Here is a 72,089-nt window from a genome sequence, read left to right as displayed (position 1 = left end):
ATACCAAAATAATAAAGTGGTTATTGAATTAAAGCTATATATAAATATGATTTAAATAAATAATTATTATAATATGTATATTGGAATATATATAACAGATATAAATATTATATATAGTATATATTATATATGCATTATATTAAATGTTACATAATTAGTAATATGTAATATTAATATATTAAATTACAAGTTAAAATACAGTTGTTATATTAATGTATTACTTTCAGTATTATAAATGTTAATATTAGTATTAATAATATTATTATATAAATTAGATACATTAAATTACTAATATTATTGTTATCATTATTAATATCATATTTATTAGTAGTAAAAATTATGATTTTAGTTATTATCAAGATTATTAATGTTAGTAGTTTTATAATTACCATTATCATTAAAAATCGTTAATATCTTTATAAGTATCATTATTATCATAAATAATATAAATAGTAGTATTATCATAAATAAATATATTATTATCAGTTTTATCGTTAATATCATTATTATTACTTATTAATATTATAAATACTATAAAAATAATAATTATTATTAGTATTATTATTATAATTATCATTAATAATACTATTATTATCAACTACACTAAAAATTATTATTATTATGACTTATTATTATTATTACTCTTATTATTATTATTATTATTATTATTATTATTATTATTATTATTATTATTATTATTATTATTATTATTATTATTATTATTATTATTATTATAAATATTATTATCTTATTGGTAATACAATTATAATTATTAATTATTAATAATAAATATATATAATCAGGAATATAGGATCTGATTCAGTTTCACGTATACATCATCTGTAGTGATTTTTGTTTTCTGTCTGTAAAAGTAATTAAATCGAATCCAAACACAGAAATAATAAAAATTCAGTTTAGGGTGGTTATCTCCTTTGTAATTTTTTATATTTTTTATCTGTTTCTTCGTGGATTGATTCTAACTGTCACCAATTTGTTACAAGTGCTCTCAATCACAATTAAAAACAGCTATCTTACATTATATATATATATATATATATATATATATATATATATATATATATATATATATATATATATATATATATATATATATATATATATATATATATATATATATATATATATATATATATATATATATATATATATATATATATATATATATATATATATATATATCTTACTCTACGTTGTGTAATCAAATTAAAACTGAAAATAAAAATAAAACTCGATATATATCTCTGTTCTTCAACTTTTTGGCAAAAACCCGATTTCGAATATAATTTAAAAATGTGTTAATGCAGTATCCTTAGAAATCTTTCATTCAAACAAACTGCAAAGTTTCAAGTTCCAGTTTTCGATATCAAATCCAAATTTTCGAGTCAAAGTTCATATTTAAAAAGTCAACTATTTTGTTCATCATAAAATTTGAAGGCATTTTGATGTTATTGGATCAATTGATGATTCGGGTAGTTTATAAATGAAATTTTCAACCTTTTTCATGAAGGAATCATGGGCTATAACAGCCTCTAATTTCAAAATCGATTTTGAGTTCATCAAGTTTATACGCGTACTGTTTCTGCAGTTTATATAATTTTTTTGTTTGTTCTCTGATTAATACAAATCAATCACAACAGATAGTTTAATTAGTTTACAAGTCATAAAAGCAAATGGAATACTCGATGTTAGTTTGGAAATTGGGTTCTGTCGACTTGATTTTTTTGAGGAAGAAGATGGAATGGATAAATGGGTTAACTGAATATGAGAAGGAAATTAAAATAGAAAAACAACACTGGTTCGATGGTTAAGAAGTGATTCGGGTGAGCGAGAGGTCTCGGGTTCGATCCCTACTAGGTGTAATTTTTTTTAAAAGGGGTTTCTAAAGTAGTTCCATAACTTTAAAAATCATTATTATTATTATTATTGTTATTATTATTATTATTATTATAAATTATTATTGTTATTGATTATTATTATTAGTACTTGTATTATTGTTAAGTATTAGTGTTATTATTGGTATTATTATTATTATCAAGTATTATGAATATCGATTATTATTAGAAATATCAATTAGTATTATAATTATTATTATTATTATTTATCACTTATTATTATTTTTATGATTATGTAAGTATAATTATTGTTAATATTATTATTAATATTATCATTAGTATTATAAGTATTACTAAAAATATAAATTGTATCAGTTTAATATTATGATCATTATTATGATTATGATTATTATTATTATTATTATTATTATTATTATTATTATTATTATTATTATTATTATTATTATTATTATTAAAATAATACCATTTATTATTATTAGTATTAGTATCATTTTATAATATTCAGTATTATTAGTATTGACATAAGTATTATTATTAATATTATCATTTTCGTTAATATGAATAACATTAATAAGTACTGTTATTGTTAAAAAAATTAATATAATTATTACTAAAAGTATCATTACTATAAAACTATATTTTTATAAAAACTATTATTAATACTATCATTATTAATATTAGTAGTATGAAAATTATTATTATTATTATCATTATAATTATTCCAGTGCTATTATAACTAGTATTTTGTAAACCAAAAAGTAATTATATAAAAATATATTTAACAACCATAATTTAAATATATTAATACTTCTAGTTATCTAAAATATACAAGATAAATATATATGTATTAATATAAAAGTTATCTCTAATAATATAAAAGTTATCTCTAATAATAATATAAATATTTGTTCGATTATGATTATATGTATTAATGAATATACAAATGATATAGGTTCGTGAATCCGAGGCCAACCCTATATTGTTCAGTATCGTCGTATGAATATTTTTACTACAAAATATCGTATTGTGAGTTTCATTTGCTCCCTTTTTAAATGCTTTTGCAATATATATTTTTGGGACTGAGAATACATGCGCTGCTTTATAAATGTTTTACGAAATAGATACAAGTAATCGAAACTACATTCTATGGTTGGATTATCGAAATCGAATATGCCCCTTTTTAGTCTGGTAATCTAAGAATTAGGGAACAGACACCCTAATTGACGCGAATCCTAAAGATAGATCTATCGGGCCCAACGAGCCCCATCCAACGTACCGAATGCTTTAGTACTTCGAATTTATCATGCCCGAAGGATGTCCCGGAATGATGGGGATACTTTATATGCATCTTGTTAAGGTTGATTACCAGGTGTTCACCATATGAATGATTTTTATCTCTATGTTGTTTGCGAAATGCCTGATATGAGATGATGTTTATGAGAAATGGAAATATGAAATCTTGTGGTCTATTAAAATTATGGAAATGATTGATTACGATAAACTAATGAACTCACCAACCTTTTGGTTGACACTTGAAAGCATGTTTATTCTCAGCTATTAAAGTAATCTTCCGCTGTGCATTTGCTCATTTTAGAGATATTACTGGGAGTCATTCATGACATATTTCAAAAGACATTGCATTCGAGTCATTGAGTTCATCAAGAATATTATTAAGTCAATTATAGTTGGATGTATTATGAAATGGTATGCATGATGTCAACTTTCGATGTAATGAAAGTTTGTCTTTTAAAAATGAATGCAATGTTTGTAAAATGTATCATTTAGAAGTCATATACCTCGCAATGAGATCAACTATTGTGAATCATTTATAATCAGTATGAACGGGTCCTTTCAAGATTCATCTCAAATCACACAATATTACAAATTTATATTGAAGTTTCATAAGCTTCCGCTACAGTAATTATAACTCAACATGAACTTTAAATTTGAAATTCATTCACAAGTGATTCTAAGTTCGAATTGAGATCAGAAACATGAATTATATCCTAATTCTAATACTCGTGATGCATCAAAACAGATTTACAACAACACATTAAAGGCGAATTAGATCGAGTTCATCTTCGTTCATCAACTCAAGTCGATTTAGTCTCCTGATCGTTTCAAAATATAATTAAGAAAAGTAAAAATGTAGAGTTGTTCATTTTCATCTCGTGAAACAATCTACAAATTTACAGAGGCTAAATCGAATACGAATTTTGAAGTCAAAGTTTCGGATTAAAAGTTAACTTCATCTTCATGATTAGAATTGTAACTTTATGTGTTGTTTCAGGCAGTGATTACAATCGATGAGTAATTGTTACTGGATTTACAACATTTTTTATATAGAGATCATGTCCTAAAAACAATCGAATCGAATAATCAACGAATTTTAAAGCCGTATCTGTTGCTATTTTTTCGCTTCTAATTCTGATTATTGAAGTTGATTTGTTAACAATTGTTCCTGAATTGTTATTAGTCGCTGCATTTGAAATTATTTGTGATTGGTTTCAAGTTCTAATTTACTGAATTGTTGATTTTCACAATTCTCAGATGACGAACATTATCTGTTACATTACAGGTTGAACGGAATTCGGTACAAAATTGAACAACAGAAGCGTACATGGCAGTTAAGATTCGGTCTAACAATTTTTTATTGATTTGGTATCTACTCATTCAGTTATCATGCTTTATGTCAGATTCAGTTGATTTTACATTAACTGATTGATTCGGTACAAGCTATTGGAGGACTGTTAATTGGATCATTAAGTGGGCTACCAAATATTTAGCCCAACATACATGTTTAGGCCAAACAATGTCATTCTATCAAAATTTTGATCTTATTGGGCTGTACTAAATTCTCAAGCCCAATAGTAAACTGAATATACTTCATGAGTGGGCTACCCGAATCCTTAAGGCCTAACCGAATCTGAATATGAGAATATATTATTGGGCCAACCAAATCCAATAAGCCCAATAGCCAAAACTGGAAATGGAATTTTCAAGAATTTCAATTTTTAGTCCCTATCAATTTCAGGATTTTGAAAGGGTAGTCCCTGGCCGAATCTTAGTTAAATCTTGACAGTTTTGGCCCCTGACTTTTAACAGACTTTTCAAGACTAGTCCAAAACCGAATCTGGACCTCCAAAACATATTTTTTCACTACTTTTGAGGCTAGGATTTACACGACCTTTCTCATACACGTTATTTGTGATATTTTGGAGAATTGCCGATTATATCAACCATTTTAAACAATGACTCTTTTAATTCATGCAAGCATCATTGTGTGGGAGAAAGGAATATGGTTGATGTTCTTATGAGTTATTAATTGATTTGAAAGGGATGTGAAAGACAACGAAAAGTAAAACAATGTCTTCATTTGGGTTGAATCATCATTCAATGAATGCCAAGAAGAGCCACTTCACGAGATGTTATTGGATTCCTTAATTCGATGGGGGTATCATAGAGATTTAAATCCACCGTTATGTAGGGATTTCGAGGTCATGCATAGTTCAAGTAGGTGAGAGTCTTGCTATACATGATTGAAATCCCAAGAGAGCTTTGAAGAAGGACATTCATTAGTAGTACGTTTGATCTTTCTAATCAAGGCGAGTGATACTTCAATGATTATGACTTCCATACACTCAGTATGGGACTCGGGCTTAACATTGTGACTTCAATACACGTACGGTATTGGACTCTAACTTCAAAGAGAAAAAGTCAAAGCATTAGTTGTTTGACGAGTGAGCAAAGGAAAACAAAAGCGACTTCCACATTCTCTTTTGAGACGTTAGGAACTTCGAAGGAGCCAATGATCTATACGGTTTAATTCGTGCCCCATATACTTTGAAGGGGGAGTTTCTCAAGTTTTTCGAGCTTACTATTCAAGGCAAGTGTTGAGGGGGAGTTATGTTCTTCATCAACATGAAGTGATGCAATGATGAATGTAAAGATCATATGCATTCCGCTGTGCAAACTCAAAGACCATTGAAGGTAGAAGAACTCCAAGTTTCAAAGATCTACTTCAATGGCCATGCAAGATTCGAGGGGGAGTTAGTTAGCAATAGTTAATTCCATCTCATTGTAATTTTGTATGCATTTTATCTAGTATGCAATCTTCGAGACATGGTTATCTCTTAGGGGTTGATTGTTAGGTCCCTAGAAAGAGCTAACTATATCCCTAAGATTGCAAGGGATGTGTACTATAGATGAGGGCTATATATAGAACACCGGGCCTCCCTTAGTCACTAGTTTAGTCACCGTTATATAATGTATTCAAGAGAGCCGTGGAATGATAGTTTGACTATTTGACCAATTATCTCTAGCATTCATGTCGTTAATGCTCACATTCATGGTATTCATACATCTAGGGTCCTATCACAAACTCAAAGCTATAGTTGGATCTCCAAGCGACTCAAAAAGGCTTCACTCAAGTGGCATAAATGGCTAATAAACCCTTCCTCCTATGTGGCTTCTCCCCCAACGAACAGGGGTTGGTTAATTTTGGCTAACACTTAATTTTTTTCCTAGGTATACAAAGATATGTTGTCGCTGTACTACTGATCCTCCAAAGCAACAGTCATATCCTCAATTGGTAATTATGGCTTCGGTGATAAATGGGTTGGTTATGACTGCTATGTTGCTGCTTGCTCAGCCCTGCTCTACCGTCGTCCAGCTTGTCTATTCAAGTCCCTATTGCTGCTATGATCCCTATTGATGTTATGTTGTTGCATTATACTCGTATTGTCTTATGATGTATAGATATTTTAAAAGTACATCATGTGAATTCATATATCAATATCAATAGAAGACATTCTTGCTTTTCAAAAAAATAAAAAAATTATTTTCAATTTTATAACTATAGAAAAGTAGTAATAATAATAATAATAATAATAATAATAATAATAATAATAATAATAATAATAATAATAATAATAATAATAATAATAATAATAATAATAATTATAATACTAATAATAATAATAATAATAATAATAATAATAATAATAATAATAATAATAATAATAATAATAATAATAATAATAATAATAATAACCTAATCTTAGGAGGTTCATTGGCAGATATTAACCTAATCTTATGCACTCCATCAATGTAGACATGAGTATGAGTTTGGCTAGTTAAAAAGTTAAGGTGGACAAAACACAAACATATGTATGATTCTAGTTATATTTGGCATTCTGATTTAAATTTTATTTATCTATTTATGAATGGGGGTCAAGTTAAGAATTCTAAACCTTATAAAGTTTGATTAAATGGATATAAGTGATTATTTCTAACCAATGGATATTTTGAGTTTTGACTTAACTTTTAACTTTTAACTTTTAACTTTTAACTTTTAATTTTAATTTTAATGCTAACTTTTTCTCTTTGAATGTTTTATTAGGCTACACCTAGAATTAAATTTTTCCTTAAAAATTATACAAGTCTCAACTAAAACTCTTTGCCTTAAAATAAGTTGATAGATTTCCATTTTCTTAAGAAGGATAAAATTTCTTGTTGAACTTAACTTACCATTAGGTTTAAAGAATATTTGGATTCACATGTTGACCATTATTTATTGATTTATTTAAAATTTTCAAAAATATTTAGTTTACTTGAGGGAAAAGTAAAGTTTGAATGTGGGGAATTTGATAATTCTTAAATTATACATAACCTTATAATCATTTTAATGCGCTATTTTGGTATTTAAATATCATTTTACACAGTTTCTTATTTAAAAATTATTAATTTATGTAAAAAGGTATTTTAACATTTTGGTTTACAAAATATGATAAAACAAGATAAAAACAGAAAAATGTAGAAAAGAGGTAATAGCCGCAGGCTGTGAGGAGGTGAAGCCGCCGGCTATGGAGTGAAATTTGTAGAATGTTCCAGAATGAACCAGAAAACAAAGTGACTTGAAGATCAAGAAAATTTAAGAAAATCTGCTGGCAAGGTTTTTGCATAACAATAGCATAAGTTTCTGGATAAATATCAACATATATAACGATTATAATAGATAGACGAAAGCATAAGATGAAAGCAATTTAAAGATAACCAAGCAAATCATTTAAATTAAGGAATGCGTTCGCTGTATACAAATGAGATTCTGACTGTTACAAATGTGACAACTTCAGCCTCTAAACAGCTCCTACTACGATCTTTGGCGTTCGCCACCGGGTACTAAATTTTTTGCTCGGTGGTGAGAAGGCCTCGAAAGTATCTATCTAGGAAAAGAGAATTGAGAAGTGTGAAGTGAAGTGTGTGTTGAAATGGACTCCTGGAAAGCCGTGTAACATGGCTGTGTTTTCTTGGTCAGGCCGTGTACACGGGCCGTGTACACGGGCCGTGTACACGGACCGTGTAGGCAGGCCTTGTACCATCCAGGCCATGTACACATGCCGTGTATCAAGCTAAATGAGTAGGTTGTGTAATCTTTTGGTAGCCCGTGTTGTCAGGCCGTGTGCCAGCATTTCCTTGGTCGTATTTGCTGATTTCTTGGAACGTAACTTGGCTTTTAGGGTCGTCACATGAGTTTCATCGTTTTTGCTCTACACTCTTCGTTTTAAGCCCGTTTTCTTCGATTCCTCAACTTGCGGACATAGTGTATCCCAACATTCCTTTGCATTTTCACATGAAAGCATTTTAACCCTTTCTTCACTTGGAAGAACTCTATGAAGTAGTGATATAGCATCAAATTACTTTAGAACTTTGTTTACTACTTCATCATTTTGGAATGTTGAGTGCACTAAGTTTGAAGATTCTTGAGGAACAAGGTTACCTTGATGATCCTTCATATGTCATAATCCTTTGATTTGACATATATCTCAAATCTTAATTTTCACACATAGATATCCTCTCTATCAAAGATTGGCGCTTCTCTAGCCAATCTTTAAAGGTATGCCATTGTTTGAGTTGATCCGAAGAACGTTTGACTCGGGTTTTTGCACAAAATGGTTTTTGACTCAATCAAAAACGTTAACATTTCTAGATCAAATGTTCGACCAACTGATCTGATACCAATTGCAAGTAACTAGAGGGGGTGAATACTTACTTAATACGATTTTTAAAACTTTTACGATGATCAACAAGATTTGAACAATCCTTGATCACTTTAATCAACTCAACCCAATGTTTGTCGTATTTATGTTTGTAGTAATGTGAAATATAAAGTAAAGAATGTAAACACAAGGATTTATAGTGGTTCGGGTGGATGTTAACTAATCCACCTTAATCCACTCCCCGATTCACTAATCGGGAGTTTTGCTTCACTAATACTTTTCTCCAAATCCGGCGAAGATCCGATTTACAAGTCTTGTACTTCTCCTTAGACAACAAACCTAATCTTTCTATCCCTTTGAAACTTTACCTCTAACTTAGATCAACTTGTCTTCACCTTGGACAAGTATTAATCCCCAATGGAATTAATTGTACTGACCCGTCCTAATCCATCCGGACGAATACATTACATTTTGTTACATCGCGAGGTACTTGACCTCTATATGATACATTTTACAAACATTGCATTCGTTTTTAAAAGACAAACTTTCATTACATCGAAAGTTGATGGCATGCATACCATTTTCTAATATATCCAACTATAAATGACTTAATAATAAGCTTGATGAACTCGACGACTCGAATACAACGTCTTTTGAAATATGTCATGAGTGACTCCAAGTAATATCTCTAATATGAGCAAATGCACAGCGGAAGATTTCTTTCGTACCTGAGAATAAACATGCTTTCAAGTGTCAACCAAATGGTTGGTGAGTTCATTAGTTTATCATAAACAATCATTTCCATTATTTTAATAGACCACAAGATTTTCATTTTAGTTCTCATAAACAACATCTCATATCAGGCATTTCGCAAACTGCATAGAGATAAAAATCATTCATATGGTGAACGCTTGATAACCGAACTAACAGGATGCATATAGAATATCCCCATCATTCCGGGACTCTCATCGGACATGATAATCGAAGTACTAAAGCATTCGTAACCCGAATGGGACGTGTCAAGGTCCATAGATCTATCTTTAGGATTCGCGTCAATTAGTGACCATTTTCCTAATTCTTAGGCTACCAAGCTAAAAAGGGCATATTCGATTCGATAATCTAACCATAGAATGTAGTTTAGATTACTTGTGTCTATTTTGTAAAACGTTTATTAAAGCAGCGCATGTATTCTCAGTCCCAAAAATATATATTGCAAAAGCATTTATAAAGGGAGTAAATGAAACTCACTCTAATGTATTTTGTAGTAAAAATACATATGACGATATTGAACAATGCAGGGTTGGCCTTGGATTCACGAACCCCTTTTAATAGCTTTTATAAAAAGAATGGTCCAAACGAGACTCGAACCCGAGACCACTCGCTCCCCGACCCAACAACCTAACCATCCCTCTGTCTCGTTTCATCTGTCTAAACCAAACCCAATTTTTTTTAAAATCATCTTTTCTGTTTTCCCTTTTTCCTTCTTCTTCAACTCAATCCATGAACCAGAATCAAATCCACATGAAATCAAATATCCAAACGGTTTTCGGTTTTCACACAATATATAATCAACCCATATTTATGTGGAATTAATTTGAAAGTGAAAAAAAATAAAAAAAATAAAAATATAAACAGCATACCTGCTGTCGCAGGTCATAAACAAAAAAAAAATTATTTCGTTAACGAGCACGTTTTGGAAAAATATTTCTACACAAACTAAGTTCTAAATTGTTTATATAAACTTCCCAAATCGTCAATTTAACAAAAAATATTAAAACGAGTTCAAATTTCGCGAAGAACAAAACATTTGACTTTTTAGAATTTACCTTTGACTCTCAAATTCGTGCTCGATATTAAGAATTGAGAGCTGAGATTTTACTGAAAGATTGACTTGATGAATCCTAACAACTCTACATTAATGGATTTTTAAATATGATTCGAAATTGTGGTTTGGCTAAAAAGAAACACGTACAGAGTTTATTAACTGTGTTTTCTCTTTTCTTTTTTTTTTATCTAGCTGTATATGTAGATATTAATCTGTATATGTTTGTAATAATATATATGTATATATCTGTATTTATATATATGTATATCTAATTATATCAGTATCAACTTATTATAAAAAAACACATTAATATTAGTAATACAAACATTAATATTTAATATTAATATTAATATTAATAATAATAATAATAATAATAATAATAATAATAATAATAATAATAATAATAATAATAATAATAATAATAATAATAAAACTAATAATAATAGTAATAATAGAAATAATAATAAGTAATCATAATAATAATAATGAAATGATAATAATAACATTATTATTGATAATAATCATAATGCTAACTAATAAAGATAATAATAATGTAAGTAATAATAGTATATTAATTTATATCAAATTCCTTATTTATGAGTTATGTCTTTAAAATAATAATATTAATAATATAATTGTTGATATTTTCATTGGATGTAAATAATAATATTACTATAGCAATTATATTTTAACATGTAATGAAATTTAATATATTAACCTTACATATTATAATCTTCGTAATATTTACTAATATAATAGTATATTGAATATTGAATATTTATAAATTTTATATATATATTACAACATACATATAATAATATCTATGTATAGAATTCATATACATATATTTTTAAATTATAATATCTATAATTATGTTTTATCAAATTTTATTACATAGATAAGTATATTAATTATATATATTGAAACGAATAAATTTAAAGTATACATTTATATTTATATATATATATATATATATATAAATATATTTATTTACAAACAATTGTTCATGAATCGTCTGGAATAGTCAAGGTCAAATGCATTCATGAAAAAAAATAGTTCAAACATTTTGAGACTTGGTTTAATAAACTTTGCTTATCGTATCAGAATCATTTACAGATTAAGTTTAAATTTGGTCGGAAATATCTGGGTCGTCACAGTACCTACCCGTTAAAGAAATTTCGTCCCGAAATTTGATTGGGATCATCATGGCTGACAATAAGTATGTTTTCATGAATCATATGAGCTGATAAATAGAGTTTTATTACCATTGAGTAATAAGGATAAAACAAATCGTTTATGTGAAGAGTACGAGTGAAGCTATCATAAAATAGTGGAATGAGGAAAAATAAGTTTCGTCATAACTTTTGACGTAGTCAGGGTTGAATTTAGAAAATAAGGTGCTTCTCGACTTTTGACGTCGTCTTGGTTGAATTCCGGAATTCAAGGAATTCAAAGAAAATCTTCGAAATCTAAAAGATTTGATTCTTCGGCGAATAAGGAAATTAAGATTTCTATAATTAAATACGATGATCTGCCTCGATTACTCAGTTTGATATTTCCATTATAAATTAAACTCCTCCGTTCCATTATTCTCACCATTCCTATACTTTCTTTCTTAGTTCATACATCCAAAAGATGGTAAAAATGATTAATCCATTTCTAATCCTTGATATTTTTCTAATTATTAATTATGTCATCCTTCTTTTCAATCTTCCTCCAGAAGAATCTGTTTACTTCTACTATTATCTTGGGGTGATACTATTCTTAATTATACCGTGTCTTTATATTGTTATTCGTATTAATATCCACGGTTTGTAACCTCCGTGTTGTTATTGGGCTTTATATTTTTCTCTTACATTTTGGAGCTCTTTGCCTTTTTATTATCTTCTCAACCTCTAGTAGAACGAGTAATGGTTCAGAATTTCGTAAATATGGAGTTTCGAATGAACTTAATGTTCTAAACAAGAAAGAACGTAATAGCACGATTTGATTTGTCAAGTTACCAGAATCACTGAGAATAGAACTATCAAGAATATATTTTCTTGATATGTTCAGAAGTTAATCAATATGAAAGAGTTATGTAACATGACACATGATGACGTTATAATCTGTGAATCATCATGTTCCATTTAGAAACTCAGCATGACTTACTGTAATATAATCACGTTGATCAAGTGTCATTATATTATACTAACTCATGCATCAGTTCCCAACCTTACTTCAATAACATTCATATTTTAAGCTCGAAAGTTTATAGAATATAGAAACTAACAGTTTCTATATGATGTAACACTAATAGCATGGAGAGATTAATGATTTCAGATAAGAATAGTTATAAAAATAACTTTAGAATTATGGAGGATATTTATAATGAAAGATACGATGATATCTTGGAATTTCTAATATCGAAGGATGGTGAAGAAAATTTGTCCGCAAGAGTTTGGAGTCAGAAGCAAGGTATTCGCTAAAGATTTCATCAGAAATAGAATCATCAGGATTCTTAATGTACAAGTTTAGTCCTTGTGATTTGTTCAGAGACACCTTCGTAGTTTGCTCAATCAGTTTTTTTTTCAGTTTTAAACTTTTTTCTGAGCTTTGCCAACATACAATTCTTTATCATCAACTTTTGGCTGTTGAGGTCGTGTACAGTTTTTGTTGCTTCATTCAACTTTTCAAAATTCAGAGTATTAATTCGCAGATTGGTTGCTTTTCAGAATTTCAGAATGGAAGATCATAGTTCTAAGAGATAAATGTTATATGGATACATATAACTGTTGATGTGGAAACGTTGCGAGACTCAAAATACAGATTTTCTGATTTCCGGTAATTGGTATGGCAATTCTTGTTACAAGATGCGGATGAGTACATGATGAGACTTCAATAGTAAATATAGTGATTTGTCGGAGGGATTTAAACCAAGGAGCGATGAGGTTGCTGGTACATCTGCTGGTAATATGGTGGAATATAAAAGGTTCCCCAGTAACAATAAAGTGTACACATATATATCAAGGTTATAATGAGGTTGTTTCGGACGAAGAGTCGGAGTTGACTTGCTGGAGCTATGACAAAACTGACTATTCCGAAAAAGAATTACAATGTTATTTTCTATAATAACAATGCCAAAGGAGCTAGCATAGATACGTGTTAAACGTTTACTCAGGTTCCGAGTGTTTTCAGGTGTATAACTATATGCATCAATCTTTTCCCGTAGATGAAATTCGGTTGGTTCATCCTCTTGATTGAGGTGTCTTCAAGAATCATGAAAGGTTTGAAAACAGATTGTAATCGTCAAGATACAAATGAGGTTTAAGATGAGATCAAGTGGCAAACTTGAAGAATTGTTTAGTTTCATATGTTATAAACAATATTTTAATTCATTTTAGTTGTCCAATGTTGGCAGTCCACAGTTGATAGTCCACAGTTAGCAATTCAATAATTCATATATAATATTCGAATTAATTAATAAGTATCGTGACCGGTGTACATGTCTCAGACTCGATCACAACTCAAAGTATATATATTATTGTAGAATCAACCTCAACCCTGTATAGCGAACTCGATCATTACAGCATATAGAGTGTCTATGGTGACTCTAAATAATATATATATATATATATATATATATATATATATATATATATATATATATATATATATATATATATATATATATATATATATATATATATATATATATATATATATATATATATATATATATATGCGTCGATATGATATGTCAAAACCTTGTATACGTGTCCCGATATTTAAAGTGCGTAAAATAAATACAGAAATTAAATGACGATAAATAAAATGCGTAAAATAAATAACAGAAATTAAATGACGATAAATAAAATTGCGATAATTAAATTGCGATAAATAAACTGCGATAAATAAAATGTAATCAGTTAGCTAGGAACAGTTAGCTAGGGTTTTGTTAGCGTGGATTCTTAACAAATTTACTCATAGTTAATTTGTTTGTTTCTAACAAATTTTATTTGTCAAATGTTTTCTTCATTATGCCACTTGTTGGATTCTGAGAAGTCAAAATCCAAATATGAAATTCAATGAAAATGATTATTCTGCGGTGAACGGATACGTATATCGGTGGTTGTAAGTAGGATAGTAAATGACTGTTGAATTAGATTCGAAGAATGTACAATGTAACTTTTTAATGTGAAATCTAAATATTTCTCGGGTATTACCTACCCGTTAAAATATTTTTACTATTAATTCGTTTGTACAAAATAATTTCTAATTACAATCTTTATGAAAATATACTTACATATATAGTTTCTTCAGATGTAATCATGGATTTAATGAGTTAATATGATATTAATCTCATTTGATTTACCATTTGAACAAGAATATATAATCTCTAAAACATTAGAGATTACATCGAAGATAATTGATGTAGAACGATATGTAGTATGATTATTATAATCGAGGTACATAATGAGATGTTGAAGCGTGTGTTGTTGATGGTACGGGTGTTGTTACTGATGGTACTGTTGGTGCCGGTGATGTTGCTGAAGCTGGTATATTTTGCACCATATTTTACAAGGCTACAACTTGGGCGCGAAGCTCATTGACTTCTTCTATTATACCAGGATGATTGTCGATTCGGACGAGTGGATGAATGAGGTTTAGATTCTGATATAGTATATAATCGTGACGAGATACTCTGAAAATGAGAGATAAAATGGTGTCTCGAATAGGTTCACCGGTAAACGTTTCGGGTTCATTGTCAAGAGGTGAATTCGGTTGGTGGAAGGGATCGCCTTCTTCGCGTCTCCATTGATTAAGTCGACTACGAACCCATCAGATGAATTGGGGATGGTTGATTTATTGATTCATTCTGGTGACACCGCTTTCGGAGCTTAGGTGAATATCCATGTCGGAATAGCTGTCGGAATAACTATCGAAATAGCTATCGAAATCTGAGGGACTCGATGTAGTGACCCGTCCTAATCCACCTGGACGAAGTCATCAACATTTGGTCCCATTGCGATGATCGAATCCAAGTAATGTCCTTAAAATGAGCAAATGCACAGCGGAAGACTTAATTCGTACCTGAAAATAAACATGCTTAAAGTGTCAACCAAAAGGTTGGTGAGTTCATAGGTTTATCATAACAATCATTTCAATATATTAATAGACCACAAGATTTCCGTTTATAAATATATGTACACTCTCAAGTGTATAAAAGTATTCTATAAGTTGTAGGCACCCGGTAACAAGCCTTAACGTTCATGTTTTACCCTCTGAAGTACACCAGATCAGGTGTGTTTAAAATAACCTCGAAGTACTAAAGCATCCCATAGTTAGGATGGGGTTTGTCAGGCCCAATAGATCTATCTTTAGGATTCGCGCCTACCGTACATAGACAAGTAGTTTAATGTTACCAAGCTAAGGGTATATTTCTGGTTTAAACCCACATAGAATTAGTTTTAGTACTTGTGCCTATTTCGTAAAACATTTATAAAACAGCGCATGTATTCTCAGCCCAAAAATATATATAAAAAGGGAGTAATGAAACTCACCATAATGTATTTTGTAGTAAAAATACATATAACGGCATTGAACAAAAATAGGGTTGGCCTTGGATTCACGATCCTATATCAAATATATATATATATATACATTAACACACATATTCGTAATCGAACAAGTTATATATTATTATATATATTATTTCAATTGGTTATATTTTTATATCTGTATATACTTTTATATATGTTTTATATAAGTATTTTATTTGTAATTTTTATTGTAAATAATAATAATTATAATAATACTAATAATAATAATAATAATAATAATAATAATAATAATAATAATAATAATAATAATAATAAAAATATTGTAAATAATAATAATATAGTTCTTATAATAATAATAATAATGCTACTAGTAAAATGGTAGTAATGTTAATAATGTTACTAATAATATTAATGTTTAAATTATAATAATAATAATGATGATATTAATATTAATTCTTATAATGATAATAATAATAATAGTAATAATAATAATAATAATAATAATAATCATAATAATAATAGCAATAATAGTACAAATAATAAAAATACTACCTTTAAAGAAAAGTGTCCTAAAAAGAGATAGCAGCCCATGCCCGGGCTCGAACCCACGACCTCCCGCTAACCCGAACACTCTCTTAACCATCCCTCTGTTCGTGTACTTCTGAAATTATTTCCACCCTAAAATATTTACGACCCAAGACTTATTATATGCCCAATTTAAGTCGTATGATCTGATTACTAAAGGTCCCACGTCGAATTTGTTGAACATATGATGTTTATGTTGATGCTGGCTATCTCGTCCACCAAAGCAAAGCAACAAATAAAATACGCCATATTAATATTCCCATTAACTTTATGTTAGACTTTATAATTTAAAAGGGGAACTAGTGGGGTTTCGAGATTTATAAAAGATCTGCAAGTGGCTCGTTATGATGTTAATTATTTGGATAATAATTCGGTTCATAAAAAAAATGTTAGGAACAATACAAGTTGTTTCATGTCCACGTCCAAGTGGATTCATATCTTTATACTTGTCGACCTTTAAGAAAACTTCCAAGAAACTTTATTTCATCATTCTTAATGATTAACAAATGGGTTTGTTTGATTGGCGTCAGGTTGTGGCTCGACATAAAAACAGACTTAGTAGCTGTAGCCGTAGCTAGTTTAACAGGAGTCATAACAGTCGGTCACCTGAATAGGAAGACATGAAACAGAAAGTGGAAGCGTTTTGGTGTTTAGTTTTGCTAACAATTAATGATGGTGGTGATTTTTAAAAAGATGGTGACTTGGCTCGTGGTATTAAACAGGAGAAAGCAAGAAAGGTGACAACATGGGTTTAGTGTGACGATTGTTATTTGAACAGACACAAAAGGAATTTCACAACACTGGTTAAGTGATGGTCCTGGCGTTCGGTGGTAGTGACTCTAGGTGGTCCGTGGGTGTTAAGAATGTGGGTTTGAGTGGTACGGTGGTGATGAAGTGGAAGAGATCGAGTAGCAAATTTTGGACTCATGATGGTGATTGTGTTGGTGATATAAAACAGCAAAATAAAAGTAAGGAAATGTGGTGGTGAAGATTTGAGTTTGCATAAGTCTATATTCTATGTATGTACTATGTAAATATATACATATATCGCGTTGTTTGATCAAAAAATTCAAGAGGGTTTGTGGTTTGAATTAATCGAAGCAGGGAACGGATATAGTAGCAGTTTAGATGGGTAGTAAAGAGATACTCTAGTTTAGTGATAGTTTGAAATAGAGATAGGAAGAGAAAACTTGTAAGTGTGGGTTGTGTTGTTGATGGCCGAATTAATTAAAGTGGAGGGTGGTAAAGTTTTCATTCACCCATGGGCTATGTATGTATGTATTTATAAAAGTTAGATTGGGTAGGTGATAGTTTAGTGTAACAGAAAGAGGAAAACAATAATGTTTAGTAATAATATATTATTAGGTAATGCTCTGTATCTGATATTCTAAATCCCCATTTCCTCAATCAATAACAGTAAAGCACAATCAATAATAGTACTTGATGTAACATAGATTGTAATTATATGATTCATGTGGGTGAATAGATTTAAGAAAACGTGTAACTTTGAATTCAGTTACACTCTTTTGACTTTTAATACCGATGGTTTTTAACATGGAGATTATATCGCGCTTCGATATAAATAAGTGGCGGATAAAAGTCACAATTAAGATATATCTCAAATTAATATTCAAGGTAGGAATATAATTGTATTACACTTATTTGATAACAATCAGAATAACAAACGTATCTTACTATCTTTAATAACCATATTCGATATATTATATTATATAAATAAATATGTTTTAATAATTAATTTTATTATTTTACATATTTATTTATAATTATAAAGTCGTATATTATTTCCTATTATATTTCAAATTATTATTATTATTATTATATATATTCATATATTTGAACATATATGTATCTATTTACAAACCGTAGTTCGTGAATCGTCGGACACAGTCAAGGGTCAATTGAATACATGAACATAGTTTCAAAATTTTCGAGACTCAATATTATAGACTTTGCTTATCTTATCGGGAACATATGAAGATTAAGTTTAAATTTGGTCGGAAATTCTCGGGTCGTCACAGTACCTACCCGTTAAAGAAATTTCATCCCGAAATTTGAGTGTGGTCGTCATGGTTAACAATAAAAATGTTTTCATGACGAATATGAGTTGATAAATAGAGTTTTATCATTATTGATTAATATGGATAAAACTATTCGATTATTCAAGGAGTACAAATGAATCTGTCACAAAAGATTGAGAAAAAGATTTAACTTTTGACGTAGTCACGGTTGATTTCCGGAATTCAAGGAATTTAAAGGAAATCTTTGAAATCTATATAAGATTTGATTCTCCGGTAATTTAGGAATTTAGGATCTCTCTAATTAAATGCGAAAATCTGCCTTGATTTCTTTATCAGATATTTTACTATAAATTAACTTCTTCCGTTCCATTACTTTTATCACTCCTATACTCAATTCCCAAATTCAAAAGATTATGAAAATGCTTAATCCAGTTCTGATCCTTGTCCTAATCATTACTATCGCAACAACCATTATCCTTTTCCAACTTCCACCAGAGGAATCTGCTTTCTTCTACTTCGCCCTTGGGGTTATAGTGTTTTTAATTCTCCCGTGTCTTTATGTTGCGATAAACATTGATATACACGGTTTGTAATTTATGTGTTGTTATTGGGCTTTATATTCTCCCTCATATTTCGAAGCTCTATGCTTTTGTTTTCTCTTCCCGGCTTCAAGTCAAGCGAATAATGGTCCAGAATTTGTAGATATAGAGTTTTGAATGATTATAATATTCTAAGCAGAGTGGAACGTAATAGCACGATTTGATTTTCAAATTTATCAAAATTACAGAAGATAGAACTATCAAGAATATATATTCTTCTTGATATGTTCAGAGGTTATGTAGAATGAAAGAGTTATGTAACATGACACATGATAAAGGTATGATCTGTGATCCTTTATCACGTTCCATTAGAAACTCAGCATGACTTACTATAATATAATCACGTTGGCCAAGCGCCATTATAATATACTAACTCATGCTTCAATTCCCAACACTTCTCCAGAAACCATTCATAATTCATACTTTGATTTTACAGAAGTTTCCAATATAATGGAATACAGAAAACACGAAGAGGTAGATAATTTCGGACAAGAATATTTATGAAAATATCCTCAGAAATATCGAAGATATTTATGATGATATTTTGGAATTTCTAGGTTCGAAGGTTGATGAAGAAAGATTTTTCGCAAGATTTTAACATGAGTACGAAGCAAGATATTCGTTGAAGGTTTCATCGAATACAGAATTATATGGATTCTTTGAATATAGGTTTTGGTCCTTGTATTTATCCTTGGTCACTTTCATGGTGTGCTCAATCCGATTTTCAGTACCAAATTTTCTATCGAGCGTTCCTAACACTTCCTTCTTTATCATCAACTTTTGGCCATTAAGACCATCTACAACATGCTGCTTCGTCAGCATTTTCAAAGTTAACGGATATGGGTCATCGATTATCAAACCAAGGTGGTTTCAGGAGAATTGTGTTTTTAGATGATTAAACGCTGATGGTAATATGGTGGAATATAAAAGGTTTTCCGGTAACGAAGGCGAAAAGACAACGTATATATCAAAGTTATAATAAGGTTAGTCCGACTGAAAAGTCGAAGTTGACTTGCTGGAGCTGTGACAAAATTTGCTACTTTGAAAGAGATTACCAAATTATTTTGGGTAATAATAACACTAAAGGAATTAGCACAGCTACGTGTTAAACGTTTACTCAGTTTCCGAAGGTTTTTCAAGTGCATAACTATATGCATCAATCTTTTCTTCCGTAGATGAAGTGCGGCTGGTTCATCCTCTCAATCGAGGTGTTTTCAAGAATCATGAAAGATTTGAACATGGATTGAAATCGTCAAGATTCAAATGAGGTTTAAAATGAAATCAAGTGGCAAACTTGAAGAATTGTTTAGTTTTATATGTTATAATCAATATTTTAATTTATTTTAATTGTCCAATATTATTAATCCACAGTCGATAGTCCACAGTTAACAGTCCAATAATTCATATATAATTTAATATATAATATTCGAATTAATTAATACGTTTCGTGACCCGTATACGTCTTAGACTCGATCACAACTCAAACTATATATATTATTGTAGAATCAACCTCAACCCTGTATAGCTAACTCCTGCATTACTGCATATAGAGTGTCTATGGTTATTCCAAATAATATATATAGATGCGTCGATATGATATGTCAAAAACTTGTATACGTGTCCCGAAATTTAAAGTGCGTAAAAATAAATAACAGAAACTAAATGACGATAAATAAAGTGCGTAAAGTAAATAACAGAAATTAAATGACGATAAGTAAAATTGCGAGAATGTAAATTGCGATAAATAAAATGTAATCAGTTAGCTAGGAACAATTAGCTAGGAACAGTTAGCGTGGATTCTTAACAAAATTTCTCATAGTTAATTTGTTTGTTTCTAACAAATTTTATTTTGTCAAATGTTTTCTTCATTATGCCACTTGTTGGATTCTGATAGGTCAAAATCCAAATATGAAATTGAATGAAAAGGGTTATTCTGCGGTGAGCGAATACGTATATCGGTGGTTGTAAATAGGATAGTGAATGACTATTGAATCAGATTCGAAGGATGTACAGTGTAACTTATTAATGTGAAATCTAAATATTTCTCGGGTATTACCTACCCGTTAAAATATTTTCAATATTAACAGTTTGTACGAAAGAATTTTTAATTACAATCTTTATGAAAATATACTTACATATATATTTTCTTCAGATTTAATCATGGATTTAATGAATTAATATGATATTAATCTCATCTGCTTTTCGGTTTGAGCTAGAATAGCTAATCTCTAAGACTTTCGAGATTACATAATCGCCATGTTCCGTGAAGATAAATGATATAGAACGATTCGTAGAACTAAAATTAATCGATGTAGAACAAAGTGTAAAATGAAGATTATGCTCGAGGTACAGAATGAGATGTTGAGGCATGGATTGTTGATGGTACTGGTGTTGTTACTGATGGTACTGTTGGTGCTGGTGATGTTGTTGAAGCTGGTAACTTTTGCACCATATTCTCCCAATTGATTACTCGAGCACAAAATTCGTTGATTTCTTCTATTATTCCGGGATGATTGTCGGTCGAAACGAGCTGATGAATAAGGTTCATAATTGTGGATAGAATATAATCGTGTCAAACTACTCTGGAACTGAGGCTGAAAATGGTGTTACGAACAGGTTCGCCGGTAAGTGCTTCTGGTTCTTCATCAAAAGGTGAATTCGATTAGTGAAAAGGGATCGCCTTCTGCACGTCTCAATTGATTAAGTCGACAACGAACCCATCAGATGAATTGGGGATGGATGATTGGTTAATTTATACTGGTGACACTAATTTCGGAGTTTAGGTGAAACTCCATATTAGAATAGTTGTCGGAATCCGAGGAATTCGAACTGGTTGAGGGATTCATCTCGTACGATCAGATGAAGGATTTTCGATAAGAAAAAGATTATAGGATGTAGATTAGTACCCTTCAATACATAATTTACATATGCATATATAATACTAAAATCCCATAAGTTACGGAGGAATCTACGGAATATGTTAGGCAAAGTTTACAGTAACAGATATGCTAAGATATAAATTAGCAGATACGCTAAGATATGAATTTTGTCTATACACTATTCATGCAATCCAGGCAGTAAGATATGTCTAGATTAAGTATGATAAGCAAGCGATTCCCTAAGAATGATAAGCAGGAAATTTTTGACACGGAATGATAAGCAAAACTTTTGACATGCAGACACGGTCGAAGTTCAGACTCACTAATGCATCTAATCAACTATCAGTTAGACACACTAATGCAAGACCTGGTTCTCTAAGACCACCGCTCTGATACCACCTGTAAATAGTGGGGATGCATCCCACTCAGTGCCTTCCCAGCTAACTGCCTGGTGACCACTGAGCGTACCTCGGACACTGATTTTACGGTCCGCCTCTCAGCAACGTACAGCCAACCCTAATAGGGACCGCGAGGAGTAAGAGCCAATGCTTCGTCACAGGTAACACTGTGAGAACCCCCTCTACGATTAACCCGCTAATAAACGGCACTAAACCAGCTCTGATACCACCTGTAGTGACCCGTCCTAATCCACCTGGACGAAGTCATCAACATTTGGTCCCATTGCGATGATCGAATCCAAGTAATGTCCTTAAAATGAGCAAATGCACAGCGGAAGACTTAATTCGTACCTAAAAATAAACATGCTTAAAGTGTCAACCAAAAGGTTGGTGAGTTCATAGGTTTATCATAACAATCATTTCAATATATTAATAGACCACAAGATTTCCGTTTATAAATATATGTACACTCGCAAGTGTATAAAAGTATTCTATAAGTTGTAGGCACCCGGTAATAAGCCTTAACGTTCATGGTTTACCCTCTGAAGTACACAAGATCAGGTGTGTTTAAAATAACCTCGAAGTACTAAAGCATCCCATAGTCAGGATGGGGTTTGTCAGGCCCAATAGATCTATCTTTAGGATTCGCGCCTACCGTACATAGACAAGTAGTTTAATGTTACCAAGCTAAGGGTATATTTCTGGTTTAAACCCACATAGAATTAGTTTTAGTACTTGTGCCTATTTCGTAAAATATTTATAAAACAGCGCATGTATTCTCAGCCCAAAAATATATATAAAAAGGGAGTAATGAAACTCACCATAATGTATTTTGTAGTAAAAATACATATAACGGCATTGAACAAAAATAGGGTTGGCCTTGGATTCACGATCCTATATCAAATATATATATACATTAACACACATATTCGTAATCGAACAAGTTATATATTATTATATATATTATTTCAATTGGTTATATTTTTATATCTGTATATACTTTTATATATGTTTTATATAAGTATTTTATTAGTAATTTTTATTGTAAATAATAATAATTATAATAATAATACTAATAATAATAATAATAATAATAATAATAATAATAATAATAATAATAATAATAATAATAATAATAATAATAATAATAATAATAATATTGTAAATAATAATAATATAGTTCTTATAATAATAATAATGCTACTAGTAAAATGATAGTAATGTTAATAATGTTACTAATAATATTAATGTTTAAATTATAATAATAATAATGATGATATTAATATTAATTCTTATAATGATAATAATAATAATAGTAATAATAATAATAATAATAATAATAATAATCATAATAATAATAGCAATAATAGTACAAATAATAAAAATACTACCTTTAAAGAAAAGTGTCCTAAAAAGAGATAGCAGCCCATGCCCGGGCTCGAACCCACAACCTCCCGCTAACCCGAACACTCTCTTAACCATCCCTCTGTTCGTGTACTTCTGAAATTATTTCCACCCTAAAATATTTACGACCCAAGACTTATTATATGCCCAATTTAAGTCGTATGATCTGATTACTAAAGGTCCCACATCGAATTTGTTGAACATATGATGTTTATGTTGATGCTGGCTATCTCGTCCACCAAAGCAAAGCAACAAATAAAATACGCCATATTAATATTCCCATTAACTTTATGTTAGACTTTATAATTTAAAAGGGGAACTAGTGGGGTTTCGAGATTTATAAAAGATCTACAAGTGGCTCGTTATGATGTTAATTATTTGGATAATAATTCGGTTCATAAAAAAATGACAGGAACAATACAAGTTGTTTCATGTCCACGTCCAAGTGGATTCTTATCTTTATACTTGTCGACCTTTAAGAAAACTTCCAAGAAACTTTATTTCATCATTCTTAATGATTAACAAATGGGTTTGTTTGATTGGCGTCAGGTTGTGGCTCGACATAAAAATAGACTTAGTAGCTGTAGCCGTAGCTAGTTTAACAGGAGTCATAACAGTCGGTCACCCGAATAGGAAGACATGAAACAGAAAGTGGAAGCGTTTTGGTGTTTAGTTTTGCTAACAATTAATGATGGTGGTGATTTTTAAAAAGATGGTGACTTGGCTCGTGGTATTAAACCGGAGAAAGCAAGAAAGGTGACAACATGGGTTTAGTGTGACGATTGTTATTTGAACAGACACAAAAGGAATTTCACAACAGTGGTTAAGTGATGGTCCTGGCGTTCGGTGGTAGTGACTCTAGGTGGTCTGTGGGTGTTAAGAATGTGGGTTTGAGTGGTACGGTGGTGATGAAGTGGAAGAGATCGAGTAGCAAATTTTGGACTCATGATGGTGATTGTGTTGGTGATATAAAATAGCAAAATAAAAGTAAGGAAATGTGGTGGTGAAGATTTGAGTTTGCATAAGTCTATATTCTATCTATGTACTATGTAAATAGATACATATATCGCGTTGTTTGATCAAACAATTCAAGAGGGTTTGTGGTTTGAATTAATAGAAGCAGGGAACGGATATAGTAGCAGTTTAGATGGGTAGTAAAGAGATACTCTAGTTTAGTGATAGTTTGAAATAGAGATAGGAAGAGAAAACTTGTAAGTGTGGGTTGTGTTGTTGATGGCCGAATTAATTAAAGTGGAGGGTGGTAAAGTTTTCATTCACCCATGGGCTATGTATGTATGTATTTATAAAAGTTAGATTGGGTAGGTGATAGTTTAGTGTAATAGAAAGAGGAAAACAATAATGTTTAGTAATAATATATTATTAGGTAATGCTCTGTATCTGATATTCTAAATCCCCATTTCCTCAATCAATAACAGTAAAGCACAATCAATAATAGTACTTGATGTAACATAGATTGTAATTATATGATTCATGTGGGTGAATAGATGTAAGAAAACGTGTAACTTTGAATTCAGTTACACTCTTTTGACTTTTAATACCGATGGTTTTTAACATGGAGATTATATCGCGCTCCGATATAAATAAGTGGCGGATAAAAGTCACAATTAAGATATATCTCAAATTAATATTCAAGGTAGGAATATAATTGTATTAGACTTATTTGATAACAATCAGAATAACAAACGTATCTTACTATGTTTAATAACCATATTCGATATATTATATTATATAAATAAATATGTTTTAATAATTAATTTTATTATTTTACATATTTATTTATAATTATAAAGTCGTATATTATTTCCTATTATATTTCAAATTATTATTATTATTATTATTATATATATTCATATATTTGAACATATATGTATCTATTTACAAACCGTAGTTCGTGAATCGTCGGACACAGTCAAGGGTCAATTGAATACATGAACATAGTTTCAAAATTTTCGAGACTCAATATTATAGACTATGCTTATCTTATCGGGAACATATGAAGATTAAGTTTAAATTTGGTCGGAAATTCTCGGGTCGTCACACTCGAACTGGTTGAGGGATTGATCTCGTACGATCAGATGAAGGATTTTTGATAAGAAATAGATATGAAGGAATCTACAGAAGCTGTCAGGCAAAGGTAACAATAATAGATACGCTAAGATATGAATTTATCTATACACTGTCTATGCAATAGAGGCAGTAAGACGTGTCTAGACTTTAAGGATGATAAGCAAATAATTTTCAACAATAATGATAAGCAAAACTTTTGATATGCGGACACGGTCGAAGTCCAGACTCACTAATGCATCCTAACGACTTATCAGTTATACATACTAATGCAGACCTGGTTCGCTAAGACCACCGCTCTGATACCACCTGTAGTGACCCGTCCTAATCCATCTGGATGAATACATTACATTTGGTTACATCCGAGGTACTTGACCTCTATATGATACATTTTACAAATATTGCATTCGTTTTTAAAAGACAAACTTTCATTACATCGAAAGTTGATGGCATGCATACCATTTTCTAATATATCCAACTATAAATGACTTAATAATAAGCTTGATGAACTCGACGACTCGAATGCAACGTCTTTTGAAATATGTCATGAGTGACTCCAAGTAATATCTCTAATATGAGCAAATGCACAGCGGAAGATTTCTTTCGTACCTGAGAATAAACATGCTTTCAAGTGTCAACCAAATGGTTGGTGAGTTCATTAGTTTATCATAAACAATCATTTCCATTATTTTAATAGACCACAAGATTTTCATTTTAGTTCTCATAAACAACATCTCATATCAGGCATTTCGTAAACTGCATAGAGATAAAAAATCATTCATATGGTGAACGCTTGATAACCGAACTAACATGATGCATATAGAATATCCCCATCATTCCGGGACTCTCATCGGACATGATAATCAAAGTACTAAAGCATTCGTAACCCGAATGGGATGTGTCAAGGTCCATAGATCTATCTTTAGGATTCGCGTCAATTAGGGGCCATTTCCCTAATTCTTATGCTACCAAGCTAAAAAAGGGCATATTCGATTCAATAATCCAACCATAGAATGTAGTTTCGATTACTTGTGTCTATTTCGTAAAACATTTATAAAAGCAGCGCATGTATTCTCAGTTCCAAAAATATATATTGCAAAAGCATTTAAAAAGGGAGTAAATGAAACTCACTCTAATGTATTTTGTAGTAAAAATACATATGACGATATTGAACAATGCAGGGTTGGCCTTGGATTCACGAACCCCTTTTAATATCTTTTATAAAAAGAATGGTCCAAACGAGACTCAAACCCTAGACCACTCGCTCCCCGACCCAACAACCTAACCATCCCTCTGTCTCGTTTCATCTGTCTAAACCAAACCCAATTTTTTTTAAAAATCATCTTTTCTGTTTTCCCTTTTTCCTTCTTCTTCAACTCAATCCATGAACCCGAATCAAATCCACATGAAATCAAATATCCAAACGGTTTTCGGTTTTCACACAATATATAATCAACCCATATTTATGTGGAATTAATTTGAAAGTGAAAAAAAAATAAATAAAAAAATATAAACAGCATACCTGCTGTCGCAGGTCATAAACAAAAAATAATAATTGATTTCGTTAACGAGCACATTTTGGACAAATATTTCTACACAAACTAAGTTCTAAATTGTTTATATAAACTTCCCGAATCGTCAATTTAACAAAAAATATTAAAACGAGTTCAAATTTCGCGAAGAACAAAACATTTGACTTTTTTAGAGTTTACCTTTGACTCGCAAATTCGTGCTCGATATTAAGAATTGAGAGCTGAGATTTTACTGAAAGATTGACTTGATGAATCCTAACAACTCTACATTAATGGATTTTTAAATATGATTCGAAATTGTGGTTTGGCTAAAAAGAAACACGTACAGAGTTTATTACCTGTGTTTTCACTTTCTTTCTTTTTTATCTAGCTGTATATGTAGATATTAATCTGTATATGATTGTAATAATATATATGTATATATCTGTATTTGTATATAAGTATATCTAATTATATCAGTATCAACTTATTATTAAAAAAACACATTAATATTAGTAATACAAACATTAATATTTAATATTAATATTAATAATAATAATAAAACTAATAATAATAGTAATAATAGAAATAATAATAAGTAATCATAATAATAATAATGAAAATGATAATAATAACATTATTATTGATAATAATCATAATGCTAACTAATAAAGATAATAATAATGTAAATAATAATAGTATATTAATTTATATCAAATTCCTTATTTATGAGTTATGTCTTTAAAATAATAATATTAATAATATAATTGTTGATATTTTCATTGGAAGTAAATAATAATATTACTATAGCAATTATATTTTAACTTGTAATGAAATTTAATATATTAACCTTACATATTATAAAATTCGTAATATTTACTAATATAATAGTATATTGAATATTGAATATTTATAAGTTTTATATATATATATATATATATATATATATATATATATATATATATATATATATATTACAACATACATATAATAATATCTATTTATAGAATTCTTATACATATATTTTTAAATTATAATATCTATAATTATGTTTTATCAAATTTTATTACATAGATAAGTATATTAATTATATATATTGAAACGAATAAATTTAAAGTATACATTTATATTTATATTTATATATATATATATATATATATATATATATATATATATATATATATATATATATATATATATATATATATATATATATATATATAAATATATTTATTTGCAAACAATTGTTCGTGAATCGTCTGGAATAGTCAAGGTCAAATGCATTCATGAAAAAAAAAATAGTTCAAACATTTTGAGACTTGGTTTAATAAACTTTGCTTATCGTGTCAGAATCATTTACAAATTTAGTTTAAATTTGGTCGGAAATTTCTGGGTCGTCACATTAATCAACTCCCTAGTTCCCTTTAAGGAAGATGATAGCTAAGCTACCATATGCTTCTAGTTACAAAGCACAAGACTCACCCTTTCTAGTGATGACAATCCTAAGACAATTCTAAGGATTGATGCAACACTATGTAAACTCACAAAGATAGTAATTTGATAGTAAGTTTACAAACCATTCTATAATCTATGAGATTATAGAACTTCTCTTGGTAATCACAAACACATGTATATGAGTTATGTTCTTCTAATTCTCTGATGATTTTGAGTTGAAACATGCAAGAGGTCCAAGTCTTTCTATTTATATGGAGAGATACAAAATATAGCCGATGTTGCGGTTGGGACCACGGTCGATCGTGGGTCGACTACACGCGATCCAGTCCAAAACTTCTATCTGTTGTATAGCCGTTTGAATCAGTTTTGAACTTTAATCTTTGGACTCTTTACTTCATTTAATACCTGCAAAAGATACCCAACATCCTATATAAGTACTATATGCATAAAGTATTCATTTACCTTGGATGTATTGCCTTGATAGTGACTTGACATGTTCAAAGTGGAAAGTCTAACATTCTTGGATACAAGTCATGATTATCATTTAAGGAAATATTATTTTTGTCATAATCTTTTGTTTGTAATTAACGCACTTGCTAAAGTCCTATTGGTTGGTCAACATGTCATTGATGACAACAACTGTAACAACCCGACTTTTTCCGTTAAATACTTAACTACCGTTGATTTTGACTTTTGTGTCATACATGAAGTAGATAAAAATTTTCTAAGTTATAATTAAATTATAAATATTATTTGTAATATTTACGTAAAAACCCTAATAGAAAATTTCATTCCTCGTGATACGTGAAACTGACGGTCTTTAAATGACTTTTAAGTAGCATTTTGGAAAATAACATTTCTATGTTAATAAACCTTAATAAATATTATTTTTATTATTATTAGTTTAGGAACTATTATTCCTAATTTACATGATTAAACCCGACAACCGTGAGAAAAACGTACGATTAGCGATAATTGGGAAAACGTCTTTTAAGACAACGAAGCATGCGATTCTTAATTTTTAATAATTATTTTATATAATTATTAGGTTTTATGATTCCTTTTAATTATTTTGGACTTCATAATTTGATACTCAAGAAAATTCGTTTAAACGCTCAGTTAACGTTTCGATTTTTGCGTTTCGATTAATGACACTTAATGGGTTTAGATAGAAAATTAACTAGCAACAATTTAAAGTCATGGACTCCTTTGAACCCCATTTGGATGAAAAGAACCCACCCCTAGGTCCATTTGACTTGAATTTGGACCAAACCCAATTAGGTGTACTCCTTATCCAACTAGTGTTTTGGTTTATCCCTCAAAAAAAAAAAATGCACGACTTTCTTTTGGTTTTGGCTACTCCAATCTCCATACTCCTCCCAACATCATCATCATGATAATCATTTATCATCATCATCTATGCATCAATTTCTCGCTTAATCACCGAATTATTTACATAATCGCGTTCTATTCGATCTATTCTATCTAATACTACCTTTAATTGCTCGATTTAGGTAAAACCTCTTAACCCTAACTTGTTTATTCATGTTTAGATCTGTAATTATGTATGTAAGTATGTTATATAGTGGTTTAGTGCTCATGTGATTTGATTTATACTCTTAAATTGTTATCAATAAATAACGATATGCTGATCTAAAATTTAATGGAGATTTTTGACATGTTAATGACCTGGTCTGGGGAAACAGGGTTCATGGTTGGAATCCTATCGAAAAGTTACTCAAGTTAGACTCTGGATTCACTTGATTTTGATTTTTTTTTTTTATTTTATATGAATTTTTAAAGTTTTGTATAAATGCTAAAAGAAATCAGGACGAGTTAGGTCCACATTTTTGGTTCCTGCGATTAATCGACGTATTATTAGAATCTCACCTTTTAATAGAAAATACTAGACTCAATTACGGAACTAATGGCACTAGTCTCATGTCAAATGGAGTTACGATGAGTTTTATAAAAATTCCGGAAGTTGACTGCATTGTTTAAACTAAATATTATGTGTGGTTGACTTTGTTTGACCAAATGGGTTTAACGGGTCAAAATGGGTAACGGTCAGTGTAGATAAGTCTCATACGTCGATTTAAGTAAGTTTGAAGGTTGTAGTGTTTTAAAGATAAGTTTTGGCATTTTTGGTCAAAATGGGTGTTTATAACCTATTTAGGTCATACACGCCTACTTTGACCAATATGCGAAATTTTGAGAATCAAATGTACGTAACACGTTTAAAATATCATTTTAAACTTATGACATGATTTTTACATGCTCAAGTATTATGGATTGGAATTTGAGTTGTCAATGGAAAATTTTTATTATTTTAGTGAAAGTGTCAAAAATGACTCTCGGACCTACTTTCAGGGCTCGTAAGTTGAAATCGGTGAGGTTTGGATAAAAACTATTAATTGGTATTGAAAGCATTTACGATAAGCTTTAAAAAGATATATTATATGTATGATTTGGTTGAATCTAAACAGGTTTAAAACAAGTGTGAAAATGGGCAAGCGTTGCTGATTCTGAACTCTTAACAGCATTTTATCAGCATTTTATGTTACAAGAGGCTGTTTTCCCAAGGCCATAACTTTCAAACCGTAACTCCGTTTTTGTCAAATAAACTTGCTACAGAAAGGTGGAATGATATATTTTCTAATGGTCATGACTAAATGTATTATTTTGAAGTTGGTGGGACCCAAAATCAGCTACAAAATACCTAAAAATACATATATGTAAATAATTTTTTTTTTTGCGATGTAAAAATGGACAACTTAAGTTTGATCTATGTTTGACTATTTGACCAACTTGAGTAATATTATGAGATTGTTGACTTGTGTTGACCATGTTGACTTGCGTTTGACTTACATTTGACTTACTTTGACTTGCATTGACTTTTGTTGACTTTCTTTTTCAAAATGTAGAAAACTTTAATGTTATTAAACAAGTCGAAAGCTTTAAACTAAACATTAAATAAAGAAGATAACTTTGACAAGTTTTGAGAGGTCAAAGTTGACCGGTTTACTATATAAGCAAAACAAACTTACGCCACGATTTCTAAAGTGGAAACTTTTCAAATTACATTTCATATAAAGATGAAATAGGTTAACTATTGGTCAAACTTGAGCACTTAGGACTATATTGCATGACATGGCGTAACTTAGCATACATAGACATAGTTATTGACCGACACGTATCTCTAGGTTGAGTACTCGGGTCAAGTTCTGTCAGCTACATATATTGTGTGGAATACTTGTTGAGCTTAAGGTGAGTTATAGCCCCCTTTTTCTCTACTGTTTTTGGTGTGAGAATACATGTTTACTTGTTTTTCAAAAAGTTTACTATACAAGGGTTCACAGTCATACTTTCTTTAAACTTTTTCTGTTTATACTTGGAGTGTGAATACACGTTGTTGAAAAAGATTTTATAACCAGACATGATGATTTAGAAACAAACTTTGTATTGCATGAGTTACAGACCGAAAAGCCCTTAGCTTGAATATGTTAAATTACTTATGTAAGCGCGAATCATATGGACAGATCTGTTGGGTTTTGACAAACCCCACCCTACCTTAACTGTGGTGCATGTTACTTCGTAACCATACACTTGGTCGGTGTACACTATTATAGGGTAAAAAGGAAGGCACTCGGGATACCTTGCGTGGTGTTAAGCTTCATATTTTCGAGTGCTCAGGAGATGCATACTCTTAAGAAACTTTCATTGCTAAATATCGTGGTTTACAAACTTGAAACTAGACATTTTTGCTGTCTTACAAATTTGAAACAGGACATGGTATTGTCTACAAATATTTGAAACTAGACATGGTGTTGTCTACAAAAACTTGAAACAAGACATTTTATTGTCTAAAAAAGATCTAAACTAAGACATTTTGTTGTCTACAAAGATTTGAAACATGAGCTTACGTTGTCTACAAACTTTTGAACTATGAAACTTTTATGGTCTATCTTTATTACTGTTGTAATACTGAACCTATAACTCACTAACCGTTGTGTTGACCTTTTAGCATGTCTATTCTCAGGTACTTTTTGCTTCTTCTTTAGAACTTTGTTTTTACATAGAAGTCAAGCCAAGCACTGGGACCAGAGTTAATATCGCCGTTAATGGACTTTGACGGGGTGTTAAAACGACCCACTTAATCACAAAGCATATTAGTATTCAATTTTAAGATTGTTTGTGAATTAATCATGTTATAAGACATCAAGTTATTCAAGTCTAAACTTTTCTTAAACTTTATTTTTAGCTTTAAGCGAATCCTATGTGTGTTAATGATTCTTCATACTCTTAAGATCACTAGATTAAGACACATCAAACATTATCCAAGTTGCATAAGCATATATTGAAGTAGTCTAAATACAAGTTGATGGTTTTCCAACTTGTAGCACATAGCAAGACAAAGTTCATACATATTAAGTAACTACTTAGCAAATTAGCATTTAGCACATAGTCAAATAATACTCATGTATTCATAGCAAGTAGTCAAGTAATGCTCATGTAATGACACAGTAAGAGATCACTAAATAATCTAGGATTATAAACATAGTGATAACATAGCATTGAACTAAGGCTATGTAAGTTTTACTTGCAAAGTGGCATTTGCAAGATTAATGTATAAGTATACATTAATGTCCAACACATGAACAAGGAAGGATCAACCCTTGGTTGGGACTTGATGACCGTCCTAAGTATGTCTAAATACATTTTAGATGTACATGTTTTTCGATAACTGATATCGGCTAAAAAGTCACGTTTTCACCCCGGTATTAAGGTCCAAAAACAAGAAAGATTCGAACTTTATCGGCAAAATACCCACTTCGTCGGTTAGAATTGAAGAACAAGTAATTACGAAGACGATGCAAAAAGAATCAAAAGAATCGGGGCTAAAACGAAGATTCTAGAGCGAAAACGGTGAAAGACAAGAAATCAAGTTACGATCCAGGGAATCAACAAGCCAAACGGCTTGCCAAACGGCTTGCCAATGTGGAAAACGGCCTGCCAAATGACCAGATTAAACGGCCTCAGCAAACGGGCTGCCTCAGCAAACGGGCTGGCCAAACGGCCTGCCAAACGGCCTGCCAGCTGTTTGCAGGCAAAAATCAAGTCTATTTAAAAGGCATTTATCATTCATTTTCAACACACACTTCAATTCACTTCTTTCTCTCTCTTGTACAATATTAGTCATACTTTAAAGGTCTTCGACTCCATGCGGGAAACCTAGTACCCGGAGAAGAACGCCAAAGATTGTATTAGGAGCGGTCTGGAGTCTTGAAGTTATCACTTTTGTATTCAGAACTCGTTTAAACTACTGGTAATTCTATCCCTTGTCTTTATATAATGTCTTCCATTATTATGCTTTGCGATATTGTTGCCATGATTAGCGAGTAGCTATCTTTAGTGTATGTTATGACGTAATCAGTTATAATGCCGAAATTATATTATGACTTGTGTATGTTATCAAAATGCTTTCAGATTATGCTTTGAACTCAATTGATTTTCCAACTAATAGAACGTAGTTATTGGCTCTGTTATTGGGAAGTCGTGAACCCCGATTCAGAGTACACTATATGTGTCACCCCTTGGTAATAGAAGTCTATCGGATACAACGTGAGTTTGACTGAGGCACACCGGTTGTAGAAAGTCCACCGAGCCTTGGATTCTGACTGAGGACTCTTTCGTAGTGAAACATCTGACTAGACCCCTACTACATTGTCAGTCCTAGACCATGCTATTGTAGTCACCAAGCATATAAACTTCGTACGTACACGCTGAAGCGCAACGGTTGTTGTAAGTGGTACCTCTGCTAAGTAAGGCCATGGAACACGGTTAGTGTTGACTAGTACACTTCACCATAATGCGGTCTCAAGCATTGCACCCCGCTTGAGGGATTCTTAGTTAATTAAGTAACTGTTTGTTCGAACACATAAAGGATTAGACCGTTAGGATAACCGAACGTTTTCCTGGAAGTCAGCTTAACTTGGCCATGGTGTTCTTTATGGTTGAACTCTTTTAAGGGCCTAACTATCTTCTAACCCAATCATTAACGAAAGCATTGCAACCCATCACGTCTCTCGGATATGGAAAACCATGTATTTTATTATACTTAAGAAAATTTAGACCATTTCGGAATGTTAATACGTCACCTAACTGAGTCGCTCAATTTGATGAGCCGTCTGAATGCGTATGCATGTAGTCAGACTGCACGGGCGTCGGGGGTAAGGGACGTTGCTGTCTATTCAGAATCTTCAAGCCTATCGCATTACCCAGTGACATGTCTTATGACAGGGGCGTTTAGGACTAGTGTAGTAAATGCAAGGTCACTGCCTATCCATGAGCCATCATTCCATAATACCGGCAAAGTAACTGATGAAATCATAGCATGCACTTGTTTTAGCCTTATCTAAATTACAAATTTTATCGTATTTACTTTACTTTACTTTAATCTAGAAAATCTAAAATTAGGTAACCACCCCACTACTCATGCACCTTAAAATTATCTTAAGTTTTAGATATACGTTCGATTCTACTAATATCTCAAAAATACGACTCTAGGTCATACTTTCCTTACTCATAATAAGGAGTAGTACGATTTAGGCCCCGCTAAATATAAATTTAAAACAAGTACCTCCCTCTTGGTGGTCGGCTCTGACGCGCCGCGACCTAACGACATCGCGCAAAGTAAAACCGTCCGTTTCGGTCATATTAAGAGGGAACCTAGTTTTTTGGCGCCGCTGCCGGGGAACTGGTATCAGACAATACTGCTTTCTATCAAACTCATTCACAAACATTTAAGTGGAGTCTAAGAAAGACAATTATACACAGACTTGGTTGTTGGATTTTCTGAACAGTCTCCAATTAAATTGGAACTAAAAGGATCATGCCTCTCCGTAGTTGGCCTGGCCACTTAGTTTGTTGAATGGTTCGTGCGAAGCTCTGTTATCGAAATACTAGGGAATCGGTAGCAAGAACCGAAAACATATCTATAATTAGGATAATTAGAATACCTTAGCCTAGAACACTTTAGAATAAGATTACCTTAGATTACTTTAGATTAATCACTAGCTTGCCTTAGACTAAATTAGGAACCTATTTTATCTGTTTAAAAATTTAAAACAACAAAAAGAGGCATACCCAGTGTATGACCCAAACCCGATCTAGACCAAGGCCGTTGTTATTCGTATCTGATCCAGACGCCATAATCTCTAAAGAACGCAAGGAAGCAAGAATCAGAAAACAAATGGCGTTACGCGTTACTTTAGCAGAAAACACTAAACCCTCGATTGAAGGTCGAGGAGGACCGATCAGATTCCCAGAGATTCAAGGACACTCGTTCGAGTTAAAACATCACATCATTCAACTCATCCAGAATGGCTGTCAATTCCATGGATTACCGAATGACGATCCTAATTCTCACCTTGATAAATTCATCTCTCTTTAAAACTCCTACAAGCAGCCAGGGATAGGATAAGATATAGTCCGGCTATACTTGTTCCCCTATTCTCTCACTCATCATGCACAGACATGGTTCGAAGGACTGGAAAAAGATTCCATCACGTCTTGGACGGCGATGGCTACTAAATTCCTAAACAAATATTTCCCTCCTTCTAAACAAACCAAGCTAAAGAATGACATCATTAACTTCAAACAAAGCTATGATGAATCTATTTACACTGCATGGGAGTGATTTAAAACCCTGCTGAAGAAATGCCCTAATCACCAGCTAGAACGGTCAGCCCAAATCTGCACCTTCTACAATGGTCTTACGGTAAATCATAGGAAGACGATCGATGCCGCCGGCTCAAGGAAATATGATGAACCAAACCACAGACGAAGCATGGGAATTGCTCGAGAACATGACAATGCATCATCATGAATGGAACAGTGGTGAAACAACTTCATCATCTGCACCACTCTCTGCGCTTAATAATCAAACAGAGGCCATCAAATATCTCACAAACAAGATGGAGTCTCTTGCCAAACAACTAGGAGAATTGAAGACGCAGTCGTAGCAAGTTAACCAGGTCCAGGCCTGTGTTAATTGTACCAACCCGCAACCCACTGAAGAATATCAAGTTGAGTACGAAAACCCTGAAGGTTGAGTCTGTTACGTTCAATACCCAGCTCGCCAATCAAATCCCAGCTTCAATCAACAACCTAGGGTTAACCAATTCCCGAGAAGCAACCAACCTTTTCGCTATCGTTACCCACCTTATCCACTCCAACAATCTCAATTGACCTACGATCAACCACTTCCACTCACTGGTCCACCAGCTGAGGAAAATTCACCAACCACCCAAATTATAAAAGTAGCCAACCCCGCTCTCAGAACTGATGATCAGTTGACACAGTTCATCCAAGGACAACATCAGCTAAATTAGAGAACTACATCTCGACAAGACCAGACAGAGATCCTAATGAGAAATCAACTGGCTATTCTCAAAAGTCTAGAAATGCAGCTCGAACAATCATCACAACGCCTTGAAACCCGACCTCTAGGAAGGTTACCTAGTAATACTATCCAAAATCCCCACATAGAGGAAGCTAAGCAAATGGACTCAGTAATCCCGGGAGAAGAACCACGGAGGAGGTTAGCTAGAATCAAGAACAAATCGATGTATACTCAACAGTTACCCACTACAACTCTGGTTCGTGTACCCTATCCTGGAAGGTTACAGGAAGAACCATCCAAGCTTGATTCCTTTAAACTTGATGGAAGATTCCTGGACACTGTATCCAAAGTGCCTAATCAAAAGAGATATATCCGAAGGCTTCTCTCTACGAAGGAAAAGATACCAGATTCTAACAAAATTCCACTGAGTGAAGACTGCTCGGCATTACTCAGAAACTCTCTACCAAAGAAGCTAAGAGATACGGGCCGCTTCATTTTCGCGTGTTCAATCTACCAATCTGGAACCATTCATACTCTAGTAGATTTAGGAGAAAGTATCAACCTGATCCCCTACTCTCTACAAGAGATTAGAGTTAGGAGACTTGTCACCAACCAAAAAGACAATCCAACTTGCCGATCACACAATTCGATATCCTAAGGGCATAGTTGAGAACGTCTTGGTGAAAGTCGACAAATTCTTGTATCATACGGATTTCGTAGTAATGGACATTCAGGAAGACCTACACACACCAATAATGTTAGGAAGACCTTTCATGAATACGGCTAGTATAGTTATTGATGTGTACAATCAAACCCTGATCTTACGATCACATGGGGAGAGCGTTACCTTCAAAATTGACCGACCTACCGATCTTCCTGGATAAGCAGAGATGTTTGTTATTTCCACCAGACGGATCACTTCCGATGATGAGCCCCCACCACTAGTCGAAGATATCGAGATGGGTGTCGTATCACAGTCTATTGACGACCCAGAAATGGAAGAAGAGGATCCCAGCGAAGAAATAGAATAAGAGGAAGAACCTGAGGAGGAGGAAATGGAAGACGTAAAAGAAACTACGATAATACCATCTCCAAGCCCGGAGCGCCATGAAGAAATAATGAGGCTTGAGACTAAAGATCACAGTTTAATCATTCGCTTCAAGAAGAAGACTCATAAGGTTAACGTTAAAGACATAGAAACCGATCCCGAAAGTGTCAAAGTAAAGGATACTGCAGAGACCCATTCATCGGAAGAATCCTCAGACGATTATGCCACCGATGATGACGAGGAAGAACAATGCGAAGACACCTCGGATAACTCATATTCTCCATCCGAATCAGATCAGGAGGAGCCGGACTCTTCTACGATCAAATTCTGATCATATCCACTCACGCCGACATGATAACCTTCATCAATGAAACCGATGAATTTGAAAAGATACTCGAAGCCATCCATAAATCAACAATTGATTACACACTACGCTTAACCGAGAGAATCACGGCTATCAAGAACGAATACGATCGTTATCTCCAGAGAGAAGACAATAATGCTGAAATCCTATAAGAACGCATTCAAGACTTTATCAATACCCTTCACGATCATATCTACAGTGAAGAAAGGAAACGAGAGCATGACTCAGTAGTTCACACTATTCTAGAGACAAGATTTTATCGAGATTAGAAGATCATTTACTCTAAGGTCTACAACGCCTTAGCCGGATCTGCACTTCCGTTCTCAGCAAACCAACGAGCATTACTGACTCTCATCCGGAAGCATATGGATCATTCCACCAGACGCCCGACTTATCACTCCGACTTACAAATGATCGAGGATATTCACAGCTTTTTCGCTCCCTTGGAGAGAGATAATTTTGAAAGCACACCAGAAAGGCTAGTAATTTACGTAACAATTGATCACCATGTCGATCTAATTATCAAAGAGTTACAAGACGTAGTCACAGAGGAAGTAAGACGCAACAACCCATTTTCTCATCTTGAACCAGACCGAGTCAACATTGCCACCTATGTTACTAAGCAGATAGCACGTATCTTCCAAGAATCCACGGATCCTAGCTTCACATTCAAAGCCGGATGTAGGGAGATATACTCAAAGACAGTGACATTAATGCTTGGGTCAGGGCTGCTCTTCACTTCTTTTCAGCTTCGCCTTTTGACTATTATGTGCAAAGCTACGGACTCCTACTGTGGAGACCACCGATCAGAAGACTTTGAAATACTGAAGATACAATTTCTGACACTATTTGAAGATCTCCGAAATGAGCATCCTATCAGAGAGATAATCACCACCAGCACTGCCTCAATGATCGACATCCATGGGTCAATCAACAGAGCAGTTGATCATATTCTTATCGGACTTCAAGATTTGTCACGAGCCGAAACCGCGCACTATCTTTCTTTCAAAAGATCTTCAAGGGAAGTACCAGACCTGTTACCACTTTTGGTCCGACACTTTCTCAGGATTTACTCACCAAGACTCACATTCCCTCGAAAAGACTAAGATCACAACTACCAGAGGGGAATGACTACTTTCTGAGCATCACTAAGGTCGAGCCAACGACCTTAAACAAGAGTGCTTCTCGGGAGGCAACCCGTGCAATAAAGTAGAGTAGAAGAATAAAAGATGACAAATGAGCCGATGAATAAAGGACGAAACTTCCAAGCCAGCAAGTTAGTCACGAGCAACCACGTCTGCTAGGGGTACCCTTTTCTTTCCGCTATTAGATCAAATTCTTCTATGCCACATCCTAAGATTATCACTAAGTGTGGGATTCCAACCCAAATGAACACTAAACGAATAATCCCAAATCTTCAACTAAAACTCCTAAGTGTGGGATATACTAGGAACATTAAGGACAATGTTCGTTTAAGTGTGGGATGATGGTATAATCCTTTATATGCTGTATTAAAATAACCCATTACAAAGATTCCAAGTTTTTTTTAAGACAAATTTCAAATTTTTTTTAAAAAAAGCCTTTTCGAAAAAGTATTTTTAAAAAATCTGAAATGTTTGTAAATAAAAATAAGGCTTAAGTAACGTGGAAATCTTGTTAGGACGAACCGAATCTCTAAAAGAGCATTGCATGACTAGGCATTATCGACCTAAATTGATTATGGTGAGGCACCCAAATAAGACCAGCATTCATCTTTAATGCTCCACTATTTTCCATTGAGAGTGCTGATGTCTGTGCTCGGAATCAGAACTTGCTTTAGATCATGCATTTCCAAGTAACGAAACGTGATTAGGTTATAATCAGAAGAGCTAGCCATTTGTCAAAACAACCCTCTCACACTTCCACTTCTTCTACCTCATCCACATCATCTTCACTATCAATTGAAAATCCAGAAAATGAGATTCCTTCTGTAAACCCGATGTTACAAACTTCTCAAGTATCAAGGCAAAGGTCTTGAAAAAGTTTACCGGCAAAAAGTTTCTTGAGATGAAATCTCTAAAAAAAATAAAAAAAAAATAATTTTCAAAGTTCTGAGAAAAGGAGCAGAACTTATAAAGAGAAACGCCGAAGAAGAACTTGACCACAAATGACTATCGCTTCAAAAAAGAAGTATAGTTCAAAAGTGCTTCCCAAAATTCCAGCACTCCTATTTTCCGAAATAAAAAAGTCTTTTGAGACTATGTAACCCTTTTTCACCCCTTAAAACAACTTCACCACCACTCCAAAATTCCATTCCATCACTGACAAATGGCCTAGAAGCTATGGTTACTACCGATTTCACATTAGTAGCAAGGATTTGAGTCTTTATCAAGCCTATGACGATGAGTACAACATGACTGGCTATGAGCGAAATTCATTTCTTAGATCTATAGGGAACCCTAAACACTTGAGTGATTTAAGTGACCCGTGAAAGCTAGCCTAAGTCATGTAACCTCCTCGCAAGTTTGCAGAGATAGTTTCAACCCTAAGATAAGATGACTCACCTTATCTTTCGCTCTTATAATAAAAAGCAAACTGCTTAGGCTATTAGAAAAGAAGCTCTGAAAAGATTTCTTGAAGTAAAAACGAGAAGTTTACTTGAGGACAAGCAAAGTCTAAGTGTGGGATATTTGATATCGGCTAAAAAGTCACGTTTTCACCCCGGTATTAAGGCCCAAAAACAAGAAAGATTTGAACTTTATCGGTAAAATACCCACTTCGTTGGTTAGAATTGAAGAACAAGTAATTACGAAGACAATGCAAAAAGAATCAAAAGAATCTGAGCTAAAACGAATATTCTAGAGCGAAAATGGTGAAAGACAAGAAATCAAGTTACGATCCAGGGAATCAGCAAGCCAAACGGCTTGCCAAATGGCCTGCCAATGTGGAAAACGGCCAGTCAAATGATCAGATCAAATAGCCTCAGCAAACGGGCTGCCTCAGCAAATGGGCTGGCCAAACGGCCTGCCAGCCGTTTGCAGGCAAAAATCAAGTCTATTTAAAGGGAATTTGTCATTTATTTTCAACACACACATTCACTTCTTTCTCTCTCTTGTACAATATTAGTCATGCTTTCAAGGTCTTCGACTCCGTGCGGGAAACCTAGTACCCGAAGAAGAACGTCGAAGATTGTATTAGGAGTGGTCTGAAGTCTTGAAGTTGTCACTTTTGTATTCAGAACTCGTTTAAACTACTGGTAATTCTATCCCTTATCTTTATATAATGTCTTCCATTATTATGCTTTGCGATATTGTTGCCATGATTAGCGAGTAGTTATCTTTAGCGTATGTTATAACGTAATCAGTTATAATGCCGAAATTATATTATGACTTGTGTATGTTGTCAAAATACTTTCCGATTATGCTTTGAACTCAATCGCTTTTCCAACTAATAGAACGTAGTTATTGGCTCTATTATTGGGAAGTCGCGAACCCCGATTCAGAGTACACTATCTGCGTCACCCCTTGGTAAGAGAACTTTATCGGATACAAAGTGAGTTTGACTGAGGCACACCGGTTGTAGTAAGTCCACCGAGCCTTGAATTCTGACTGAGGACTCTTTCGTAGTGAAACATCTGACTAGACCCCTAGTACATTGTCGGTCCTAGACCATGCTAGTGTAGTCACCAAGCATATAAACTTCGTACGTGCACGTTGAAGTACAACGGTTGTTCTAACCGGTACCTCTGCTAAGTAAGGCCATGAAACACGGTTAGTGTTGACTAGTACACTTCACCATAACACGGTCTTAAGCATTGCACCCCGCTTGAGGGATTCTTAGTTAATTAAGGAACTGTTTGTTCGAACACATAAAGGATTGGACCGTTAGGATAACCGAAGTTTTTCCTGGAAGTCAGCTTAACTTGGCCATGGTGTTCTTTATGGTTGAACTCTTTTAAGGGCCTAACTATCTTCTAACCCAATCATTAACGAAAGCAATGCGACCCATCACGTCTCTCGAATATGGAAAACTATGTATTCTATTATACTTAAGAAAGTTTAGACCATTTCGGAATGTTAATACGTCACCCAACCGAGTCGCTCAATTGGATGAGCCGTCTGAACGTGTATGCCTGTAGTCAGACTACACGGGCGTCGGGGGTAAGGGACGTTGCTGTCTATTCAGAATCTTTAAGCCTATCGCATTACCCAGTGACATGTCTTATGACAGGGGCGTTTAGGACTAGTGTAGTAAATGCAAGGTCACTGCCAATCCATGAGCCATCATTCCATAATACCGGTAAAGTAACTGATGAAATAATAGCATGAACTTATTTTAGCCTTATCTGAATTACAAATTTTATCGTATTTACTTTACTTTACTTTAATCTAGAAAATCCAAAATTAGTTAACCACCCCACTACTCCTGCACCTTAAAATTATCTTAAGTTTTAGATATAGGTTCGATTCTACTGATATCTCAAAAATACGACTCTAGGTCATACTTCCCTTACTCATAATAAGGAGTAGTACGATTTAGGCCCCGCTAAATATAAATTTAAAATAAGTACCTCCCTCTTGGTGGCCAGCTCTAACGCGCCGCGACCTAACGACATCGCGCAAAGTAAAACCGTCCATTTTGGTTATATCAATAACACTTATGTGTTATTCTTAATCAAGGTTAAATTGTCATTAAGGTGTCATTAGGTGTAATTAACCAAGATTAGTGTTCTAGTGACAAAAACTCTTTTGGATATGAAATAGGCAACTATTCTAAATATGTTTAAACAAGTTTCATAAATTATAGATACCGCGAAGTGGTCGAACTAAAATTGTAGGAAATTCATATAGAACCTTTTACGATCGACCCACGGTTGACCGTGGGTTCGACCGTGCACTCATGGTTTCATAAACCAGGGTGCAGGGTTCCATGGTCTGACATGCGATCGACCGTGGACCAAACCGTGTGACCAAACTTGCATTCTAAGCTTTATTTAGTTTTGATCTTTTGCCAGAGTAAGTGTGGATTAGTGAACTTGTACTTTTATGTCAAGATGTCTATCATCACTTCTAGTTCGTGTGTATGTGTCATCATCAAAACACTTATTGTTATGGGTTAAGATAAGTATTATCATTAAGTATAAACTCACATTCTCCCCCAACATTCTACCCCTTTTTGATGATGACAAACACATAAGTGATGGGGAATATTTATCTATAAATACGCACAAGTGTTAACATTACTTATCTAACTTTCTCCTCCTTTTGTCGCAGCAAAAAGGTTAGCTCCCCTTGGAACTAAGCTCGCCATAAGATAAATGCTCCCCCTTGACTCATACACGGTGGAAATTAACAACATAAAACACAAATTTTATTCATTCCTAAGAAAACAAGCCAATACAGGATACTTCAAATAAGCAAGTAACATCTCATACCAAACTTTCATGAATATAGCAGAGATTTAAGTGTCGTGATGAGATGGGTGATGATTGTCCCCGATGATGTTCTTAAGTTCGGTTAATTTTCGACCAATTTTCAGAATGTTTTCAGGCATTACAATGTTTTTCCCCTGAGATGATAGGGAACAAACGTTAGAAGGTTTTTCGAGTGAAGGTTCATGACTTGTTTGGTCGAAGCTCTACATATCGGGTATTGCATTCTTGACACCATAAGATATGCAATATTGACTTCGATCGAGTTCAAGAGACACCGTAGGAGAGTGAACTCATTTGCATCCAACCGCCGGAGTTGTTCTCCCTTCCCGTAAATATTCAAAGTAATGATCTGTTGCCAAAGATTATATGTTGAAGAAAGATGATTGCAGAGAAACCCATCCTTATTGATGGAGTCAAATCTAGGTGATCCTTTACATAGTGTTTTAAGAACACTATCTCTGTCCATTTCATCAGGGAATTCATCAAAAGAGTTTGGATTTAGAAAGAATGTTCGCCCTTCATTTGGAACTTCCAAACTTTTGAAGCGTCAAAGAATAGCTATTTCCGTACAAAGAAAATGATATCTTCTTATCAATGTAAGAGAATAAGAAGTTTTCATTAAAAATTCTTTGATGTGGAGAGGGTATAGTGGTCCTCTTATTTTGAGGAAAGCATCCCACTTTACTTTAGAGAAGTTAGCAAGAGAGTATGTAGATAAGTGATGGGTAAGCACTTCTTTTCCCCCAGCTATGTATGGATCTCATTTTTTGAGTTAGGTTTGAATGGTGATGTGTTAGTTTGCTTGAGTTAATTAGTTTTATAGAAAGATGTGGATAGTACCAAACTTTAATGCTTTATTTCAAGTTTGGTGTAGTTTAATTTATTGTAACTTAGTACTCAATTGTGTATTCAAAACAACTTTAAGAGATGAGACAAAACACACCAGACTGTCTACGGTTCAGTCTGCGGTCGATCGTAGAGTCAGCCTTGCGCAGTCAGTTTTTGATTTATTTGATCTTTTTCAAGTATTATAGCTTACCACAAACACAAAGTTATTGTATATTACTTAACGCACATAATAATCAAGCAAACACACATTCCTTAAGGCAAATAATAGTCATGCAAACATTCGTTCAAATGTCAAATTAAGAACAAACTTCACAAATATTCATGAACCACACGTCTTGATCATGCTTCCTACATTTTCTTGCATGAAAGCACATTTTCCATGTATTTCATGGCCTTCATGAGCTTGGAGTTGTTCTTTTTAAGCATCACGTCTTTCTCAAGGATCTTGGCAACCCTTGCGCTTCGGTTCATGTTCAAGAATTCTTCATAGTTTTTCTCCATGATTTCCTCCTCGCTTTCGGAGGTGATTTCCTTTTCTCCTGATGCTTCACCAGAGTCGTATTTGTCAATATCCTCTAATTCACTCTCTGAGCTTGCATGTCTCTTGCGAGATGTTCCGGGTTAATGACTGCTTCTGATAGTAATGAGTTTGTTGATAGGTTCAAGAGACGGAGCATGCGAGATATAATGAGAGGCCTTTAGATGAGCAAACAACATGTTGAGATGTAGACCATATGGAAGCCCTCTGGTCGATTTTGTGAGCACTTTGTTCATTTTAGAGGCCATAAGTAAAGCAACATTGATGGTTTGATCAAACTCAATAGACCACATGATAAATATTTGTGTGGAATGAATATTTGCATGATTTCCTCCTTTGCAGTAGATGTTGTGATCTATTATCTTGTTCCAGATGTTGAACCTGGGTAATAGATCCATTCCCATCAAACCATGAGTAAGAAATTCTGAATGGTAAGCATCTGGGTTGCAGAAGTGATTAGAAAGTCAGTTGCATGTATGTACTCGGGCAGATTTTCCATCTTGTGCCTCCAACTGTAGAATTAGAGTCCCATAGAAAGAACACCCAATATTGTACCAAATTTCTCCAGAGTGAGTTCATGCAATCGATTACCGAGATGAAACCTTACTATGTGATCTTCAAAACTTAAGTTGGCATAGAATTCTTTCACAAGTTCTGGATAGGCCATTCCTTCGAGGACAAGAAATGCAGTTAGTCCCAGATGCGAAAACTTTTCAACTGCTTCAGGAAAGGCTTTGCAATTTACCATTCTCCCTTCTATGATTTTTTTTTGACTGATCCATTTCTTGTTGTAAGCAATTCGTGCTTTTACACCTTTGGGTGGCTTGTAGATCCCTTGGTCTCTTGATTCTGCATCCTTGGTCCTTGTCATTTCTTGTACAATAATACTTTAATTTAAATCAAAGTAAACTTACAAATGACTCAATTGTGTAATCAATGTTTTGCAAACTTAGTTAACACAAGCACAAGTGTGTTTTAATGTTAACTTCCTTCACATTCTCACACTCTTTTGGTAGAAATGTGTTTACAAATGTATGAATGCATATTTTCACAATGTTCATACATGACAATGATTTGCAAACTTGGTTATCATCAATACATAGTGTTTTCATGTTAACATTCTTCACATTCTCATCCTCTTTGGTGACAATGCATTTGCACTTTAGATTATTAGTGATTTTCATAATGTTCACATGTGTTCGTGTTTTGCAAGCTTGATTTTCATCAATACACAAGTGTTTTGATGTTACCAATTTCTACATTATTACTCTTCATTAGTGACAATGTGCTTGAACCATGTGAACAATGAACTTATGAAAATCTAATCTAGTTGTATGATGAACCCTAGAATTCATATCTTGAATTGATGCATTGTTAATCATGATTTCAAAGGTGTTAAAGTTTTCATGAACACATTTGATTATTAGCATCAATTTGAGTAGAATTTTCTAATTAGGGTTTCTTTAAACAATGTTTGAAGATTTCATCATACCAACACAATTGGATGAAGGAAATTCATAGATTAATCTTACGTAGAGTGAAGATTAAGGATGAGTGAGAGCAAATTCTTCAGCGTGCGGTTTGAGATCTTGAGCCGTGGAAGAGAGGGAGTGAAAATAGATTTTGAATAGAATGAGAAATGACGGCTAGAAGTTGGAATAAAAGGTCGTGAGGACCCGTGTGGTCGAACTATGGTCGACCGTAGGGTAGGTCGTGGAGAGGAAAAGCTCTGCGGTTGAGCCTGCGGTTTGTCGTGGTTCGACCGTGCAGCTCAGGATAGTGAACTTTGTCTATTTCTTCAAGTCGAGCACGTTTTGGCGATTTTGTCGTTCTATAGAATACTTGAGGATAAGTTTTCTTTGCTTAACATTGTATGATCACATCCAACTGATGTTTCATCATCAATGACACGTATGTAGGCACGTTTATATATATATATATATATATATATATATATATATATATATATATATATATATATATATATATATATATATATATAAGCATAATCTTAATGAGTAATCTTCATAATCATTTTGAGGATGTGGAATTTGAAATAGTAACACATTAACTAATATACATTAAGTTTTAAATGCACAATCCTCTTTTCTTAAATTTTGATCATTGATTTTCATTGATCCTAAGGTTACCCAACCCTTGACTTATCTCTCCCATTGAATTGCTAGATTTGTTTGTCCTTCCTAGGTTTTCGACTTTCCTAATGATTGACCTTGGACTTAGAATACTTTATTTGTTTCTACTAGAGTTGTGACTAGATTTCAAAACAATTTTGTCTTTAAACAAGTTTTATTATTCAAAGACCTTTTCAAATAATTGTTTTCATCACTTAAAACTTTATTGAGTTGATTAACTTTTTGTAATTCTTTTTCCAACAAATTTACTTTGTCAAAACTTCTAGTATACACAAATTTTACCGCTTTGTACTAATCTAGCAATTCTTCATGATTAGAAGAATAGAATACATGTACCTCATTGTTTTGTACGCTTGAGTTTCCGCATTCTTCTTCTTAGAAGAAAGATTCAACTGTAACATCCCATCTTTTTCGTTTACTTTCCGTTTAATTATTCTAAAGTCTGTTATGTAATTATAACATCTTTCGTTAATACGCATTTTAAAATATTTCATTTAGGTAATTCACGCACTCGCTTCAAACTTGAGTGACTAAACTTGCTAAGAGACCAAACTTTTGACTAGGTCAAATGGTTAAACATTATCCCTTCCATTCATTCATCTCCTTCTCTTTTTCAATACTTCAACTTTTTCTCTCAAACTCCAATTCAAATATTCATTATCCATTTTCAAGTGAGCAATCAAACATCAAAACAAATTACATATTTGGAATCCTTGCATCTTCCTCTTCAATTCCATACCGATTTCATCTAGTTTGGGTAACTTTCTAAAATCACTAGATTCTTTGTTCTTGATGTTTTTAACTTATAAAAGTGTTAATTAGTGTCTATGGCTCAAGTCTAACATGAATATATGATTTGTATGCGTGTTCTTGTCATTTTGATGTAACTAGCTTAAACTTGAAATAGGTGTGTTTGATCTTGAGATTTGGTTGCTTAAATGTTGTTAGATGTTAAAAGTGCATGTATTAAATGTGTTACTAGCATCACTAGCTTCAATTTGGTGTGTAGGATGACATGGAAAAGCTTCATAAACATAATTGTTAAATTTATGATTTTGAGTTAGGGTTTGACAGAAGTAAAATGAACTTTTGATGCATTGAATACTTTGCAATGTTATTTGTGAGTGTTTAGTTGTATTGAATGAGTAATTACCTACGAAACAGCGTATCATATGTGTGCATTTAGTTCCCGAATCATCAAAGTGCATTTATGAACTTGAAAGCATTTATGGTGATCATTTAATGAGCTTTCAACTTGGATTTGATTATTGTAAATGATGATTTTGGTTGATGAATTGTGTTTAGTTGTATTCCTTGTTAAATTACCTTTCCAACAATGTATGTTATGCATTTTAGGTGTTTACGGTTCGTTAGTTATGATAAATTGAAGTTTGGTTCGAGATTTGTCAATTTTCAGCTTTTCCCCTGAAGTCAGATAGGGATGCGGTGCATCTGCTCTGGATGCGGCGCATCTGCTGACTGATGTGGCGCATCACTTGCAGATGCGACACATCACTTGCAGATATGGCGCATCTGAAGTTGGCTGTCCAAAATTTATTATTTTTTTCGTTTAATTCCCGCTATGCTATACGTGTCCGATTAACATGAAACTTGGCCAACATACTTATATATGCTTATCTTTCATAGAAAAATTGTCGGATACCCGACCCGACCCCGTTGACATTGACTTTGACTTTGACCAAGTTTAAATTTTAGTCAAACTTAACCAAATACTTATGCAATCATTCTAACGTGCTTTTATACTTGTATCTTGCATGAAACTTGACAATTTGACTCACATGCTATATTAATCGAGTCGTAACGAGCCATAGGACTAATTGAACAACTTTGATCAATCGTGTTTTCCATTATTGATACGACCTATTTGTTTAGGTCAAGACTAGCATCCGTTCTTGCACACGTTACTTGTGAAGTACTTTTATACTCTTGTAATCAAGGTGAGATCATAGTCCCATCTTTTCAACAACTTTTATACTTTTAAATCATGGGATGAGAAACATATACGTATCATACTTTTATGCTTTGAACACAAGTACGAAAACAAACATTCCACAGCGAGTTAGAACAAAAAGCCTCAATTCAATTATCATTAGTTACACTTGCAGGGTGTAAACGTGAACTTATGTTATGTGATCACATGGGCTTGATGAGCCCTCATTCGGACGGTTCGCTACCATTAGCGGATGAAATATATTTTTGAGTATAGTGTATGTTCTAACACTGTGTAACAGGGTACAAAACAGTTAAGTTTTGATAATTAGGTGCTCGCGAACGTGCAACAACTTTTGGAATGCAAACGATTTAGATAATCAACTTTATGGAAATATTAAATCTTGTGGTTCAAAAACAATGTTACTAATACACCTATGATTTCACCAACGTTTTTCGTTGACAGTTTTCTATATGTTTTCTCAGGTCCTTGAACCCTATGTGATACATGCTTTCGCACTCTTTTTTATACTTGCTTGGATGTCGAGTATACATGCATACATGGAGAATCTTTTGACTTACTTTTAAATCGTGTCGCATAGGTTTCATTTGTACGTTAAACGTTGTAATGTAACTAGTCGTTGAACTACTTTTGTAAACTTGAAACATCTTTATATTTGAAATGAATGCGACATATTTTGGTCAAACGTCATTTTAAAGACTTATGACCACGTAACGGGACCTAAGTAGACGGTGCCGTCAATGACGATTTTGTCGGGTCGCTACAGATGGTAACAGAGCATAGGTTATAGGGATTTAGAGTTCATTGGTGTCAACCCTGAGTCATAGGGTACATTAGTGAGTCTAGACTACAACCGGCGTTTAGACTTGAAGTAGAAATTACTTGACTACTTGTGCATTTATACTCGAACTCTTCTATTCGTATCTAAATCTTATTTCATCTTAATCTCATGTAGTTTAATTTGATTGACACGCCACCTTGACTTTATGAGGTAATGTCGAATGCACATATGAATTAGGGTAATATAATTTCCGGGATCATATTACGGTGACTCATATGGACGTTCCGACATTATAACATAAAGAATTTAGGGCGAGTCAAGGAAAATTTCTCTCTATCTTTATTCCAGGTCACGATTAGTATTATTTAGAATACTAATCAATGATATTCTTGTGTCTTGAAGGAACAATGCCTCCTCGCCGAGTTCCACCCAATGAAACTCCCGAACAAGCTCTTCAACGAATGATAGCCACCGCCGTAGATGCGGCCATGGCTGGTCACTCATCCAACAACAACAACAATAACAACAACCACAACAACAACAACAACAACAACAACAACAACAACAACAACAACAACAACAACAACAATGGAGCTGGTAACTCAAATGAGGGATGCTCCTACAAAGCTTTCATGGGGTACAAAAATCATACTTTCGATGGGACTGGAGGACCGGTTGCTCTCACTCTTTGGTTTGAGCAAACGGAAGCCGTTTTTAGCATAAGCGGTTGCCGAGATCAAGACAAGATCAAATACTCTACCCACACTTTTTTCAGTATCGCTCTAACGTGGTGGAACACGTATATATAATCAGTGGGTACCGATGAAGCCCACGCTCTCTCTTGGCCCAATTTAAAAGAAAATAAGATCACCGAATACTTTCCCCGTGAAGAGACTCGAAGGCTCGAAAGCGAGCTAAAAGGTTTGAAAGTAGTCAGAAACAACATCAACGCTTATAATCAACGGTTTTCTGAGCTAGCTCTAATGTGTCCAAACCTTGTAAATCCTGAGCTTCTACGAGTTGAACTTTACATGGATGGCCTTCCTAAGAGCATCAAACATGGGGTAATGTCATCCAAACCCGCTAACCTACAAGACGCTTTAAAGATGGCCCGCCAATTGATAGAAATGGTGGATGAAATCGTAGTACCGGCACCTAAGGCCGAGGATAAATCGGGTGGCAACAAAAGAAAATGGAATGCCACTCAATCAAGCAACTACAACAACAACAACAACAATTTCACCAAAAAGCCTTTCACCTCCGATGGTAAGAAAAGTTATGCCGGAACCAAACATTTTTGCAACAAATGCCACAAGCATCACTTTGGTGAATGTGACAAGCCATTTTTCCACCGGTGCCAAAGAAGTGGTCATGTGGCCAACGATTGTAGAAGTGCCGCCCCTGTCGCTCAAAAGGGGCCCAACGCACCAAAATCGGGTGTTTGATTTGAATGTGGCCAACCGGGTCATTTTAGAAATGCATGCCCAAAGAAGAAAGCTAACCCCAATGCACGCGACCGAGCTTTCAACATTAACATCGAGGAAGCCCGAGATGATAATGAACTAGTCACTGGTACGTTTCTTCTCAACAATTCTTATGTCTCTTGCTTATTCGATTCGGGTGCCGATAAGAGTTTTGTATCCAAGACTTTGGTTCATTCTTTTAGCACTCCTCCACTCCCACTAGATACCACTTATACCATTGAAGTGTTCAACGGGAAACTATTGAGTGCCGACAAATTTTACCGGGGGTGTACGTTAAACTTAATGGGTAAAGAGTTTAAAATTGACTTGATACCTATAGAACTAGGGAGCTTCGATGTAATCATTGGTATGGATTGGTTAGCCAAAACGAAATCTCACATCCTTTGCGATCTTAAAGTGATTCAAATTCCTAACGAAAATGGTGAACCCTTGATTGTCTATGGCGATAAGAGTTGCACCGGACTCAACCTCGTCCCGTGCCTTAAAGTTGAAAAATACCTTCGTAAAGGTTGTTTTGTGATCCTAGCCCATGTTAAGAAAGTCGAGACCGATGAGAAGCATATCGATGATGTGCCAATTGTTAGTGGCTTTTTCAATATTTTTCCCAACGAATTGCCGGGTCTTCCACCTCATCGACCGATTGAATTCTAAATCGATCTTATTCTGGGAGTCGCACCCATAGCACGTGCACCGTATAGAATCGCTCCATCCGAAATGCAAGAATTGCAAAGTCAAATTCAAGAACTACTTGACGGTGGTTTCATCCAACCTAGCCATTCACCATGGGGCGCTCCGATTTTGTTCGTTAAGAAGAAAGATGGATCCCTACGAATGTGCATTGATTATCGTGAACTAAATAAATTGACGGTTAAGAACCGATATCCTCTTCTGCACATTGATGACCTCTTTGATCAACTACAAGGGTCTTGTGTATATTCAAAAATCGATCTCTGCTCGGGTTAACATTAACTAAGGGTTAAGGGGGAAGATGTCTCCAAAACTGCTTTCCGGACTCGTTATGGTAGTTATGAATTTCATGTAATGCCATTTGGTCTAACTAATGCACCAGTGGTGTTCATGGACCTCATGAACCGCGTGTGCAAACCATACCTCGATAAATTCGTTATTGTGTTCATCGATAATATTTTGGTCTATTCTAAAAGCGAAGAAGAGCACGAACAACATCTTTGACTTGTGCTTGAACTCTTGAGACAAAAACGACTTTGTGCCAAATTCTCCAAGTGTGAATTTTGGTTGAAGGAAGTTCAAAGTCTTGGTCATGTTGTAAGTGATCAAGGTATTAAAGTCGATCCCGCAAAAATCAAAGCCATTAGTAAATGGGAAACTCCTACTACTCATACTCACATTCGTCAATTCTTTGGTCTCACTGGATACTATCATAGATTCATCAAAGATTTCTCCTTGGTTGCTCGTCCTCTAACTGCGTTAACTCACAAGGGAAAGAAATTCATTTGGGCAACCGAACAAGAGTCCGCGTTTCAAATCTTGAAGACAAAGCTAACCACTGCTCCTATCTTGTCACTTCTCGAAGGCAATGATGATTTTGTTGTATATTGCAATGCCTTGAAACATGGTTTTGGGTGTGTATTAATGCAACGGAAGAAAGTCATTGCTTATGCCTCTCGACAACTAAAAATTCATGAACGGAACTACACGACACATGATCTCGAACTCAGAGCCGTTGTCTTTGCACTCAAAATGTGGAGACACTATCTTTATAGAACCAAGAGTACTAACTTCACCGATCACAAAAGCCTTCAACACATCTTCGATCAAAAACAACTAAAGATGAGACAATGACGGTGGATTGAAACTTTAAACGATTATGATTGTGAGCTTCATTACCATCCCGAGAAGGCAAATGTAGTAGCCGATGCCTTAAGTCAAAAAGAAAGAGCGGTGCCTCTTCGTGTCCGAGCTTTAAACATCACCATCCACACCAATCTCAATAACCAAATTCGGGTAGCCCATGATGAAGCTCTTAAGGATGAAAACATATCTCTCGAATGCTTGAACGCCCTCGCCTCACGATTCGAAGTTAAGGAGACCGGACTCCGATATTTCGCCGGAAGAATTTGGGTGCCTAGTTATGGGGACTTGCGAAGCCTTATTCAAGATTTAGCCCAAAAGTCAAGATATTCGATTCACCCCGGTGCCAATAAGATGTACCACGACCTCAAGGAACAATATTGGTGGCCGAACATTAAAAGGGACGTTGCTACTTATGTTGGAAAGTGCCTAACTTGCTCCAAAGTCAAAGCCGAACACCAAAGACCGTCCGGACTACTTCAACAACCCGAAATCCCACAATGGAAGTGGGAGAGAATAACGATGGATTTTATCACAAAACTACCAAGACCGGCGAGCGGTTATGATACTATTTGGGTTATTGTAGACCGTCTCACCAAAACAACCCACTTTCTAGCCATGAAGGAAACCGACAAAATGGAAAAACTTGCACAACTTTACATTCAAGAGATCGTAGCCCGTCACGGTGTACCTTTATCGATTATTTCGGACCGAGATGGCCGTTTTGTTTCTAGATTTTGGCGTACTTTATAAGAAGCGTTGGGAACACGATTAGACATGAGCACCGCATACCATCCGCAAATCGATGGACAAAGTGATCACACAATTCAAACTTTGAAAGACATGCTACGAGCTTATGTTATCGACTTTGGAAAAGCTTGGGACAAGCATTTACCCTTAGTCGAGTTCTCTTACAACAATAGTTATCACACAAGTATTAACGTCGCACCATTCAAAGTGTTATATGGCCGAAAATGCCGTTCACCTCTTTGTTGGGCCGAAGTAGGCGACACACAAATCACCGGACCCGAACTCATTCATGAAACAACCAAGAAGATCGTTCAAATCTGAGATAAGCTTAGGATGGCCTGTAGTCGTCAAAAGAGCTATACCGATATTAGACGCAATGACTTCGAATTCCAAGTTGGTGACCGCGTAATGTTAAAAGTCGCACCTTGGAAAGGTGTAATTCATTTCGGGAAACGCGGAAAGTTAAATCCGTGGTATATTGGTCCTTTCAAAATCTTGGAACGTATTGGAACCGTTGCTTACCGATTAGATCTTCCGCCTCAATTGAGCTCCGTTCATCCTACTTTCCATATATCAAACTTGAAGAAGTGCCTTGCCGAACTTGATATCGCCGTCCCTCTCGAAGAGCTTACTATTGATGACAAACTTCATTTCGTAGAAGAACCGGTTGAAATTGTGGACCACTCTGACAAAACGCTAAAATAAAGCCGAATCCTGATTGTCAAGGTCCGTTGGAAGGCCAAAATAGGACCCGAGTTTACTTGGGAAAGACAAGATCAAATGAAAAAGAATTACCCTCATTTATTCGCAGACTTTGAAATGCAAGATCTCGAGGAAGAAACAACGACTACTACGCCTACTTAAATTTCGGGACGAAATTTCTTTTAAGGAGTAGGTAATGTAACATCCCGTCTTTTTCCGTTTACTTTCTGTTTAATTATTATAAAGGTCATTATGTAATTATAACATCTTCCGTTAATACGCATTTTAAAATATTTCGTTTAGGTAATTCACGCACTCGCTTCAAACTTGAGGGACTAAATTTGCCAAGAGACCAAACTTTTAACTAGGTCAAATGGTCAAACCTTATCCCTTCCATTCATTCATCTCCTTCTCTTTTTCAATACTTCAACTTTTTCTCTCCAACTCCAATTCAAAGATTCATCATCCATTTTCAAGTGAGCAATCAAACATCAAAACAAATTACATATTTGGAATCCTTGCATCTTCCTCTTCAATTCAATACCGAATTCATCTAGTTTGGGTAACTTTCTAAAATCACTAGATTCTTTGTTCTTGATGTTTTTAACTTATAAAAGTATTAATTAGTGTCTATGGCTCAAGTCTAACATGAATATATGATTTGTATGCTTGTTCTTGTCATTTTGATGTAACTAACTTAAACTTGAAATGGGTGTGTTTGATCTCGAGATTTGGTTGCTTAAATGTTGTTAGATGTTAAAAGTGCATGTATTAAATGTGTTGCTAGCATCACTAGCTTCAATTTGGTGTGTAGGATGACATGGAAAAGCTTCAAAAACATAATTGTTAAATTTACGATTTTGAGTTAGGGTTTGATAGAAGTAAAATGAACTTTTGATACATTGAATGCTTTTCAATGTTGTTTGTGAGTGTTTAGTTGTATTGAATGCGTAATTACCTACTAAACGGTGTATCATATGTGTGCATTTAGTTCCCGGATCATCAAAGTACATTTATGAACTTGAAAGCATTTATGGTGATCATTTAATGAGCTTTCAACTTGGATTTGATTATTGTAAATGATGATTTTGGTTGATGAATTGTGTTTAGTTGTATTCCTTGTTAAATTACATTTCCAACGATGTATGGTATGCATTTTAGGTGTTTACGGTTCGTTAGTTATGATAAATTGAAGTTTGGTTCGAGACTTGTCAATTTTTAGCTTTTCACCTGAGGTCAGATAGGGATGCAGTGCATCTGCTCTGGATGCGGCGCATCTGCTGACTGATGCGGCGCATCACTTGCAGATGCAGCGCATCTGAAGCTGGCTGTCCAAAATTTATTATTATTTTTTTCGTTTAATTCCCGTTATGCTATACATGTCCGACTAACATGAAACTTGGTCAACATACTTATATATGCTTTTCTTTCACAGAAAAATTGTCGGATACCTGACCCGACCCCGTTGACTTTGACTTTGACTTTGACCAAGTTTGACTTTAGTCAAACTTAACCAAATACTTATGCAATCATTCTAACATGCTTTTATACTTGTATCTTGCATGAAACTTGACAATTTGACTCACATGCTATATTAATCGAGTCGTAACGAGCCATAGGACTAATAGAACAACTTCTACCAATCGTGTTTACCGTTATTGATACGACCTGTTTGTTTAGGTCAAGACTAGCATCCGTTCTTACACACGTTACTTGTGAAGTACTTTTATACTCTTGTAATCAAGGTGAGATCATAGTCCCATCTTTTCAACAACTTTTATACTTTTAAATCATGGGATGAGAAACATATACGTATCATACTTTTATGCTTTAAACACAAGTACGAAAACAAACATTCCACAGCAAGTTAGAACAAAAAGCCTCAATTCAATTATCATTAGTTACACTTGCAGGGTGTAAACGTGAACTTATGTTATGTGATCACATGGGCTTGACGAGCCCTCATTCGGACGGTTCGCTACCGTTAGCAGATGAAATATATTTTCGAGTATAGTGTATGTTCTAACACTACGTAACAGGGTACAAAACAGTTAAGTTTTGATAGTTTGGTGCTCGCGAATGTGCAATAACTTTTGGAATGCAAACAATTTAGATAATCAACTTTATGGAAATATTAAATCTTGTGGTTCAAAAAAAAACGTTACAAATACACCTATGATTTCACCAACATTTTTCGTTGACAGTTTTCTATATGTTTTCTCAGGTCCTTGAACGCTATGTGATACATGCTTCCGCACTCTTTTTGATACTTGCTTGGATGTCGAGTATACACGCATACATGGAGCATCTTTTGACTTACTTTTAAATTGTGTCACAAAGGTTTCATTTGTACGTTAAACGTTGTAATGTAACTAGTCATTGAACTACTTTTGTAAACTTGAGACATCTTTCCATTTGAAATGAATGCGACATATTTTGGTCAAACGTCATTTTAAAGACTTATGACCACGTAACGGGACCTAAGTAGACGGCGCCGTCAATGATGATTTTGTCGGGTCGCTACAGATGGTATCAGAGCGTAGGATGTAGGGATTTAGAGTTCATTGGTGTCAACCCCGAGTCATAGGGTACATTAGTGAGTCTAGACGACAACCGGCATATAGACTTGAAGTAGGAATTACTTGACTACTTGTGCATTTATACTCAAACTCTTCTATTCGTATCTAACTCTTATTTCATCTTAATCTCACGTAGATTAATTTGATTGACACACTGTCATAACCCGTCCTTAACCCTAAGAACGAGTTAGATAACGTATGATTTCATTGCGAGGTATTGACCTCTATATGAGACATTTTTAAAAGAAAACTGCATATATTTTACATTACAAACCACAAATCTTATTTTTGATACAAGCTTTAGACGATAGAAAGATGATTATCGTTTAGCGATAATCTTCGACTTACAAACTTTACAAATAATGATAACAACACGATTTCTAGTATATTTTACAACACAAATCCTCGGGTATGCAGTTTTATTTTTGACACAAATATGCGTACGCAAGATCCTGCTCAAATTCAACATAATGCAGCGGAAACTTCTAATTATCACCTGAGAATAAACATGTTTAAAACGTCAACATAAAGTTGGTGAGATATAGGTTTAGTGCCGGCAGCAATATATATATAGACCACAAGATTTCATATATAAACAGTTTAATAAAAATATTCTAAGTGGTTGAGCACTTGGTAACCATACTTAACATTTAATCACGTCGCATATTCCCTTTATTATGAAATCTTACTACACCGTACCAAGTGTAGTCACGAAACGAAGTACTGTGCAACCGTTGAATACTGGTCGTCCAGTCCGGTTGGGGTTGTCAGGCCCGATAGATCTATCAACAGGATTCGCGTTTACAATACCGCTGTAAATATTAGTTACCAAGCTACAGGGAAGTATGCCAGTGGTACAACTCAACGTAGAATATATTTTTCAGTTACTTGTGTCCATAACGTAAAACATAAAATACATGTATTCTCATCCCGAAATATTTAGAGTTTAAAAGTGGGACTATATACTCACTTTCGTCTTGAAGATATGTAATTTCGACTTGGTCTCCGATTGATATCACGAACCTATCCATATATAGTTTATCAATATATTTCTATTTTAAACAATCGTCACATATATATACTTTTTATACTTTTAATAGTTTTAATAATTTCTTAGTCCGTAGTTAGCAGTCCGATGTTAGTAATTCAATTTTAATGGTTCATTTTTAGGTGTTTAATAAACTCCCAATGAAATAAATAAAAACCCCCATCGTATATGTATTGGTCGAGATTAATCTTGACCCATGGTACCGGTGTTGTCAAATGACGTGTTGCGTACATAAAGTACCGGTGTTGTCAAATGACGTGTTGCGTACAATCATGGGATCTTATGATTAATCTTCTCGTATTGTTTACGGGTGATCCTGAATCATATAAAATTAAATTATGAGTACATATATATAAAATATCATGTTATTTTAAAAAGATGTGATTTATTTAATTTTCTCCAATTATTTTCGTAGCCAAACTAGTCTTAGATATCCGATCTCGTTTTGGTCATAGTTTCTTCGTTACAACTCCGTTTTCGTTGATTCAACTTGCCACTTCCTTGGATCGAGTCCCTCTTTAAGACTATGAACTGTAAATACCTTAGTTTGTATTCGAAATCACAGGTCATAGGTCAAACTTTAGTGAAACTTATGAAGTTAATCATTTTCCATCATGTAAACAACCTTAAATGATTATTTTTCTAAAAATACTTATACTTTGAGTTAAATCATGAAATTTTTATGTGTTATCATATTCATAGTAAAAATCATTTTTCCAGAAAATAAACCTCCAATTCAAAGTTTAAGATGGTTTTTAATTATCCAACCCAAAACAGCCCCCGGTTGCACTCCGACGTCATAAAAACAGTTTTTAAGGTGTTCTTTGAAAAACCAAGTTATACCTTGTTAAATTAGCATATTTTTAAGTTATATTACAGGTCTTGAAGTATTTTAAAAGTTAAGTTAGAAGGATCTATTTAGTTTGCGAACAAGTTTGAAATCATTCAAACTATGTTCTAGTTTATAAACTCTTATATATATAGCTATAAATATATGAATTGAAAAAGAGTTGAAGTAGAGTTTTTACCTCAAGTTTAAAATGTAAAGTTGCTGGAAAGAAGTAGTAAAATAAAAGTTGAGAGAGTTCTTGCAAGTGTGTGTGAAAATTGGAAGTAAAATTTGGAAAATGAATGTGTAAAAATGAGTTAGAAATGGTGCTTATTTATAGGCTTGAAAATTTGGTTTTTAGTGAAAATATCTAAGATAAGTTAAAATTTATTATGTCATGAATGACATATTATTCCAATAATTGAAGATTTCTATTGGTATATACCAATAGTAAATACTTCTAGAAGCTGTGTATAGTACCCTAGATATACGTATAGGATTATTGAGGAAACGGAACGAGAATTCAAATATAACTATCTTTTGTAAATATACTTATATTGTTTTATGTATAAAAGCCCTTTAAAAATGATTAAATACATTACTTATACGATATATGTATAAACATTATAAATCATCAGTATTTATGTCAAATAACGTTACGTATGGTTATTGTTTTGAAAACTTAAGTTAGTAGTTTCAAAATATACTTATGACTTTTTGTTATTAATATAAAATGAGATATTAAAACATCCTTAGATCATGTTAAATATGTATGTATAATTATCATATATTGTATAGTTCGTGATATCATCGGTCAAACTAGACGGTCAAACGTTGTGTAAAACTCTTTTCAAAAACATAAATCTTAACAATTTGGATTGCTTATCATGTTGGTAAGGTTTAATTTATATAAATATTAATCTTATAAGTATAGAACGATCGAAAAAGTGCGGGTCATTACAGTGCCTACCCGTTAAATAAATTTCGTCCCGAAATTTTAAAATTGTACCTATTTTGCGTCATCGGAAAACAAGTGTGGATATTTTTGTTTCATTTGATCCTCTCGTTCCCAAGTAAACTCGGGACCCCTTCGAGCATTCCAACGAACCTTAACGATCGGTATGTTGCTCTGCTTGAGCCGTTTAACTTCACGATCCATGATTTCGATTGGTTCTTCGATGAATTGTAGTTTCTCGTCGACATGGATTTCTTCAAGAGGAATGGTGAGGTCTTCCTTTGCAAGACACTTCTTAAGGTTTGAGACGTGAAAGGTATTATGTACTCCGGCGAGTTGTTGCGGTAACTCGAGTTGATAAGCTACCGGTCCAATGCGTTCGATGATCTTGAACGGGCCTACATACCTTGGGTTTAGTTTACCCCTTTTTCCAAAACGTATTACACCTTTCCAAGGTGACACCTTTAACATAACCATGTCACCGATCTGAAACTCTAATGGTTTCCTTCGAACATCGGCGTAGCTCTTTTGGCGACTACGGGCTGTTTTCAATCTCTCCTTGATTTGTACTATCTTCTCAGTCGTTTCGTGTATGATCTCGGGACCAGTTAATTGTCGATCTCCTACTTCATTCCAACAAATAGGAGATCTACACTTCCTTCCGTACAATGCTTCGAATGGCGCAGCTTTAATGCTCGCATGATAACTATTATTATACGAGAATTCTGCTAATGGTAGATATTTATCCCATCCGTTTCCAAAATCGATCACACATGCCCTGAGCATGTCTTCAAGAGTCTGAATCGTTCTTTCACTCTGCCCGTCGGTTTGCGGATGATACGCGGTACTCATATCCAAACGAGTTCCTAGGGCCTCCTGTAGTGATTGCCAGAACTTTGATGTAAATCTACTATCACGATCGGATATAATGGAAATAGGTATTCCATGCCTTGAAACAACTTCCTTTATATACAATCGTAATAGTTTCTCCATTCTATCCGTTTCCTTTATAGGCAAGAAGTGTGCAGACTTGGTGAGACGATCAACAATCACCCAAATGGTGTCGTATCCCCAGGCAGTCTTTGGTAACTTCGTGATGAAATCCATGGTAATACCATCCCATTTCCATTCTGGGATTTCTGGTTGTTGAAGTAACCCTGACGGCTTCTGGTGTTCAGCTTTGACTTTGGAACAAGTTAAACATTCCCCAACATATGTTGCAACGTCTGTCTTTAAATTAGGCCACCAATAATGTGTCTTAAGATCTTGGTACATCTTTCCAACTCCAGGATGTATCGAGTATCTTGTCTTATGTGCCTCATTTAATATCAACTTCCTTAATCCACCCAACTTCGGTACCCAAATACGATTTGTAAAATATCGAATTCCATCTTCCCGCATAACGAGTTGCTTCTCATACTTCTTCATTATTTCATTTCCTATATTTTCTTTAGTAAGTGCTTCTCGTTGAACTTCTTTGATTTGTGAGTTGAGATTCATGCGAATTTTTATGTTCATCGCTCGTACTCGAATTGGTTCTCGTTCCTTTCTGCTTAAAGCATCGGCCACCACGTTCGCCTTCCCGGGATGATAACGAATTTCACAATCATAGTCGTTTATTAACTCGACCCACCTACGTTGTCTCATGTTCAGCTGTTTCTGATCAAAAATATGTTGAAGGCTTTTATGATCAGTAAACACAGTGCATTTAACCCCATACAAGTAGTGTCTCCATATCTTCAATGCAAACACGACTGCTCCCAGTTCTAGATCATGCGTCGTATAATTCCGCTCGTGAATCTTCAATTGTCGGGATGCGTATGCAATAACTTTCTTTCGTTGCATAAGAACGCAACCAAAACCTTGTCGCGAAGCGTCACAATATATTTCAAAATCATCGTTCCCTTCTGGTAACGATAAAATAGGCGCCGTAGTTAACTTCTTCTTTAGTAATTGAAATGCACTCTCCTGCTCAGAAGTCCATTCATATTTCTTCCCTTTTTGCGTTAACGCTGTCAACGGCTTAGCTATTCGGGAAAAATCTTGAATAAACCTTCTATAATAACCGGCTAAACCCAAAAATTGGCGTATCTGCGTTGGTGTCTTAGGAGTCTCCCATTTTTCAATGGCTTCAGTTTTTGCTGGATCAACCTGAATTCCTTTGCTAATAACAACGTGGCCAAGAAATTGAACTTCTTTCAACCAAAAAGCACACTTAGAAAATTTAGCATATAGTTGTTCTTTTCTCAACAACTCTAATATCAACCTTAAATGCTCTTCATGCTCTTGCTCACTCTTGGAATAGATAAGAATATCATCAATGAAAACGATAACAAACTTATCTAAATACGGACTACAAACTCGATTCATGAGGTCCATGAATACAGCTGGCGCATTCGTCAATCCAAACGGCATAACCAAAAATTCGTAATGACCATAACGTGTCCGAAAAGCAGTTTTCGGTATATCTTCTTCTTTGACACGTAATTGATGATAGCCCGACCTTAAGTCAATTTTTGAGTACACACATGATCCTTGGAGTTGATCAAATAAGTCGTCAATTCTCGGTAGTGGATACCGATTCTTGATAGTTAACTTATTTAATTCACGATAATCTATACACATCCTAAAAGATCCATCTTTCTTTTTAACAAATAGAATCGGAGCTCCCCACGGTGAAGTACTTGGTCGTATGAATCCATGATCCAGTAATTCTTTTAACTGACTCTGAAGTTCTTTTAACTCGGACGGTGCAAGTCTATATGGAGCACGAGCCACTGGTGCAGCTCCTGGTACTAAATCTATTTGAAATTCTACAGATCTAAATGGAGGTAATCCCGGCAACTTTTCCGGAAAGACTTCAGGAAAATCTCTTGCCACAGGCACGTCATTGATGCTCTTCACTTTTTCCTTTGTTTCAACTTTATTAACATGTGCTAAGATAGCATAGCACCCTTTCCTTCAAGCACTTTTGAGCTTTCAAATAACTAATGAGTTTTAGCTTTGAGTTACCCTTCTCTCCATAAATCATTACTGGCGTTTTATCCTTACGAGGAATGCGAATTGCCTTCTTGGCGCACACAACTTCAGCTCCTATTTTGGACATCCAGTCCATGCCGACTATTACATCAAAACTTCCTAATTCTACGGGTATCAAGTCAATTTTAAACGTTTCTCCGGCTAAATTTATTTTACAATCACGGCAAATTTTATCGGCTTTAATTAGTTTACCATTAGCTAACTCAATCATGTACTTAGCATCGAGAGGTAATGATGAACAATTCAATTTAGCGTGAAAGTCTCTACACACGTAACTTCTATCAGCACCAGTATCAAATATAATAGATGCGGATAAGTTATTAATGGTAAACGTACCCGTAACAAGCTCCGGGTCTTCACATGCCTCTTTAGCATTAATAACAAATGCTCTTCCACGTGCAGGTCCGATATTCTTCTCTGGATTCGGGCACTGGCTCTTATAGTGGCCTTGTTTTCCACACCCAAAACAAGTAATGGTAGCCAAAGCAGTTCTATTTGCGTTGGTGGTAGGAGTCTTGGCACCATTTGTATTCGTAACGAGAGCCCTACAATCTTCAGCAAGATGACCCTGTCGATTACATTTGTTGCATACCACACTACAGTAACCAAAGTGATGTTTGTGACATCGGTTGCATAAAGGACTTTGTCCTTTGTAACCAAAACCTGAACCACTACCCGCACCTTTCGGGGTTTCTTGTTTCTTAAAAGTTTGTTGTTGATTACCTCGATCATAGCTTCCATTCCACTTTCTCTTGTTACCTGATACCTTCACATCAGTATTGAATGCTTTCTTATCCAAAATGACCTGATCCATTAGCTCGTTTGCCATGGTTATAGCTTCATGAATTGTCTTAGGTTTCGATGCTGTAACATTTGCCTTGACCTTTTTGGGCAAACCATCTTTGTACATTTCAATCTTCCGTTCTTCGGTTGGAACCAATTCAGGACATAGCAAAACTAATTCCATGAATCGCTGATTGTAGTTGGTGATTTCAGTACCAATAACCTTCAGACTTCGTAACTCATCTTCCAACTTCCTAACCTCGTTCCTTGGACAATATTCATTGATTAACATTGTTTTGAATTCTTCCCACGGAGTATCATAAGCTACATCTCCTCCTACAGCCTTCACATAATTTTTCCACCACGTGAGTGCACTATCTTGTAAAGTGCACGATGCGTATTTGGTCATGTCCTTTTCAACACAACCACTGATTTTGAACACAGTTTCCATCTTTTCTATCCACCGGGTTAAACCGATCGGTCCTTCTGTTCCACTGAATGATGAGGGCTTGCAAGCTTGAAAAGTTTTGTAAGTGCACCCCACACGAGGATTTGGGTTAACTGCAGCACCTCTTGCAGCCTCGACCCATAACATTCTGTCGTTCACTCGCTGATTGATGAGTTCCTGGATTTCTTGTTCCGTCATTCGGTTCAATCGCGCCATATTCTTCTATAAGAATGAAAAGAAAATAATTATTCACATGGAATATTATAGATGTAGTGTATATTTACAGTACATTATAGCTTATTAATAATATGAACCAGGTATTATTATAAAAGCCTTTTCTTCTTATTAGCGTTTTATAATTATATCTAGGGTAGTACCTACCCGTTAATGTTCATACTTAATAGCTTAGTACCGAACCAATTACTACAATCTAAATAATACTTAACCATGGAAAATTATTGCATTTCACACTTCACTATTTTACATATGCTTATCTTACATCGAACATTAAGCAAACCACACTAATAATATTATACAAAACATTATATGATCCCATGGTTTAATACGGCAGCGCATCGTTTGGTCTATTTTCTAGGACGTTTAGTTCCAATGAATGGCCTAACGCTTATCCTAGCTGTCTGCCTATATTTTGGTGGTGGGGCTGAAGAACTAGATGCCGGGACAGCACGAATAGGAATAGCGGGAATAGGGGTGGTAGTGTTTAGTGGAGTTGGTGCCACATCATCCTCCCTAAACTCGGGATTTGAATTTTCTAATTCATTAGCTTTTCGTTTCTTTCCTTGTTCGAACTTGTCTTTCGTAATTTCCTCGGGTTCACTTTCCTCCTCGGGTTCACTTTCCAGATTTTCTATAGTTGGTTCATCCGGAATTTGTGAGTCTTCTCCTAAGATATTATTTTCGTCATCGGATAGGTTAATGACTGGAACACCATCTGAAGATTCTGATTCGGAGTCGCTGAATGTGATAATAAGTTTTGAGCTCGACATCTATCACACCACAACTAACTCATTAGTACTACATAATATTTACATATAAATTTTAACCAACAGTGATAAGCAATGGTTTTTGAAATCAGACCCGGTCAAAGTCCAGACTTACTAATGTATCCTAACGACTTATCAGTTAGACACACTAATGCAAACCTGGTTCGCTAAGACCACCGCTCTGATACCACATGTCATAACCCGTCCTTAACCCTAAGAACGAGTTAGATAACGTATGATTTCATTGCGAGGTATTGACCTCTATATGAGACATTTTTAAAAGAAAACTGCATATATTTTACATTACAAACCACAAATCTTATTTTTGATACAAGCTTTAGACGATAGAAAGATGATTATCGTTTAGCGATAATCTTCGACTTACAAACTTTACAAATAATGATAACAACACGATTTCTAGTATATTTTACAACACAAATCCTCGGGTATGCAGTTTTATTTTTGACACAAATATGCGTACGCAAGATCCTGCTCAAATTCAACATAATGCAGCGGAAACTTCTAATTATCACCTGAGAATAAACATGTTTAAAACGTCAACATAAAGTTGGTGAGATATAGGTTTAGTGCCGGCAGCAATATATATATAGACCACAAGATTTCATATATAAACAGTTTAATAAAAATATTCTAAGTGGTTGAGCACTTGGTAACCATACTTAACATTTAATCACGTCGCATATTCCCTTTATTATGAAATCTTACTACACCGTACCAAGTGTAGTCACGAAACGAAGTACTGTGCAACCGTTGAATACTGGTCGTCCAGTCCGGTTGGGGTTGTCAGGCCCGATAGATCTATCAACAGGATTCGCGTTTACAATACCGCTGTAAATATTAGTTACCAAGCTACAGGGAAGTATGCCAGTGGTACAACTCAACGTAGAATATATTTTTCAGTTACTTGTGTCCATAACGTAAAACATAAAATACATGTATTCTCATCCCGAAATATTTAGAGTTTAAAAGTGGGACTATATACTCACTTTCGTCTTGAAGATATGTAATTTCGACTTGGTCTCCGATTGATATCACGAACCTATCCATATATAGTTTATCAATATATTTCTATTTTAAACAATCGTCACATATATATACTTTTTATACTTTTAATAGTTTTAATAATTTCTTAGTCCGTAGTTAGCAGTCCGATGTTAGTAATTCAATTTTAATGGTTCATTTTTAGGTGTTTAATAAACTCCCAATGAAATAAATAAAAACCCCCATCGTATATGTATTGGTCGAGATTAATCTTGACCCATGGTACCGGTGTTGTCAAATGACGTGTTGCGTACATAAAGTACCGGTGTTGTCAAATGACGTGTTGCGTACAATCATGGGATCTTATGATTAATCTTCTCGTATTGTTTACGGGTGATCCTGAATCATATAAAATTAAATTATGAGTACATATATATAAAATATCATGTTATTTTAAAAAGATGTGATTTATTTAATTTTCTCCAATTATTTTCGTAGCCAAACTAGTCTTAGATATCCGATCTCGTTTTGGTCATAGTTTCTTCGTTACAACTCCGTTTTCGTTGATTCAACTTGCCACTTCCTTGGATCGAGTCCCTCTTTAAGACTATGAACTGTAAATACCTTAGTTTGTATTCGAAATCACAGGTCATAGGTCAAACTTTAGTGAAACTTATGAAGTTAATCATTTTCCATCATGTAAACAACCTTAAATGATTATTTTTCTAAAAATACTTATACTTTGAGTTAAATCATGAAATTTTTATGTGTTATCATATTCATAGTAAAAATCATTTTTCCAGAAAATAAACCTCCAATTCAAAGTTTAAGATGGTTTTTAATTATCCAACCCAAAACAGCCCCCGGTTGCACTCCGACGTCATAAAAACAGTTTTTAAGGTGTTCTTTGAAAAACCAAGTTATACCTTGTTAAATTAGCATATTTTTAAGTTATATTACAGGTCTTGAAGTATTTTAAAAGTTAAGTTAGAAGGATCTATTTAGTTTGCGAACAAGTTTGAAATCATTCAAACTATGTTCTAGTTTATAAACTCTTATATATATAGCTATAAATATATGAATTGAAAAAGAGTTGAAGTAGAGTTTTTACCTCAAGTTTAAAATGTAAAGTTGCTGGAAAGAAGTAGTAAAATAAAAGTTGAGAGAGTTCTTGCAAGTGTGTGTGAAAATTGGAAGTAAAATTTGGAAAATGAATGTGTAAAAATGAGTTAGAAATGGTGCTTATTTATAGGCTTGAAAATTTGGTTTTTAGTGAAAATATCTAAGATAAGTTAAAATTTATTATGTCATGAATGACATATTATTCCAATAATTGAAGATTTCTATTGGTATATACCAATAGTAAATACTTCTAGAAGCTGTGTATAGTACCCTAGATATACGTATAGGATTATTGAGAAAACGGAACGAGAATTCAAATATAACTATCTTTTGTAAATATACTTATATTGTTTTATGTATAAAAGCCCTTTAAAAATGATTAAATACATTACTTATACGATATATGTATAAACATTATAAATCATCAGTATTTATGTCAAATAACGTTACGTATGGTTATTGTTTTGAAAACTTAAGTTAGTAGTTTCAAAATATACTTATGACTTTTTGTTATTAATATAAAATGAGATATTAAAACATCCTTAGATCATGTTAAATATGTATGTATAATTATCATATATTGTATAGTTCGTGATATCATCGGTCAAACTAGACGGTCAAACGTTGTGTAAAACTCTTTTCAAAAACATAAATCTTAACAATTTGGATTGCTTATCATGTTGGTAAGGTTTAATTTATATAAATATTAATCTTATAAGTATAGAACGATCGAAAAAGTGCGGGTCATTACACACACCACCTTGACTTTATGAGGTAATGTCGAATTCACATATGAATTAGGGTAATATAATTTCCGGGATCATATTACGGTGACTCATATGGACATTCCGACATTATAACATAAAGAATTTAGGGCGAGTCAAGGAAAATTTCTCTCTATCTTTATTCCATGTCACGATTAGTATTATTTAGAATACTAATCAATGATATTCTTGTGTCTTGAAGGAACAATGCCTCCTTGCCGAGTTCCACACAATGAAACTCCCGAACAAGCTCTTCAACGAATGATAGCCACCGCCGTAGATGCGGCCATGGCCGGTCACTCATCCAACAACAACAACAATAACAACAACCACAACAACAACAACAACAACAACAATGGAGCCAGTAACTCAAACGAGGGATGCTCCTACAAAGCTTTCATGGGGTGCAAACCTCATACTTTTGATGGGACCGGAGGACCGGTTGCTCTCACTCGATGGTTTGAGCAAACGGAAGCCGTTTTTAGCATAAGCGGTTGTCGGGACCAAGACAAGGTCAAATACTCCACCCACACTTTTTCCGGTATCGCTCTAATGTGGTGGAACACGTATATACAATCGGTGGGTACCGATGAAGCCCACGCTCTCTCTTGGCCCGATTTAAAAGAAAAGATGATCACCGAATACTTTCCCCACGAAGTGACTCGAAGGGTCGAAAGCGTGCTAAGAGGTTTAAAAGCGGTCGGAAATGACCTCAACACTTATAATCAATGGTTTGTTGAGCTAGCTCTAATGTGTCCGAACCTTTTAAATCTCGAGCCTCTACGAGTTGAACTTTACATGGATGGCCTTCCTAAGAGCATCAAACATGGGGTAATGTCATCCAAACCCGCTTACCTACAAGAGGCTTTAAAGATGGCCCACCAATTGATAGAAACGGTGGATGAAATCGTAGTACCGGCACCTAAGGCCGAGGATAAATTGGGTGGCAATAAAAGAAAATGGGAAGCCACTCAATCAAGCAACTACAACAACAACAATTTCACCAAAAAGCCTTTCACCTCTGATGGCAAGAAAAGTTATGCCGGAACCAAACCTTTTTGCAACAAATGCCACAAGCATCACTTTGGTGAATGTGACAAGCCGTTTTGCCACCGGTGCCAAAGAAGTGCTCAAGTGACCAACGATTGTAGAAGTGCCGCCCCCGTCGCTCAAAAAGGGCCCAATGCATCAAAATCGGGTGTTTGTTTTAAATGTGACCAACCGGGTCATTTTAGAACTGTATGCCCAAAGAAGAAAGCTAACCCCAATGCACGTGGCCGAGCTTTCAACATTAACACCGAGGAAGCCCGAGATGACAATGAACTAGTCACGGGTACGTTTTTTCTCAACAATTCTTATGTCTCTTGCTTATTCGATTCGGGTGCCGATAAGAGTTTTGTATCCAAGACTTTGACTCATTCTTTTAGCACTCAACCACTCCCACTAGATACCACTTATAACATTGAAGTGGCCAACGGAAAGCTATTGAGTACCGACAAATTTTACCGGGGGTGTACGCTAAACTTAATGGGTAAAGAGTTTGAAATTGACTTGATACCTATAGAACTAAGGAGCTTTAATGTAATCGTTGGTATGGATTGGTTAGCCAAAACAAAATCTCACATCCTTTATGATCTTAAAGCGATTCAAATTCCTAACGAGAATGGTGAACCCTTGATTGTCTATGGCGATAAGAGTTGCACCGGACTCAACCTCGTCTCGTGCCTTAAAGTTGAAAAATACCTTCGTAAAGGTTGTTTCGTCATGATTATCATTTGAGGTAATCTGTAACATCCTGTAATCGGGCCTAGCTGAAAGACCTTTTTGACCTTAGGTGTGTTTGTATGTTATTATAATAATTATATGTTTATAATTATTTGGTTGTTTAGTTGAGACCAGTTTGTGACAAGGGTCACAGAACAGGTTTGTTTATTTAAATGGAACTTCGTTTGGGTCACCAAACTACGTACGAAAGATATTAGATAACTAGTAAATACCCGTGTGTGATGGGGCATTGTGTTTAACACTAATATATAAGCTAGAAGTCAACTTTTTCTCTCATTTTTTCTTGAAAGTTCTACATAGAACCGTACTTGTTTATATCCTTCACAAACCCTAATCCAATCCAAGTGATAAATTGAATCAAGATGCTTTAGTGACTAATTTCTAGCATCCTTGTGATCATCTAATCAGGTTTGTTTGTTTGAATTTGTGCTTTAATTCATAGAAATTGGGTTTTGGGTCTATATGGGTTTTTGATGAACTTGATGCTTGAATCTTGCTAATTTATGTTAGTTAAGCTTTTTAGATGCTCAATATATGTTGTGTGTATGCTATATGAGCTTTGTCTACTGTTAATCCATCATAAACATCCTCAGTTTAGGATTAATCTAGATTTTGTACAAAAGTGTGTTCTTGAAGTATTAGTTGAATTTGTTGTTGTTTTGATGTAATACTTGTGGGTTTATGTTCCTAGATGTTTTATAAACATGATGTGGTAAGTTTTGAGGTCAAAAACGAGTCCTGGAGCAAGAATTGGTCAAAAATGGCTTAAACCTGTCACTTTTTACAATTTCAGCAGCTCAAGAACACACTCAGTCGAGTGTCTTTAGACACTCGGTAGTGTGTCTACACACTCAGCCGTGTGTTTCTAGACACTCGGTCATGTGTCTTTTCAGTGGGTAGTGTGTCTTTTCAGCATTTTGTGAAAATTGTTTTGGTCGTAACTTTTAAACCGTAACTCCATTTTTGATGAATCAAATATCGTTGGAATTGTAATGAAGAGTACTTTGCAATGGTAAACTTTTAAGAAGATAGATCAAACTTTAATTTGGTCATAAAAAAGGGGGGTTTAGCGTGTATGTCTTGTTTTGCACGAACTTGAATGTCGCTATTGAATGGAATTAGGTTGTAGACTTATCCAATGATGAAAATATGATGTTACGACTTATTTTAAAGTTATGATTGAGTGTATATATATATATATATATATATATATATATATATATATATATATATATATATATACGTGTG

The sequence above is a fragment of the Rutidosis leptorrhynchoides genome, chromosome 3 (assembly GCF_046630445.1).
Source record: "Rutidosis leptorrhynchoides isolate AG116_Rl617_1_P2 chromosome 3, CSIRO_AGI_Rlap_v1, whole genome shotgun sequence".
Lineage (NCBI taxonomy): Eukaryota > Viridiplantae > Streptophyta > Magnoliopsida > Asterales > Asteraceae > Rutidosis > Rutidosis leptorrhynchoides.
This window is presented reverse-complemented; position numbering follows the sequence as displayed.